This window comes from Vigna angularis, chromosome 11 (assembly GCF_016808095.1).
Source record: "Vigna angularis cultivar LongXiaoDou No.4 chromosome 11, ASM1680809v1, whole genome shotgun sequence".
NCBI classification, from domain to species: domain Eukaryota; kingdom Viridiplantae; phylum Streptophyta; class Magnoliopsida; order Fabales; family Fabaceae; genus Vigna; species Vigna angularis.
Genome location: NC_068980.1, coordinates 3430705 through 3490881, shown reverse-complemented (window position 1 = coordinate 3490881; position 60177 = coordinate 3430705). Strand labels below are relative to the sequence as shown.

The following is a 60177-nucleotide window of genomic DNA, read 5'->3' as shown; positions in this document are numbered from 1 at the left end:
ATAGATAACATGCTTTGACCATATTTTAACATTATGTATTATCATGTGATTATGTGATTAGTTGATTTTGATGTTTATGATTAATATTAATTATGAAGTAATTTTGTACCATTATAATACATATTAAAATGTCATAAAAAAATATTATTAAATTATCATGGTATAATAGTATTGTATGGTGAATATAAACACCACTGGGTTTCTTTTCCTATGCGAGTTTCTATCTTCTATTTTCTTTCTCCCAGTTTCCCAGAAGAGTTGAAACTTCCATAATTCATGCTCAGTCGTAATCTTTCTCTTTTAGGGGTTTGTGTTTTCCCTTATCTTATGTTATAGTATTTTCCATGCTCATAATTCCATTGACATGTGAGTTTTTTTCTTTTCACCATACATATTTGCTTCATTTCAAAATCCTGCATCTTCTTCTACGTTTCTGTTATCCTGTAAAAAACTGTTATGGATCCAAACACTGTCATGAGCAGTTACGAGTTTGATGAATGGGATCTCAATGGACACTACACCAACCTCTTCACGGATCCTTTTTTCTCTCAGTCCGATATGGGCCCACCTGAGTTTTCTCCAAATACAATTTTAAACTCTGACCCGCTTATTTCGTCCTCCGCCGACTCCGCCGCTATGGTGGCTACGGTTGAGGAAGACACTGATTTTTCAGAAACCTTCAAGTTCATAAGTCAAATTCTCATGGAAGAGAACTTTGAACAGAAACCTTGTATGTGCTATGACCCTTTGACTCTGCAACACACTGAGAAATCATTCTATGATGCTTTGGAATTGGAACCGCCACTGCCTCTTTCCCCTAATCAGCACCCGCTTGAGAGCCCCGATGGTAATTCTTCCAATTCCACTACTGATTCAGCCAATTCTCACGACTTGAAGCCTTCTTCACCCAATACACCTGTTTCTGGTGGTGGTGAGGCTTTGCATTCCTCTACCCACGCGCCCTCTTTCTTTGTTCCTCCGTCTGCTTTGACAAAAATTAACGATGGAACCCTGGATATGGATTCTTCTGTGAGCAAGCTCTTGGCTGAAAATATTTTCAATGATGCAGAATCTATGTTGCAGTTTAGGAGAGGGTTGGAGGAGGCTAGTAAGTTTCTTCCTCAGAGACCTCAGCTTTTCACTGGGTTGGAGAGCGCCACCGATTCTGCGGAACCAGAGGTAGGAGGGGAGGTAACCGTTAAGCGTGAGAATTCAATTGGGGTGAAGAGTAGAAAGAATCACGCGCGCCAACAAGATGAAGAAGAAGAAAGAAGCAACAAACACTCTGAGGTTTGTGTTGATGAGGAGAATGAAATATCTGAAATATTTGATAAGGTATTGCTTAGTGTTGAAAATGTGCCACTGTGTGCTAGTAAGAATGTATCTGTGGCAGTGGGAGATGGTAACGCAAAGCTGAGTGAGCAATCGCCTTCGGTTGATGTAGGGAAGGTTCGTTCCAAGAGGCAAGGGAAGAAGAAGGAAACAGTGGATTTGAGGACCCTTTTGGTTCTGTGTGCACAAGCTGTGTCTGCCAGTGACAACAGGACTGCTAATGAACTACTGAAGCAGATTAGGCAGCATTCTTCTGCTTTGGGTGATGCCTCACAAAGGTTGGCTCATTATGTGGGCAATGCTTTGGAGGCTCGCTTGGTTGGTGCCGGAACTGGAACACAGATATTTTATATGAGCTACAGGAACTTCACTACTACTGATTTCCTGAAAGCGTACCAAGTTTTCATATCTGCCTGCCCTTTCAAGAAATTTGCACATTTCTTTGCAAATAAAATGATTATGAAAACAGCAGAAAAGGCAGAAACTCTTCATATTATTGACTTTGGTATCTTGTATGGTTTCCAGTGGCCAATTCTTATCAAGTTTTTATCAAGTAGAACTGGAGGACCTCCCAAGCTGCGCATCACAGGAATAGAGTATCCCCAACCAGGCTTTCGCCCATCCGAAAGAATCGAGGAGACTGGTCGTCGTCTAGCTAAGTATTGCAACCGATTCAATGTTCCCTTTGAGTACAAGGCCATACCATCAAGAAACTGGGAAACCATTCAAATTGAAGACCTTAAGATTGAGAGCAATGAGGTGCTTGCTGTGAACTGTCTGGTAAGGTTTAAGAATTTGCTTGACGAATCAATTGAAGTGAGCAGTCCCAAAAATGCTGTTCTGAATTTAATCAGGAAGATGAATCCGCATATTTTTGTTCAATCCGTGGTAAATGGATCTTATAATGCCCCTTTCTTTGTCACGCGCTTCCGGGAGGCACTGTTCCATTATTCTTCAATTTATGATATGTTTGATACTCTGGTATCCCGTGAAAATGAATGGAGGTTGATGCTTGAGAGAGAATTTTTGGGTCGGGAGATCATGAATGTTGTAGCATGTGAAGCTCTTGAAAGGGTTGAGAGGCCTGAAACATACAAACAATGGCAGGTTAGGAATACTAGAGCTGGTTTTAGGCAGCTACCACTGGACAAGGAGTTAATGGCCAAATTTAGGAACAAGTTAAGGGAATGGTACCACAAGGATTTTGTCTTTGATGAAGATGGCGGCTGGATGCTTCAAGGTTGGAAGGGTCGCATTTTGTATGCTTCATCTTGTTGGGTGCCAGCATAATTTATGTCACCCAACTCTTGTTTCAGAACTCATTCTGGACACAAGGTACGATTCTAAGGATCACTCGGAAATATTTAATCTTTTCACTTTTATTATAATCCTAGCTGTGCGTAGCTGTTACCAGAGTTTAAACAGCATATATGATGTAACAATGAAAAGCTAATTGTGTTCTTTTGATTGTTTCAGGTGACCTTCAGCTATTGTGAAATTTGATGAATATTCTTCACAGGTTTGCACTCGGTGACCCTGACTGTATAATAGTGGCAGAATTTCCTCTCAGATTAGCATCAAATCCTACAGGGATTAGGACAAGAACATTAGTTGTAAAAATGTTCTTTACGTTGTTTTTTTTTTCTTTTCTTTCTCTGACCTTCTTGATATCTTGTATCACGGGACAAACTAGCGACTGATTCTATTGTTTATTGATGGATGACTGTTTCATTTAGTTCTACAGTTACCGTTTTTGCTTCTTTGTTTTTCCTTGAAGTATGATTTTAATTCTGCAAAAACAACTAAAACATAGTTTGGGAGAAAGTTCGATACCAACTTTTATTGAACGCTGCTGTAACTTCCGTTGAATGCCTTTGGGTTGACTAATCTCAAATATTTTTCAATTGAAGAAAGCATATTGTTGAGTATAGGTAGACCTTTGAAGCTTCTTCCGCTATAAATGCTTATTTCCTTTCCGAAAGAAACTTTCTATAGTTTCCATGTATGAAGCTTTTTACCCATTAAGTCCGTGCTATTCTAGAAACCACACGGTTTGTAGACATTGGACACCACAATGGGATCAAAACGAGAAAATCATCACTAATATAAAGTAGCTTCCACCTTCAGCTGGGAATTGGAGGTGCGGGAAAATAAGCTTTTACATTTAACGCAGAAAAGACATGATTTTACGATTTTGAAAGCAATTTCAATTTCAACTCGACAAGTTTGAGCAAGCACAGTTGTTGATTTCAATTTCAAGGAATTTACAATGACCAGAGCATTTATTGTTTGTATTCCTAATCTTGTTTTTTTTTTCGTGTGTTTGTATTTTGTTTTTAATCTATGATGTGTTTTCTTATTTTAAGATAATGTTTCGTAGACAATAAAAAAGTTATTTCCTTTAATTTAATTTAAAGTATATTTTTAACGTGTATTGTACCACTATTCAATAAATTTTGATTATTGGTAAGATATCTATTTCTTTTTAAATAAGACTCAAATGTTTGATTATTTAGATTAATATTTGGTCGTAAAATAAATTCATTCAAAATAAAAGTCAACTAGTCATAATAAACATGACAATCATAAGATATTAATTATTTATTATTACATGTCTATTATATCATTTTTTAGTTAACTTCGTTATCAAATATTTTTATCCAAATCTTCTTATTATTCTAAGACATCTTGACTCTAGAAGGAAGAAGAAAAGAAATATAATCAGGAAGGATATTTTAAAGTCTTGTGAATATCGTCTTTATTTTTGTAAAAATATTTAACAATAACAGTGAAGTCGATAAAGATTTTTCAAAAAAGACCACATAATATATATAAAAAAACACAACGAATAATGAGTGATAACAACTAGAAGAAACACTAAAATACCACAACCAAAAAGCAATATGGTAACATCATGGATGAGACCTTCTTAAGGACTTTGAAGAAAACTTGGAGACAAAATATATTTTTTGTATTTTTGTATAATTTTTTAGTTTGGACCCTTGACCTTTATAAGTGTTTTATTTTCTATTTGTTTATATTTCACCTTTATTAGATATTGTATATGTTTCTATTTTTTTTAACTAGATACTTTCTAGACTCTAACTCTAAGAAGTTTGTTGAACAAGCCTTGGTAGCATTTGGATTCATGATTACAAGGTTGATAGTATGTAAACTTTTTTTTATAAACTCTCCTACAATTAGAATTTGAGTATTTTGGAATTTGAATAAATTTTCAAAGTGAAAAAACTTTCTTAGTTCTTCTTTAGAATTTTTTATCCATATTTTTTTAATTTTCGATTTAAAGTGTTGGATCTTCATTTAATTATTAATTTCACTTGATTATGGTGTCCATCACGGTAGAATAAAGTTTCTTTATTGCATTTTCAATTTTGCACTCATTTAGTAAAAATTGTTAGAATGATCCTACACAAGGTTAATGTTTCATCACAACCTTGTTGCTTAGTTTCAAAAGTAACTTGAAAACCTTAAAAGGAATAATGTTACAGAGAATGCTCAAATTGGACAAAAATTGGATAGAGTTTGTATGCATTGTGTCATTTTGAGCTTAAATACAATGAAAAGAAAAGAGAGAGTCTAACCTATCACATCTTCTTTCCCTTGCATAAAATATACAAGGAGTTGATTATGGTTAGAATATCAACACCCAATAGCATGTATATTTCCAAATGTACTTAAGAGTTGTGAGTATCATCGTTACTCTTGTATAAACCACATTATGGGAATGTCATTTTTGAAAAAAGATAACACTAACATAAGAAACATCAATCACAAGGTAGTTTTGCATCACATAGTCACAACTCTGAAACTAATGCCATTTTATTGATAGTCTATGTAAAAAGTCAACATCAAACCTAAAAGAGCTAAGGCACAAATCCTCAAGTTCATGCAACTAGAGGAACTAAAAAACTTGTGAAACCAAGTTCAAACAAAGACATACCTTGTTAAAACACTTTGATAAAGCTCAAAATAGTAAGAATCAAACAATGTGAAAGTCCAAAGAGCCATGACAAACATGACTCCCTTGCTACCTAAACTTGAGCTATCATAGACAGACAATGAAATTACGATACTTGAGATGGAAAACATTCTTACTTAATCAATTAACAACAATAAACACTCGTAGTTTCGTAGATGAAAACTTGTGTTATTGCTTTGACAAAGAACTAGAAATGTGGCTCCTCACCACTCTACCTATCTCTTATTTATAAAAGGAAATCTAAATTTCTAATCGTTATAAACATCTACCTAATTGTTGGATCATCCTTCATCTAGCAATCATGATTGCCTTTTAAATTTCTGGATGTTAGAATCCCATTGATTGGACATGATTCATAACTATTTCTAAATGTTTCAAATTCTATGTCGATTCAAAGGTCCTTGAGTTTGGGATAGTCAGACATGTTCTCAACCAAAGAAATGGATCTTTTCCTTCAAAAGACTTTTCATTGGTTCTAAACTCCTTATACCAAAGGGGTCAATTGTTAGGATCGTCGCACAGTGGAATAATTGCATTTGGACAAAAATCAAGAAGGAAGAGGATTAATTGGTTTCTTAATAAAAATTGCGCTTTAAATTTTTTTCCCTTTATAATATCAGAGTTACAATAAAAAATTCTTTCCTTTATAATATCAATAAATAAATAAATAAAGAGATTAGGGGAAAAGAAAATTACACAAAGTATTTTATACTGAGTACAAAAAGATTCTATTTCTTAGTTGTTATTCACTCTTAAGTGAATGATTAACTAAACACTGAAATTACAAACATTAATGGAATGAACAGTTTAGGAAAGAACATACATCTCTTGAAGAACCACATGAGATTAAGAACATCTTCCTTGAAACCACAAGAAATGAAACACCTCATTTGAATCACATAAAGGATTACATACCTTTCGAGTTAAGAGATGAAAGACACATCTGTTGAAATCCACAAGGGATTAACACCTCCTTTAACTCACACAAAGGATAAACAACTTCACCTAGCAACGATAATAACACTCAATATCACACTTAATGAAAGTTATCGCTCTACCCACACTAGGTTTTCAAAGTTTTTCCACAGAGAGTTATAATCCAACTCCTATATCTAAAAACATAAAGCTTTGCTCATTTTATAGAAGAAAACTTGCTTTGGAAAGAGCCCATTTCGAAATTAGTTCAAAATATGGAAAACCAAGTTATAGCTACCACTAATGATCGACTATTTTTCAAAAATAATTTCATTCTGCATGATAATAGATTATCATTGTATGAAAAGGTTATTTTCCACTAAGTGTTTCAGTGCTGGTACTTTGTGACTCTATAGACATAGCCTAAAATACTTCAACAATTATTACAAGAGTATTATAAAGATATTATAAAGACAAAACATTGCAACAAACAAAATACAAGTCTTTCAAATATTTCTTGGTTTCTATTTCATCTTTGGACTTAGTATCATCATCAAAGTAAACTTTATGAAGAAGAATGTCTAACATCTTTTTCTTTTGTCAACACCAATGTATGATACGGTTTGACATGTTATCAAATTAAAAAATGAGTTTCTCTTTCAAAATTTTGTAATGCTTTAAAATTCCATGAACATAAAGATTAGTATATAAATATTCAACTGAGCATATCTTGAATTATCAAATAGATATGAAGTAAAATTCTAATAAAAATTTAAATATTTTTATTATTTGTCATGAATATTAAACTAAATTTGATAATCAAATTATTACCCTATAAATGTTGAGACTATATACATTAGTATAAATTCCAAGAAATATATATTATCATTGCATATTTATCATATCATTATTTTCCAAATCACATAAACAATGACAACCTTCATTGATAAAATAAATTAAACAAAAAATTTTCTCAACTTCACAAAAGAAGACATCTCAAGAAAAAAATATATCCTAAGATCTTGCAAAGGTTATCTCAACCTAATATGCATATATTTAAAAAATTATAATAGATTTATTTTAAAAATTATATCTAAGATGATTTTTTATTGATTATACAGAATATCTATACTATAAAAATGCACTGATACAAAAAACTAAAAACTAAAATAAAATAATTATGCATAATTTGATATGTTAACAAATGGGGTGATTACTTCATAAAGACACTCAAAAACATGGGTGGTGAATGTGATTGGACACGTCTTCATTTACTTCTTAATCTCTTTTGAATTCTTTACTTTATACATATTTTGACTTTAAAATAAAAGAAATGTTGATTTTTTACCAATACTTCAATTATTTATAACGTTCTATTAGCATAATGTGTATGTTGGACCCTACTTCTGTTCAATCTCAAGAATCAGCCGACAGCACAGTACCAGTTCCTTTAAAACGGTTTATTTTTCATCTTAAGACAAACAATTAATGTTTTTAAGCTTAGCTCTTTATTTAATTGATTCTTATATTTAATACAAATCCTATTTACAAATAAATAATAAGACAAATTTTCAATTAATTAGCAATAAAATTATTAATAGCAAACAACTGCAAGCAATTTTAATTTAGGTAGAATATAATTTATAATTATCATCCGTACATCCCAAATCTCATTAAAATAAATATTAATGTGATTCTTAAAAAACAAACATGTTTGGTTTGGTTGTTGTTGGTTGTGATGGATTGGTTACGACTGTTGATTGAACATCACTTTCAGCCGTCCCATGATTGGTATGATTCATACTTTGTTTCCACTAACTTATTCTTCTTAGTGCTGGACGACACATTCTGATTTCATCATAGAGACGATGCATGCATTTATATGAAACTTTGAAAATTCTATCAAATTTGAATCAAGATTTTATATAACGTGTTCAACTAAAAATTTATAAAATAAACTAATTGTACCGTATGAATATTTGTGAGGATAATCAACTGAAAAAATAAACAGTTAACAACTCTTAATTAATCGATTAAGATAGTTGTTGAAGTAGTTATAATTGATTGACAGTTAATAAAAATATTAATTATTTATTGATATTGAGTCAGGCTATGTTTGACAGAAAAGTCAAATAACTAATTCTGAATACTCATTTTTCTATTAAACATTATCATGTAAAGTCAATGATTTGAGTGTATCTTTAACAGGTACTCTCCCACATGACTTGAGCAAGGAAGAGAGAGTGAAACTTAGATAATAAAAAACTATAATGAAATTTATCCAATCTTCAAAACAACTTGAAGTGCTTTGAATAAGAGATATCAATCCTATAAAACATTAATCTAAATATTTTATAAAATATTTTTATGTTGGTCCAACTCACTTAGCTAATAAAAGTAATAGTTATTAGTGCTATCAAATATATGAACTAAATATAACTGAGATCAAATGCATTACTCTTTTTTTTTCAAAATAAATTGAATTTAAAATGATTTAAAACGGTGAATGATTGTCAAAAGTGATAGTGAAAGAAAGTAATTATTCATTCATAAATAGAAATGATGCAATAAAAATAAATAAAGAGACAACTTTTTAAGAAAATATAAAAAACTAGAAAAGACAATTTAGATTTTACTTGCAATATTGATAAATTTATTTTGTGGGTCTTATTATATTACATTACCTTTAAAATCTCATAATAATTTTATTTTGATAGAAAAATATAATAAATAGGTTGATGAAACGATTAGTCTGGTGAGCTTTGAATATGTTATTTTTTTTGTCTGCTAAAAAAGAAATGGATGGACTCATCCTTAGTAGAAAAATTAGATTCAAAATCTTAGCTAAATACGGGATAGTAAATGATACGCCGTCAATCAATTTATATAAATAATTTTTAAGCTTTTAATTAATTAATTAATATTTTTAATAAAATAAGTTAAAACAATTATTATTTGGATTAAATATATTTTTAACATAAAATTAAAAATTGTCTTTATTTTGATTTTGAAATTTTAAAAATAATAGATATGTTTTTTAATTTTTTATGAGTTAAACAACTTTTATATAAACAAAACTTGAAACATATCAAATTATATAAATAATTTAATTTGCTACCTTAAAATACTATTTAACTTGTTAATTTTTTTTTTGTATAATTTAAGTTAAAAGAATTATATCTATTTATTTTTAGAATTTGAAAAATAAATTATATTAAAGTTTAAGATAATAACAAATTTTAATTTCACATTAAAATTTAAAAACTATAAATAAATTTAAATTTTATTTATAAATTAAATTTATAAATAATAATTGAAATCTTTCTATTTGTAAGTGAAAATAATATAAAACAGTATCTTTTAAAATATATTTTATTAAAATGAATGATTAGTAAGATTTTAAGTAAACTTACTTAAAAAATTAATATCAATATAATATAAAACCTTAAGATATAAAATTATGGATTTTTTATTATTAAATATTTAACATTCTTATATTTAATGTATTACTTACACTTATTTTTCAATATATCTCTAATATAGCTATTTTATTATGAAAATTGTATAATATATTTTTTTGGTCAAAATTAGTTAGACAAGCAACTTCATCAAAACCAAACTATCTAAACACTGATGAGACCAATTGATTAAACTAAGATAGATTAAGTTCAAAATCATTTCACTTAAAAATTAAATTATAATTAATCATATTTAAGTCATAATTAAGCTAAATGTAATAAAAAATTTATTTTAAAATCTATAAATAATAATTTGAAATAAGAAGATATGTTACGCATTAATTAAGCAAATATTACTCTTTTCAATCAATCCAAATTGATTTTAACATTAAAAGACTTTGACATGTATCACCAACTATGTTTGATAAACAAAACTTAAATTTATGAATGACGAATTAAAAACCAACAAATTAAGCTAGAGATTCGATTCTATACTCGAAACAAGAGTAAAAGATTAAGTAGAAGTATATTTGATATAATTTGTTAATTGTTTAAATGAGTGGTGTTAGGTGCAGTCCATTTTAGAATCTTGTATTGCAGGACACATTATTTGAGATCTTGTTTTGTTTAATTTTGGTGTCCCATTCCACTCTTGACGAATCACCTTTAAGAATAAAAAACAATAGTCAAAATCGAGTTCTCGTCCAGATTCTTAGGTTATACCATTAAAATCAATCCTTCAATAAAGGACCTAAAGTCATTGCTTGGAATGGATAAATTATAGCTACGTATTACTAGGACTGGGCACAGTTCAGTAAAAAAACTGTAAACTATAGTTAATCTATACTATTTGGTACTTAAAAAACTTAAACTATTTGTACTAAAAACCAATTATACTGTTTAATAGTTCAGTTTAAAAATATTAAACTTAGAACTTAGTGTACAGTTAACTGTGAATTTTACAGTTAACTATGAACTGTGATTTATGTCATTTTCTATCATAGTGGTTTAGGTCATTTTTATGATGGGTTTAGGAAACACCCTGCAATGATGCTCTGTTCCATGGAGAAACTTGATGCAGTGATGGAGTTTTGGGTGGATCAACTTGGATGGGATAGTTCTGTGTTTATTGCGTACCCTTGGTTGTTTAGGTACAATTTGGAGAAAGGACTCGTTCCGAGGGCTTTGGTTCTGCAGCATCTTCTCTCCAGAGGATTGGTGAAGAAGGATGCTAGCATCTTCACACCATTACGCAGATGACATAATGTTTGTGTGGATGAATTATTTTATTATTTTTTGTTTCTACTAAATTAATATTATTATGGCGTATATTAATTAATTATGGGAATTTTACTTTATTGTGTTTTATTTTCTTCTGCAGTTTTTTGATTTATGTCTTTGGGAAGAGTTTAGTGTTGATGAGTTGTCATTGATTAATTGAACATGGACTATAGTTAATTGAATTGTAGTGTGATAAACTAAAAACTAATTAACTGAACTGTACTGCAGTATAATTGAACCAGAAAATAGTTCAGTTAAGTTATTTTAAACTATTTTTTAGTTCAGTGCAGTTTTTCTGAACTGGTTTATAGTTAACTATAAATTTTTACAATGCAGTGCAGTACAGTGCACTTTGCCCACCCCTACGTATTACATTTCTAAAGTAAATTTCGATTCATTTCACAAAAATGAACGTAGATTCCATTCATTGCAAAAAGGAAACTTTTTTTTTTAGCTTTCGACCCGTGTTAGAATTTAACTCAATTCCAACAAAAATTACTACAAATTGTAATTATAATCTACATGGATTATTTCATTAAAAAAAACACTAATTCAACCAGTACCTAAATTGTCCTTTTCCCAAAATTTGGGAAGAAAACAAAAATAAGAAAATTAGTATTATATTAATTGTAGTTACACTATATGTAAAACATATCTATTTTTATATAAGTTATGCATGTTTCTATATTCTTTTATTCTTTCGTTTTCTTTTATTTTTCAACAAACAATCTTTTCCACCTGTTTTTTCTTTGTCTTTCTTTTGTATATTATTAATTAATTAATGGCATACCAAGAATTGATCCATTTGCAAAAAAATAGTGTTTACTAAAGTTACAATATAAGAAAAATAATTATGTGATGAAAAAAAAATTATCATCATAAACAATATCAAAGTCTTTTACTTTTTTCAAAAATCATCTTAGATCAACACAATAATATAACTTGAAAATTTTAAAATCAAAGAAAAAAAATTATAAATGTTATCTAGTGACAACTAAAGAATAATATTATGTAAAAAATTTTGCAACACGATTTTTCTTTGACTTCAAGTATATTCACACTCTCTAAAATAGAAATTTAATTAAAACATAACAACACCCTGTAAGAATATAAAATTATAAGAAAATATAAAATTGTATTTTTAACGTCATTGTTTATCTTAAATAATAATGTAAAACTTTTAAAGATGTATTATTTTCATCAACTCAATAATTTAAAATTTTTCATATGAATGAATTAATGTTGAAAAATTACATGTGATATGCATCTTAGTCTTAATCATCCTTTAGAACTGAAGACTATAAAACAATTATATAAGACTACAGTACTGCTACAGGAAAAATGTAGTACAAGCCATAGAAACCGGGCCAGCTCCGGGCACTAGATCTATTGTGAAATTGATCTCTCGACTAGGTGGTAAACCTGGTACTTCTTCTGGAAAAACATCAACATATTCTTCTACCACAGGTATTCCGATGATTTGTTCTTCAGTATTCTCTCTTTTCTCCTGAGCTAACACCACATAGCAAGTAGCTCCATCTTTGATATCCTTCGCAACGACCCGAGTTGAGCTTAGTTCTAAATCATTCAAATTTAGAAACTCTATCTTTTGTTTCCCGCAGTTAATAAGAACGTGATTGGCAGTCAACCAATCAATTCCCAAAATAATGTCTAGATTTTGAAGGGGTAAGCAGATCAAGTTCACTTTGAACTTGCGTCCTGCAATTTGGATCGGACATCCGACATAGACTGAACTGGTCGTAACTGGTCCCGATGCTGGTGTAGAAACTACTAATTCACACCCTAGATCACGCATCGGTAATCCGAGTCTTTCTAAACATGCTAGGGATATAAAGGAGTGTGTGGCTCCAGAATCAAACAAAACATATACGCATTCTCCTAACAACATACAGGTGTGTAAGATTAATGTACCTGGCTTAGTAGCCTCTTCTGCAGACATTGCGAATACTCTTTCTGTTGCCCGGGGCTTTATTTCAGCAGAATATTGTTGTTGTGGTTCACCCACTTTCTTTTTCTTTGGACAAACATTAGCAAAGTGTCCCGGATCATTGCAGATGAAACATCTCTTCCCTTCAACTTTTTCCCCAATAAGTTTAGGGCAGTCACGTTTGAAATGTGCTCCTCTACACTCAAAACACTTCACTGTTCCTCGATAGGATAATTGTGGTTTTTCATAAGGCTTTTTGTTGAATTTCATTGAAGATTCTCCCTTTGCAAGTCTGGAAACTCTATTTGGATCAAACTCCAACAATTCTATCATTCTGGCTTTCTCTACCAATGCTGGAAACTCTTGTATTTCCAATGGCATAAGTACCTTCTTCAGTTCATGCCTTAGTCCTCCCTCGAATTTTCGACATCTCCATTCTTCTGTAATATTCTGAGTATAAAATCTTGAGAGATAGCTAAATTTTACCACGTACTCTTGTACTGATAGCCTTCTTTGTTGTAAGGTCAGAAACTCCGCCTCCCTTGCAAATTTTGCACTGTTTGAAAAATATTTTTCCAAGAACCTTATCTTAAAGTTCTCCCAATTCACAGCCTCACCACGAACCGTCATCAACTGTTGCATACTTTCCCACCAATATTCAGCCTCACCCACCAAAAGAAATGATGCATAAGTTAATTTTTGTTCTTCTGAGCAAGTTATTACTCGAAAAATCTTCTCATTCTACCTTAGCCAAGAGTCGGTAGCCTCCCCGTTAAATTTAGTAGGATCATGCCTTAAGAAGTCATTCAAGCTAGAATGATTTTGAGGTACTTGATCAACTTGTTGTTGTTGCATCTTTGTCGAGTTTTAAATGATTTCTTCAAAAAGATAATAATACAATTTAGCATATGATATGAATTTCTTCAAATAGTCATTTTCATCATAAACCATTAATAGTTTTACTAAGAATAATAATTTCACTCCCCACAGTCCCAAAATATTTTCGAAAACCATTGCTCTGATACCACATATGTAACACCCAAATAATTTAAAGGGTATTACTGGTAGTAAAGACTAAATTAATTTGATATCTGATATAAACAATCAAACTTTATTTCAATTCCTCCAAAGTACAATTCCAAACTTACAAACTTTAAACAATATAGTCTTCACCACTTAACATAAATTCGAAATTAAACTTATAAGTCTTACACAACATTTTTTTTTAATGCAAATTTATTCTTTTTACAAAAATCCCTGAAAGTTTTTCCCCGCATCTCTCTCATCATCTCTGAGCTTTTTCAACCGCATCTGCAACATTATCTGCTCACATATAACATGAGTTATATGATCATAGCACAAACAAATAAGGGTAAGCCAATCATATCATGCAATCATTAAACTTACTTATAATATAAATGTTTCAATCATGTATTTCTGCAATTTATAAATACCATTATCCCGATGTCATTTATTCATTTTTTTTTAACTTCTTCAAAATCATCTTTCTCATTTTCATAAACCTTACAAGTATACCATGCTTACTCACGAAGCCTTATGGTCAGACCGTTCTCTGCCTGCTTCCTTAAGCCTTACCTGTATACTATGTCTTACTTTCTGAAGCCTTATGGTCAGACCTCTCTCTGCCTGCTTCTATAAAACTTACGAATCATATGTTTATGTCAAAGCCTTATGGTCAGACCACTTTCTGCCTGCTTTCATAAACCTCGGGTGTTACTTTGCTCATATCAAGCTCTCATGGTATAAACCGAACATGCTACTCCCAGTAGTAAATATCATTTCATAAGTAATGATTTCTTATATCCACTCCAACATTTCATAAAATCAAAAAATCATACCCTTTTATCCACCTAACTCAATCATGTTCATTCTTTAATCATAAATTGACAATAACCCGTTTTGGTGTCAATACCCAAAAATAAGTAAACATATTGTCAGATATCATACTTCATATTATAAACTCATTTTTTTTTCATAACGAGTATAACTCAACATATTTTCACCAATCAAAGGTCATAGATTAGCCAAAATACATCAACATGTCTTAGGAACTACATATTAAAGTTTGGGCTCAATGTAACGGTAAATGAAATATATATGAAGTTTTTACCATGATAACTTAAGAACAAAAATATAGTGTTCATCATACTTTTCAAAATTTCAAAATTTATTTCTCAACACATAGACTTCTAATTACAAATCCGAATGGTCAAATTGTAGTAATATATCTTAGGAATCATATATCAAATTTTCAGGTTGATCTAACGGTCAAATAGAATAGAATCTATATTTTACCGAGAGGACTCAGTAACACAATAACAGGGGTAATTAATTTACTCAAACATGCAGAACTTATTTCTCCAAGTACAGACTCTTAATTAATGATCCGAACGGTCAAAGTGAAGAAATAGGTCTTAGGATTCATATATTAAAATTTTAGCTAAATCCAACGGTAAAAACAATTAAAAGGAATGTTTTACCACAGTAACTTGAAAATAAGAAAAATTATAATCATGAAAACTAAATTTACACAAGTGAATAGATAACTACCATTACCAAAATTTTAACATGTTGATAACTCATATTCATGATCATAATATGTATAAATATCATATGTAAGAAAGGATTAGCTCCCCTACCATCAAAATAATCTTAATATAAAAATTCAGGGGAAACAAGAAGTTGAATCTGGCAGAGCCGGTTAGACAACTTCTCATCCTTCCAGAAAGATGCAATAAAAAATTGATAAAACAATAAATTTTTTGGGGAAACAAGAAGTTGAATCTGGCAGAGCCGGTTAGACAACTTCTCATCCTTCCAAAAATACAATATAAATAAATAAGAAATAAAAGGTCTGGGGAAATAAGAAGTTGAATCTGGCAGAGCCGGTTAGACAACTTCTCGTCCTTCCAAAAATACAATATAAAGAGATAAGAAACAATAAAAGGTCTGGGGAAACAAGAAGTTGAATCTGGCAGAGCCGGTTAGACAACTTCTCATCCTTCCAAAATTGCAAAAGAAATAACTAAATGTTCTAAATAACAATAACGTACAATTAGCATAACAGAATCAATATCACGTTTTACAACCATCAAACTTGGGTCTCATCACAGAAGCATGTTCTCATTCAAAATTCAAGATCATCCAGAAACAAAATACTCCATATTCAAGATTTAGGATTAGACAAAAGCAAAGTATTGTATACTCAAGATTCAAGAGTGGCTTCCCTTACCTGATTCTCGATCCTTTCTGAATGAAGAGCACTTCTTCAGAAGCTCTCGCTACCTTCTCTACAACTTAGATTATATTCCTAATATCTCCTTATTTTTGACAAAAGTCTTACTCAATTTCACTCCCCTCCCTTAAAACTTCATTTCTCACCCCTTTTTATAGTTGAAGTTAGTGGTTACTATAGCAGTACTGTAGCTGTACTACAATTACTGTAGCAGTACTGTAGCTGTACTACAATTACTGTAGCAGTACTGTAGTTGTACTACTATTCACTGTAGCGGTATTGTAGCTTGTACTACATTTTTCCTGTAGCAATACTGTAGCAACACATGATTCACGAGGTATTTTTACTGTAACACTGTACATATTTTACTGTAGCACTATACGTATTTTACTGTAGCATTTATAAATTTTTTTTTTATTTCAAAAATATCTAGTATCTTAATTACAACAAATTTCAAGGGTCTTACATATATAACCTATGACTTGGAATACACTAACAAATTAACCTTTTTAAAAAAAAATACTTCTAAGTTAAGAGAAATATCCGAGTTAGAAACCTAATGATACAAACATAACCTCTTTCACACTTAAGTTCACTACCCATAAAACTCAGTAGACATTAACTATTTTTAAGTTTATAAAAGAACTTATACATTGAATGTTTAAGCTATAAATCGCTCAAGCTATAGATCTCTCAATACCTCGTTATGTGGAATTTTGTCTTTAAATTGATAAAGAAAAACACCATTATGTTCCATCTAGCTGCTACTTTACTACCTTGGCAAAATTCTAAACTGGTGATTAAGTGTTGGTTGAAAATTGTGGTTCAAAAGATTATTCCTTGCAGTATTAGGCAAGGTATATAAACATATGTGTGCATTTATGATGCTAAAATTATTGATTTTGGCATCAAATCAAAACGAGAAAAAAAAAAAAAGAAAGTCAATAGAGAAACTTAAAGCAGGGCGCATGAATCTGGATATGAGGACATAAAACGACGTGGTTGAAGTTTCAAAGGAAGTCATAAGACATAGAAGATGTCTAAATCATTATGTCATCATGCATACATAGAAAAACAAAAAGTTCCTTTGATTGTTCCCTCTTTTCAATTTCATATATCGTTCTTGTCAAACAATGCTTTCTCCTTTGCCTTATATGTTAAGGACAACTGGATTTACATCATGGAAAGCAAGAAAACATCTATTCCAGTGCATTCACTTTGAAAAAAGATACATAAAGTATTTTTTTATTTATATATTTTTATCCCATTGCAATTTTATTTCATTTTTTTTCTTTTGTTTACGAAGAAATATAAGAAAAAAGATATTTAGGATAGAGTGTGTTGAATGACTCGAGGTCAAGGATTCACTAGCATTTGACCGTGTATACATTTGACCAGTACTTTGTTTATTTGTTTTTTTTTTTTATATTTTATTTGAACCCTATATTCATAGAATGGAGACTTGATAACATAAGTGCACTTATCTCCCGTGTGGGTGACAGAGACTTGATAACCAACCACTAATAGTTTTTACAATAACCAATGTTGAACAATCAAGCATTGAAAACTGTTTCGGACATGTGTGAGGTTGAATGTTTATTTAAGCAGACTTTTCTACTCTTTTTTTTCCTTGCTGCTGTGTTAAAAATGTATAGAATATATATGTTAAAAATATTATAGTGTTTAAGTAAGTTTGTTATTTAATCATTCATTGTGTTTTATTAGGTATTTATATTTAAATTATTAAATATATTTTTTTCTAAAAAAAATACTTGTTTTGTACTTAAAATAAAATCTAAACGGATATTTGTTTATTCAATATAATCTTACAACTATTTAAGCTAAACTTTTTAGGAGTTTATTTCGGTTCTACTAACTTGTAAAATACAAACCAACTTAATTATATTTTTGTAGTTTAGGTTGAATCGTTGAATTGGATTAAGTCTATGTAGTTCATCCAATTAGAATTTAGTTAGTATTACGTTCATGATTTTTAATTTTATATTAAAATTGACCCAATCCCTCTAAATAATTAAAAAATAATTTTACTATGATGTATATATTATAAGCATTATTTATAATTTAATTTAATTTAACTGGGATTTTAAATAAAAAATAATATAATTAAATTTATTTGGATTTGGTCAAAATTTATATTAAATCATCCAATCCAGATCACTTATATCTTTATTTTTTTTCTCTTTTTATTTTATAGTATGTTATTACACTTTTTGTTGTTGTTTATCTCTTTTAAAAAAAATTCTTTGTTGGATGACTTGGGGATCAAGTTTCCCACACGTGCACTTCTGACTGCATCGCATATGATACGTGTGAGTTTTTTTTATTTGTTAAATACACTTCTACAAGAAAACACCTTAACGCTTGGGCCGTAACTGACTACAACAAAACAAAACATCTAATATTTTGTTTGCTCATGTTCTTTTTTCGTAATTTTTAGTTTTTATTTAATGATGCTCTTTTAATATTATTACTATAATATTTCAATTTTCAATTTTTTTTGTCATGTTTATTACCTTTTACCTCTTTCAAAGTACATTTTATAGTTTTGATTTTCTTTTTACCCTATTACTCGCTATATTTTGCATTTTTTAAGTTGAAACTTATGTCTGAGCATTTAATCATAAAACTTAATTTGGAAAATTATTAAAAAAATTAAATTTGATTATTAGATATGATTTAAGAAGTACAGATTATTATACATAAATATAAAGAGAGATACTTATTAATTTAATTTTACCATTTTTTTCTATTATTATTTGTTACGACTATGATTAAGATCTATTTCGCTTTTTGAAAAAAAGAACAAAGGTATTTCTTAATTATTATAGTTGTAATATAATAATATACTATATTAAATTACTCAATAACATATAATATTACTGAATCAGTAATAGTAGTTGTTGGGATAATTCTAATAATGTCTTTATACATGGTAGTTTTGCTATTCTGCCTTCATGAATTGTGTAGAATTTCATTTTTTTCAATTTCTAATTTATGTCTATATATATATATATATATATATATATATAAATAATCTTGAATTTTTTTATATGTATAGAAAGTTGCAACAGTGTAAAAATTTCATGTGAAGCTAATCATACTAAATCATTATAATTAATGTTTAATCTTAAGTTTATCTTATAACGCAAGGGAGAAATAGTAGTCTGCATTAAAAATAGTAACAAAAGGTGCTTGGCGGCTTTGACCGTCTTTCACTCCTTCCTTGAAGCTTCCTTTCTACAGACATAATGCATCATTCTATAAACAAATAAATTCTATATAAGAAAGTTCAAACATACATCATTCAACAGTGTCGGTTACACTTCTGCTACAGAAAATTTTGAGTTTACTAGGGTTGGTTTAGATTCATCACAGTCTATACCATAATTATCTTTTTACTCTGATTCACCCTTTCTTATCATCTATCACCAATATTCCTACGGTATTCTTCTCACTTTCTTCATGTGATCCTGTTTCTTCTTCTGTATTAAGTTCACTTCATAGTTTCACTTAGATTCCTAGTCAGATATTTTTAGCTAATTTTCAGATACTTCTAGAATTCATTTTTTGGTGGAGTTCAACATGCTTTCCACCAATTCTCTTGTGCAAAATATTGGGGGTACTATCTCTGTGTTTTCGGATCAGAACCAAGTGACGGAGGGGATTGAGTTAGATGATTCATCTTCTTCTTCGGGTACAAGCTCAAGTGGAGAATCGACAAAGTACTCCAACAACATCCTGAGATACATAAGCGACATCCTCATGGACGAGGAAGACGACCTGTTAAACAAACCTTGCATGTTGCAGGAATGTTTGCGACTCCAGGCTGCTGAAAAGTCATTCCTTGATGTCCTTGTCCATCACAGCCACCCTTCTTCCAGTGGTGAAAGCATTGGCATCGCAGATTCTGATGAAAATTTTGGTCGCACTGTTAGTTTTGAGAGCAATGGCAGCTGCGTCACTGATAATTCATGTGACTGTGACTTGGTCCATGGCGTAGGTGAATTTGACTCTTCTTTCTTACCACAGCAAACCCATCTAGTTTATTCCCCAGATGTAGTTGATGCATTTAGGGTTCGTGATGGAACCTGGAATCTCTTTCAGTCTCATACGAAGCCGTTTATGGTGGAAGAGGGTCGTTCAACTTCAGCATCCAGAGAAAAGAGAAGCCATGAGCTGGATGATGATGCTGGTCTTGAACAAGATGGAAGAAGAGGCGCCAAGGTTTCAGCGGTCTTTTCTGGCGAGTCAGAGTCACCAGAGATCTTAGATGAGGTGCTGCTTTATCAAATTGGAAGAAGTGGATGTTCTTCTGAACCATCACAGGGTGTTGATTTAGGAGGGTCCAATGGAAAGGGAGCACGCTCACGTTCAAAGAAGGGGTCCACCAAAGCAGGTACAGCGGTAGATTTATGGACCCTTCTAACTCAATGTGCACAAGCAGTGGCAAGCTTTGACCAAAGGAATGCAAATGACTTACTCGGCCAGATTAATCAACACTCTTCACCTTTTGGGGATGGACTCCAGCGATTGGCTTATTACTTTGCCAAGGGCCTTGAGATAAGGTTGGCTGCTGGGACCCCATCATACGTGCCACTAGAAGTAGCAACTGCTGCTGATATGTTGAAAGCTTACAAACTATTTGTCACATCCTCTCCTTTGCAAAGGATGTCAAATTATTTGACAACCAGGACAGTCATTAGTCTTGTGGAAAATGAGAGCAGTGTTCACGTTATTGACTTTGGCATTTGCTATGGTTTTCAGTGGCCCTGCCTTATCAAGAGGCTGTCAGAAAGAGATGGTGGTCCTCCAAGGCTGCGTATAACAGGAATTGATCTTCCTCGGCCAGGATTTCGGCCTGCGGAAAGGGTTGAGGAGACAGGGCGGCGTTTGGCAAACTACTGCAAGAAGTTCAATGTCCCTTTTGAGTACAACTGCCTTGCACAGAAATGGGAGACTATAAAACTTGCAGATCTCAAGATAGACAGAAATGAAGTCACCGTTGTTAGCTGTTTCTACCGGCTGAAGAACCTGCCTGATGAAACTGTGGCAGTGAACAGTCCAAGAGATGCTGTGTTAAAGTTGATTAGGAAGATCAATCCAAACATTTTCCTCCATGGGGTGGTCAATGGCACTTATAGTGCTCCTTTTTTCTTGACACGGTTCAGGGAAGCGCTGTACCACTTCTCATCACTGTTTGATATGTTTGAGGTTAATGTGCCACGTGAAGATTCGCAAAGGTTGATGTTTGAGAAAGGGCTGCTTGGAAGGGATGCCATCAATGTTATAGCGTGTGAGGGTGCAGAGAGAGTTGAGAGACCTGAGACTTACAAGCAGTGGCAGGTTAGGAACCTGAGAGCTGGGTTCAAACAAGTTACTTTTGATCCTCAGCTGGTGAATTATGCGAAACAAATGGTGAAGAAGGAATATCACAAAGATTTTGTGGTGGCTGAGGATGGGAAGTGGCTTTTGCAGGGATGGAAAGGGCGAATTCTGAATGCCATTTCTGCTTGGACTCCTGCTTGAGAAATGTTCAGAAAATGTTTTGTAACTAGTAAATCTATTCCTATGTCGGTTAAAGAAAATGGAATAAACTACTCTTTGCAACTTCTTTCTCCGTTTGTGTTTGCATTTTATATATTGCTATTCAATTCACTTCCTAGCTGTCATGGCATGTCATTTCTTTTCTTAATGAAGCACAGTTTACTATTGACAGTAAAAGACAGAAGGAGAAAAAAATAGAAAGGACACCATGACGGGGAAATCGTAGTAACAAACCATAGCAGACAATACTCTCAATTAAGGATTACATATAGATATCCTATTTAATTAGATAGGGATATCTCAAAAGGGTTTGGTTAATAAAACCATTGCTTTTTAAAGGTTTAAGGAGATGTTTGCTGTCGATTAATATTCTGCTACTGGTTCTACCTTCATATCTTGCTTAGACAATTTAGAACAATTTGCCAAATCTTCTGGCAAGCTTGTACAAATTTTGTTTGATCCCTGCATCATAATCCTCATTTAATCAAAATAGCATGTACAAGATTATTTTTTAAGAAAGTAACACACCAACAAACACAAAAATTGTATAACTAATTTCAGTTCAATTGCAAAGGCAGGTAAAGTCTGTACAGAAAACTTCGCAGCCCCCAATCTGAAGCACAATATTCTAAAGCACTATATTCATATGTAGATTTAATGATAAGATTACGTATATTTACATTCATTTAACAATGATGATTAAAAAATAAACTTTTATACTTTTTAAAAAAGTAAAAAATAATATCAAATAAATATAAAAAATTTATGTATCAATCTATCATTTATGTAAATTTAAATATGCTGAATGACCTAAACCAAGGGTAGGAAAATCAAAATATATAATGAAAAGAACTCCAGAATCTATTCATTAAGATTATGGTGTTTGTTTAACTTTGAGATCATGGGAACATAATATTTTTCCTTTGATTACTATGATCAAGGGCATCTAGAGAAATCGGGGGATCTTGAAAAAATTATCATCAATATCACTGTCCAATTATATTTTAAAGTCAGAGAAAGATGATCGACATTTCAAAAGGCCCTCAATAAAATGTGTGGAGCTGCCACAAATTAAGTACTAGTGCTAGAGTCCAATCTGGCGAATGCTTACATCCACCGATGCCAATTATAATTGCCACATCACTCTCAACTTCTCACGGGTCACCGTATTTTCTTCACAAGGTTCACAAATGTATCATGTCTGAATTATCATTTTCGAAGGAAACTCAAATCTCCTCATAGATGTTCACAGCATTCAATTTCATATTAAAGAAAAAAGGAAAGACAGGAAAGCTCAAAATTGTAAGGTTTCAGAAAAAATGAAATAATAAATTCACTTGTAACCACTTACATTTTAATGTCACAACATATTTAATAGCTAAAAGCTCATTTCCAACGGACTATTTGTTTCATAAATTACAATAATACAAAAAAAAACACCCACGATTTGTCCCTTCATCTAAAAGTATTCCATCTATATGGGCAGGTTAAATCCTTAATCTTAAAAAGAAATTGTTAAATGCCCAAGCCAGAAACATAACCAAACCTAGCATAATTTGTATGCTATCAAATAATCGACAACACTCATCTACTTTGATTGACACTTGATGGTCTAAGAACATTCCAGTCCAGCTTATCTCCACCAGGTTTTTTAAAAGTGCCCAAACTAGAGCTTGGCAATGATTTCTTATCATCATGATCACTCTTTGGTGATTTGTTAGGATATTGTGCTTCACTAACTACTTCAGATTGTTTCCTTTTAACATTGCCGTTAACCTCCACGTTCTTTTTGTTAACGTTGACACTTTCTGGACTTTCAACTGAAAAATTATTTTCTCTGAAACAAGATAACCAGAACCAAATTAAAATTGAGTGATAATCTGAGGAAATAATTTCAATAGTTATCCATTAAAAACGATTGAGCCGTTAGGGACAATAGACACTAAAACATAAACAGATAACCTTTGGATCCATGTTGGGTAAAAATTCATAAAATCCACATGGAGTTTAGGCAAAGAAACCCACCTGACAGAGACGCTTGCATTTTGATTTCTAGAAACAGTAGTTTCAGCTGCTGGCTGACGTAATCTTGCTTCTTCCTCATTTAATTTCTAAAATCGTACAGCCTTGGAATTAGAAAATCAAAAAGACATAGCACATCTAGATCAACAAGGTAAATAAAGAAACAACTTTGAAATTTGATATTCAAACTCACATCAACAGAAGGATTAAAACTTTGAAATGACATTCGACCTTTAAGTGCTCCAGGATGAGGATCACCTTCCATTATAACAACACTACACAAGCGTAGAAAGCCAGTCAAGTTAAATGTAAAATTTAAGGTAAAAGAAATAATTGAGCTGGTGAAGACAGCAACTACAGATAAGAAGCAATTATAAACCAAAGTAAAAGGAAAATTTTGGCAGACAATTTTATACCTAGCTATTTTATGGAGTAAAGTACAGAAAGATCAACCTAAATTGTACAGTTTATATGTGAAACAACACTAGATACACCTCTATGATACCAAGATACTTAATACAATATGCGTATGATAGAGTAAAGCTTTAATAAACACAATCAATCACACAAACATAATAGAGAAAGGTATTTTAAACCGACAAATAATATTGAACATTATATGTCATCATAAAAATGGTCAAAGATTAACATACATAAATTAGATGAGATTTTAAAATAATATTCTTATTATGCAACCATCAGTGGATGGTAAAAAATAAACTTATAGTCATAATAAAAGACCATAGTTACATTTACATACCTCTCCTATCCCATATTAGAATATACTCTTTTCTAGATGAATATGTCAGAAATTTCCCCAGTCCATGTCTATTCTAAATAAGTATTGGCTCTATATACTTACTATAGCTTAAAGGATATAGAGAAAGTGAATATAGTTGTATCAGAACCATATCAAGGTCATCAATGGCAGATGATGGTGATAGGCCAAAAATTCACTATTGTATAAACAAGCAATTGCAGTCTATGGCACCACCATATCCCTTCACAAATTGCTTATGTCAGAGGGAACTAAACACCATATTATTTAATATCAGATAGTTATGATTAGCGCATGGATTTTGAGCTACTTTTCCGTTTTTAACATTATTTTGAGCTACTTTTCTAATATTCATAAAGAAAATATTAGAAAAGTGATTGTCTACCCGGGAATGACAACACAACACACCAGCTCCTGTTTTACAAGGCCTTATTCGTTAGTCAATGATGATCTGGGCACTCTTTCTATAAGCATTAACAAAACAAACTCATTCCATAATCCATAACAAAATAAAAAATAAAAGTAAAGTCTCAACTTTGAGTTGCAAGCCTTTAAGTAATACTGGCTGTTACATCACAAGTAATTGCTATGGGGAAAGTCAACTTTCAAAACCATTTAATTGTCCAACCAAAAGGGTTAAGCCCTTCATAGAGAAGGACTAGGTAATTATAAATGGTTTTTGAGAGAAAAACAAATGCCTAACTTCCAACATCATAATTTCAACAAAAACAAAAATCAGCCTCGATGATAGGCAATCCCAAAACTCAATCCCTACAAATTATTTGAATTTAGGTAAGAAAAATACCACTTTCTAGTCACTGTTGTAGGAGTAGTAATAATACTGACATCCGGTTTGATATCTTCTTCTCTCTTGGTTTTCTCCTCCCTCACAGCCGCCCTTTGCATGAACTACCCAACATCGAAACAGATACAAGGGAAGCATCATTAGACCCTAAACTTTCATATCTAATACTGAATCGAACAATCGAAGGTAAAATCTCATAAACAAGTAATGAAAATCAACGAAAACGACAAAGAGAAACGATAGCGTTCCCTTTAAATTCTTTACCTTCAAGTTCTTCAACGTGCTCGAAAGCTCTCGCCTCGCCATTGCGCTTTCAACTTCCCCTTTCAGATTTATCTATTCCTCCTCCTCTAAAGTCCACCACCGCGACCACACCGCAAAGTTAACCTAGCTTCTCCAATTTGAAAGAGTTGTGTTTTTTTCTTGTTTCAGATTAAAGCCTTCAAGAATATCTGATAAGAAGACTAATAGGGCTTTTGAAAACAAAATATATAAACTTTTACTTTTTGCACCCCCGCATCTCACTATTCATCTTCCACTTGTTCCATTCTTTCTTGTTAAATTTACTTTTAATTTCTTGAACAATATTGACAATGGTGGCGTTCTTGCAGAGGTAGGCACCAACGCCCGTTGTTCCACCCGCAACCGTTGAGACTGCCGTATACGGCGGTGCTGGCGCCCCAAAGAAAATGTCTTTTTCTTTTTGGAGGAAAAAAGAAAGATCCAACAATAGTTACTTTCCCGCCTGATCTCTACCAGATTTCAACTAATACTCATTTTTATTTCTCTTGAAAACCCATATATATATATATATGTATATATATATATATATGTATATATATATATATATATATATATATATATATATATATATATATATATATATATATGTTTGTGTTATAATTTTGTAACTGTTTTTAAGCACACACTTTTATTATTTTCCGTTTTTAAACTTAATTAATCTTTGTCTATACTATCAATATTCAAAGATTTTATTCCTTTTGTAATTACTTTTTTGTTTATATTTTTTATTATTTTTCTCATTCAAACTCAACTAACTTTGTTTTATTAATTGTATTATCTATATAATTTTATATATGTGTTTTTAGACGGATCTTTTATAATTTTGATATAAGTTTTAGTATTGCTTTTTTACTTATATCCATTCAAAATAATGTATACCAATAATAAAGACCGATAATAAAGGAAATTAATTTTCTTGTTACTTTATTTATGCACAAAATTTACTATTATTTTATTATTATTTATATTCCCTGATTAATATTTGTATGTATCTTTTATTACTTATTTCCTTTTTAAACGTCATTACCTTTATTTTCTCTTATCCAAAATAAAAATCTTAGAAATGAATAAAATGATTTATTTTTGTAACTGTTTTCCTTATATAATTTTTATAATTTTAATAATTACTATTTTTTTCACTCTTTATTGTCATCAGAAAAAGGAAAAAAAATACCTGCACCTATACAAATCTGTTGTTTTTCTTTTTGGACTTTTAACGTTAGAAAAAATACTAATAATGATAGACTGATGTAAATATATAACATTATTTTCCTTTTTAGACTTTATTTGATAATTATAAATTCTTGTGTATTAAATTCCGAAATTATTAAATCTTTAATAGTGATAATAAGTAGTATGTTATTTTACTTTCATTTTTTTATTAACTTTTATTTGTTTCTTTAGGTGTAGTAGCTTTGTTAGGTTGGGAAGTTTATTAACTTTTTAACCAATTGTGTTTATCTTTATAACAACATAATTGGATTTCCATGGCTTTTATTCCCTTACTGAAATACTAAATCAAGTGACTAAGATAAGAAAAAAAATATTGTAGAGTGATTAAAATAAATATTACACAAAAAATATATTTTAGTTATTTTAATTTATTATGAAACTCTATTTATCATACGAAAAATATTATACATGTTATTTATTAGAAATGATAAAATATAAAGACTGAATATTTTATAATTTAATTTAAAAATGAAATATAATTTTTCATAATAGTTTGAAACTGAAAAAAATATTTAATTTTTAAAATAATATTATGGTCTTTCACTGTTCAATCACTCTTCCTCTTCCTCCACCCAATCCCATTTACATGCTTGGAACCAATGACAGCAAAACGCGGGGTGCAGAGAGAATTAGTTCGGTATATGAAGAAAAGCCCGCCTCAAACGGGCCGGCCCAAATTTACTATTTGGCTTCGATCCGGCCCAAAAGATAGATATTGCTCACAGCAAACCCGAAGCATTCCTAGTCCTAACCTATAAAATGCCGTGTCCGTGTTCTTCTGAAGCATGTATGAGGTGTAATAACACTCGGAGTTCCCCACGCAACTTTCCTTGTATTTTTTCTCGTCATTCATCGCAGGTTGTTGTAACTTTCTGCAAGTTGCAAAATTTTTCATCCGATCACATTTTTCGTTGAACTGGATCGTGATTATTGGTATTTGTTTGTGTTTGCTTATTTCTTTGTTAACTTCAGGCACACGCAGACTTCAAGTTGTCTTCAAGTCCTCGAAATCTATGGTACGTTGACCCACTACTTTTGTTTATTCTTTGTGTTCTTGACTCTGCAATCAACAATGTTAATGACAGAAATTGTAAATTTGAATCAATTAGGAAATGGTTTCTTTTTAATCTTGAACTTTATCAGTGATCACTCTTTATCCTTGATCGAGTCTTCCAAATTGCGTGCCTTGGAACTTAATGGTCTAAGTGCCGACCTTTTTCTTTCTTTGATCAAATAATTGTCGATAATTTTCATTGTCGTACTTCGTATGTTAACTTTTTCTTTTCTTCTTTTTGCTTTGAAAAAATTGCAGGCGTATTACGGAAATGATCGATGTGGAACCTTTGAACAGTATTATCGCTGTTATCCTGTCTCCTTCATCGACAAGGTACGATCACTGATTCGGCCTCTGGCGGTCTACGATGCCTGTAATTTTCTTGTGATAGTTGCCAGAGAGAAAATTTTCAAATTTGAAGCTTCCGTTTTCTTTCCTCAATTGTTAGAACTTTTCTATTCACAATGATCAACGTATCCTTTATGGTTTGTACTTGTGCTTGTGTTAATCATCCAGTGCCCAATTGGTCTGTGGCCGCTGGCTGTAGATTGCTTACTTTACCGGGTTGTGAGTGACATTGGTGATTTTTTCACGTGCATTGATATAGCTCTATTTAAAAAAAATATATATTTAAATGTGCACGTGATTCAAAATATTAATCTGATTCCATAATTTCTTGATTCTTTGCAGTCACATCTGGAAAAGGGTGATAAAAGTATGTACCAACAACTTATATTTTACTTCTTTGATTCTAAACATGTATAGAACTTTCGTAACTTAAGTATCCCTATAAGTTTTCTTATGACAATTATCGCTTCCTTCAGTTATCATGCCTCCCTCAGCCCTTGATCGCCTCGGTGAGTGAATGTTTGTCTGATTTCAACTATTTGATTCATTTTTTCCTGCCTGCTAAATTACTTGCTTATTCATCTAAATATATATCACGACTTCCACTGGTTTTGTTTCTCAGCATCTTTGCACATAGAGTACCCTATGTTATTTCAACTTATTAATCCTTCTGCTGAAAGAGTTACACATTGTGGGGTGCTAGAATTCGTAGCTGATGAAGGGATCATATATATACCATACTGGGTAGGTGATACCTCTTCTTTTGTTGATTGTATTTTCTGTGTCATTTCTGCTCATTGAATTTTTTCTCATTTGTTTACAGTTTATGATATTCTTTTGTTTTTGTTGTCAGATGATGGAAAATATGCTCCTCCAAGAGGGAGACCTTTTATATGTGAAAAACACCAACCTTACAAAAGCAACTTATGTGAAGCTGCAGCCTCACACAAAGGATTTTTTAGATATCTACAATCCAAAAGCCATGTTAGTATTCTTTTGCAACATCTAGATATGCCTTTGGTAATGTGTCAATTGATATGCTCTTTCTTTCTCTTGATTATTCACAGCTTAGAGACTTCACTGAGGAGTTACTCATGCTTAACAACTGGGGACACTATAATGGTTCAATACAACAAGAAGAAGTATTACATTGACGTTGTTGGAACTCGACCCTCTCCTGCAGTCAGTATAATTGAAACTGACTGTGAAGTTGATTTTGCTCCGCCACTTGATTATAAAGAACCTAAGAAACAAGCCAAAGTTGACAGGAGAAGACCAAAGGGTTGGCATTCTATGCTCTTTTGAATTTGCTCATTTTTATTTAGTAAAAAGCTTCATTCGCAGTTTATGATTATATTCTTGGCATTTCAGTTGAAGATGAGCCGCCAAAAAAGATTGCCCGGTTCAATTCATTTTCTGGTTTTTCAAGACGCTTGGATGGTAAAGCCTCGTTAGAACCAGTTGAACAAACATCCCTTCCGGAGTTAAAGCAGAAACAATATCACAAAGAAATCAATAATTCAGACGCTAAGCCAACAAATACTGCGTCTCATGGAGCTTTGGGAAAGCTGGTGTTAAAGTCAAATGCAACTACATCTAGCAATAAAGCAACACCTAAGGTAGTTTCTAGCGGTAGGAATTTTCTGGATAGACGCGTTTCATTAACATGATAGGAGTTCAGACTCTTATTCCTTTCAGAAGTTCATCTAATCAATTTTATTTTATTTTAGGTTTCTCAAGAAAGTCAATGTCAAGACAAATCCCAGGAGGAGGGAGATCCAAAATTCAAACCTTTCATTCCCTTTTCTGGTTCTGGAAGACGTTTGGGTGGTAAAACCTCAGCACACCCAGTTGAAGTAGCATCCTTTCCTGAATTACATCAGAAAGAAACTGACAAAGAAATGAAGGATTCTGATTCTAAGCCAGTAAATATTGCGTCTCGTATGGCTTCTGGAAAGCTTGTGTGTGGGATAAATGCAGCTTCATCTAGCTGTCAAGCAACATCTAAGGTAATTCTTAGCAGTAGTAATTTACGGAGGGACAAAGAAATGCCGTAAAAATTCTATGATTCCATTGAACCAATTTTTCTTTGTTTTTAGACTTCTCATGAAAACAAATGGCAAGAGAAATTTCTAGAGGAAGAAGATCCAAAATACAAGCCTTTCATTCCGTTCTCTGGAATGGGAAGACGTTTGGGTGGTAAAGCCTCAACACGAACAGTTGAAGAAACATCCCGTCCAAAGCTAAAGCACAAAGAAACTGACAAAGAAATGAAGAATTCTGATTCTAAGCCAACAAATACTGCGTCATGTAGATCTTCTGAAAATCTTGTGTTTGGATCCAATGTAACTACGTCTAGCTTTCAAGCAACACCTAAGGTAGTTCTCAGCAGTAGCAATTTTATTGATAGACAGAAATGGCATAAAAAATTTATAATTTGTTTACATGATTTTTGTATGCATTTTCCCTTCAGAAGTTCATCTAACCAATTTTTCTTTGCTTTTAGTTTAATCCAGGAAACAAAAGTCAAGAGAAATCCCAAAAGGAAGAACAGCTAAAGTTCAAGCCTTTCACTGGAAAGAAGCATACGTTAATGGATTGATCTTTATTGTCTAATTTTCTCTTGTTTTCTTTTGATATACGGAATATTGGTTGAACCAACATTGGCTAAGCTTCCATATTCCACTCTGATATATGCTTTTCATGCTATATATGTAAATATCAGATGTAATCATGGAACAAGAAATTACTCCAAAAAATTTTGAATTCTTATTTGATTTATTTTGCCGATATTCGTCATTTCCTATCTGCTACTGGTAGTATTTAATGCTATAGGCCTCTTATTTTCTTATCAGCACGCCTTTTATGTTTTTTTATGCAAACCGTTCCTTAAATTATACGATGCCCTCATATGATTTGAGAAGCCACCCATACAGCTTTGGAGGGAAGAATTTAGTTGAAGGGAATTTGTATAAAACAGTAATGGAGATAATGTATCCTGCAAAACATAAGATGCTAACAATGCGCTAAGAAAATTGTGAGAGAAGCACAGACAGCAGTCATGTTTTAACTTCATAGTCCCAGCCATCTGATTAAAACCGATAGACAAAGAAAGTGAAGAACTATAAAATTTAACCCAATAAGCCAAGATAAAAAATAAATAAATTGAAAGTTAAAACCGATCATTTTTTTCGTAAGAGTTTTGTTTAATCAACCGGTTAAGTTCGACATCAATAGAAGTAGTATTAACATACATTATGCATTCTTAACACACGTTTAAAATTTGTAAAATGTAAAAAAAAAATTATTAAATACAAATTCAAACAATTGCAAAGTGTATTCACAAGAATTTGTCTATTCTTAGCATTTCTGTGTGGATATTAATGACACATATATGTAATTTATGGATTTTTGGCGTTAAGGGTTGCACGCAGATTATAATTGAAGCATGGTTCTGGGAGTTTTCGTCTGTCTTCAAAACATACTACCTTTGCCTATTGTTTGAAATAAACATATAAAATTCTGCAACAACATTAATCAACATCAAACCACATTACACTACCAGACACCATAAGTTATCATAACTTGGAAGTATAAGTTAAGCTACTACTGATGTCTCAATCGAAATCTTTCTAGAACACTCCACACTTTCAGGCTTCTCATCGCTTTCCCACAGTTCTGGAAATGCCTCTTTCATATTATGGATGCTCTCTAAGGCATGATCCACTCCCGTAGTTCTAACAGAATTTCCCACCTGCATGCATGCATGTCACGTTAGATAATTCACAACTGTATAGGCTTCCTATAAAATGTTCATGAGTATTCATGATGGTTTTGTGAGGCTACTATATGCCGTTTGAAATCACTAACACCAGAAAGAAAGAAAAAAAAAAACTAATGTTCTATTCTATGACTAGTGTTATGCTACTGACCAAGACTGTGTGAAGGCCTACGGATTTGCCCGTTTGTAAATTGCGGAGACTGTCATCAAAGAATAACTGGAAAAGCAAAACAAAGTTACATAATTTAGTTTGTAAGAAAATACATATCATTAAAAAACTGATAAGTGGTATTCTTGGATACAACAGACACAAAGCAAAGGTCAAATTAGGATTACAGAGAGAAGGGAAAAGAAATGAGCAAAGAAGGATTGGTGATCTTACTGTCCTTCGAGGGTCTATATCTGCTATACTGAAAACCTTTTCAAATGCATCTTGAGAGGGTTTACATACAACCGGGGTCCGTGGAAGCACTACATCAGAATCAGGACTATGAATGTATTCATAAAAATCAAAAACCCCTGTGGAACTTGGTTTACGTTCACTGCCATCTTCATTGGAGGAATTCAGGGTCTCAAAGCATATAACTCTTTCAAAACAATCCTCCAATCCAAGCCTGCGAAGCACTCTACTAGCATGGGCCTCGTCTGAGTTCGTAAAAATCTTGAAAAAAAAATATGATAGCAACATTATGCTGAAGATATATTTATGAATCAGATCCTATTTTGTTCATTATTAAATAAGAACAAAGAAACTCACAATTTTTCTAATAGGCAAGCTCAGCAAAACTCCCCTCAGAACAGGGTCAGGTTTCAGTATATCATATGGCAATCTCCCATGAACAAAGCTGCTCAACACAAAATAGTTCTCGGTGCTTATTATATTTCACATGATTTCTAACTACTACAAAAAAATTTCAAAAATGGAACAAATGTCAGATATGTAGAGACAGTTACCTATGAAAGTCATCATAGTCAAAGTCATAGCCAATAGCCTGGTGAAAGAGAAAGACACAATGATTGGGATTGATTCGTTAGCATCACATCTAAATAAACAAGTAAAAATGCCTTTTAACAAACAATAAAAGTGCAATTACTTATACCTTGAGACCAGCCATGGTTGTACCATAAGTCTTGTATAAGGAAAAGCACAATTCAGGAACTTTAGCCTCTGGTATCCCAAGCTTTTGAAGCATGTACTCTGTACAACCCATTGAAATAAAGAAATTCAGCGAAATCCACACACATTAGAGTGATGACACATTCAATTCGGTGAAGTCACTACCCTGGATATTTTTCTTCACGTGCTCAGCCATTCCAGAACTCAAAGGATAAAGGGTATCATCAAGATCTGAAATTAAGTCATCAATATCACCATGGCAAATAACGAAGCCTGCATTTACGAGTGGGAAAGTCACCAAAAATAGTCAAGGCTTACCAAATAAAAGACAATCGTATTTCGCATTGGAAATCCCCTGGAACTGATCCCCGTTCTCCATTTCAGACTCTGGCAGGCTCAACTGCACGCAAAAGAAGGAACCATTTTGCAGTATGTTAAACTAACGCTAAACTAAAATGTGAAGAAAATCTTGGTATTGTACGGTTCAGCACACTCGCTTACTGCGTTAGAAATTGTATGGCAAGAAGAAGCGGATAGTAGAGAAGAAAGGGTGGAAAGGGAAAGAAATAAAATGCGTCAAGTGAAAGCGATTTGTGACGTGAATAATGGTGATTGTGTTGAAAGGTTAATGTATAAAGGAAGGAAAACTATAAAAGTAACAGAAAACTCAAAGATGTTGGGAACATTTATGACATGTACCACGTTGTCCATTACCATGATGACACGTTTCTGTCTTCAAGTTTAACATGCATTCCACCCTTTCATCTTTACTTTACGCAGGTTTCGACTTTCGGCTCTCTTCTTAACTCTATAATTATAATAATAATAATAATAATAATAATAATAATAATAATAATAATAATTAGTTTTGTTTTTACTTAACTCATTGCGCAAACGCTTCATAAAAACACTGCCCAAGTTGTTGGGAGCATTTTAGATTTGTCGGTGATTCTTCTGTTTTTTTAAGTACTTATAATTTTATCAAAAATAATGATATTTAACAATATTTTAATTCTATTTATGATTATGTGATTGGTCAAAAATTATTTTACAATAATAATAAATATCAACATGAACTAAAATAGTGTGAAAATATCATTATTCTTTTATTAAACTGTAATAAATAAAGAGATTTAAAAGCCCAAAGCAACGCTTGAATATATAGATATAAATTTAAATATCAAACTGAAATATTCACGTTATCAACATAATTTATTTCACATCAAAATATGTTAGTAGTAGATATTTTCTTTTTTAACTTTTTGGTTTTTTTAAATCATGAAAATAAAAATTCAGTTTTCGAAATACTAAGTCATAACTTATTATTTTCAACAAATTTCTTTTAAATTACAGTTTAGAATTCCGTTACCCGAAAATTGAATTGTTACTTATTTTTCAACCAATTTTCTCCTAATTACATATTCGAATTTGATTTTCCAAAGACCAAATTTTAACACGAAAAAAAAACACACTATCTATATAAATAGTTAGAGCACAATATACTATTTAAATACTTTTCTTAATCTGTATATGTTATATGCATAAAAAAAAGTATATTTCATCCAATTTCATACTTGTCTCTCACAGTTAACACGATGAAACTTTATATGCAAAAGAAGTTTGAAAAAGGCCATATATGTACGGATAATTTTATTATTTTTTATGTTTTTTTCATAATGTAATATTCTTATGCGTTACAATATTTTTGGCTAGATATATATAGTTTGAAATTCCTTTTATTCTTTTGTGAGACTCTTTTACAGGTGCTCTTTGTAATCTTCCATGTGATTATTTGAATCAGCCACACATTATGTGTATATATATAATTGAAAAAATATTAAAATTATGTGCTGAAAGTATGTAATTAATTTAATAATTAGAATATGATAAGGGAATTTAAATTATAAGAACGAAATTGATACAATGATCTCTCTTTTAAGAAAAAAGTCTTCTTTAATTATTAAGCAGATGTGTTTCAAGTTTTACTTAAGTTGTAGGATTTAGCCTTAATCCATCTCTAGTAAAGCATCGCATTCTGCAATATGTATATTTCAAGATCCATTAAGTGTTTAATCTTATTTTTCTTGAAATTATTATTTTACTATAAATATTTGTAGTTTTTAAGAAGAACCAATTTGAAAAGTTTTACTTGTTCCTAATAAACTTTTGGTTCTCCCTGTATATCTCCCTTTCTCCTCGTTCTTTTTCTACTTTTTTTTTATTCAAACCTACAAAACCAAATATGAAAAGTACCTTTTTTTCACTCTCTTCCCAACTTCCAAAGTAAATAAGTGGATCTAAAATAGAGGTTTAAAGAACTGTGATGAACTAAATTAATAGCATAACAAATAATTTTTTAATACTCTACCTTAATTAAAAATCAGTACAAACAGACTTATCATTTTGTATTTGATCTAAATTTTGGAGGATTTATAATTTTCCCTACTTAAGAATTTTCTTCCTTTTATTTTTACTCCTTTAATTAATCCACTAAACAAAAATATATTGTCCAACATTCTTGTGTGGTTGTCATAACATAGAAAGTGCAGCAGAGAGGAGGCGGTGAAGTGAAAAGAGCAGGCGCGCTCCTGCAAAATGCAAATCCTTCTTTCATCTATTTATTAACGCCACGTGTTAGAGAGTGTTGCCACGTGTCTCTTCCACAACCACACACACAAAACTACTCCTAGCGTCTTCTGGAACACCCTACCATAAATTCATCACTTTTTCAATTTTCAAAATTACCCTCTCTTCCTTCCTATACACATTAATAAATTATATAACTATAAATAAACCAAAAACCACTCACTACTCATCTTCCACTTGTTCCATTCCCTCTTATCAAACACACTTGTAATATCATCACCAATATGAACAGTGCCGCCGTCCTTGCAGAGGAAGAAACTCACGCCGCCGCCCGTTGTTCCACTCCCAACCGCTTGGACTGCCGTATACCGGCGGCGTCGGCGCCCCCACCGCCCCCAAAGAAAAAGCCTTTTTCTTTTGGGAAGAAAAGAGCGCCACCTAAAAATGGTTACTTCCACCCGCCTGATCTCGATCAGCTCTTCTCTATTATGCTTCCAACTACAACTGCTTTTAACTGACACTCTTCTCTAGTTATCTTCCAAATCCAACTGTTTTTTTGGGGTTGTGTTTTGTATTGTGGAAAAGCTAATGTTGTTATATGTGACTGGTGTAAATATATAATACTTTTCCTTCTAGACTCTGTTGTCTGTTACTATGGTTGGGTTTGTACAGAACATGCACCACGAAGCCCCCTGGGTAGCTTGTTTAACTTCCCTGGTGATGGGATTTCTATTTATACATAGCTGAAAGTTTCCTCATTTTGTACAACCTTAAACGGCTAGTTTCTCCGTGTCATTCTCTTGTACTGTTGCTAACACATCAATTTTATCTTCATAATTCATGCAAGTTAGAAAATAAATAATTTTTGTATTTTAATCAAATGGGTAACTACGGTTTACTTAGTAACTTGATATTTATATTAATTATTAATTTAGTTTCTATACATTTATATATATTTTTATATTGAAAATTATAGTCTCTTTTTTGTTAGCATTTTCTTTAAACGATTCAAGAATAATTGATTTTCAATTATGTAAGACGACGACACAGTAAATTATCTCCTAAATTTGTTTTTTCTAGTGATGTTAATGTATTTATGGTTAACTTGGTAAAAAATGTGAAGAGAGATGGTTTGTGTGGTTTGAAACAGTTGTCAACCTGCTATTGGTGAGGTAAGTGATGGATTACTAGGACACGAGAAAGCTTTAGAACGAAAGAAGTGACGAAGATGAAGTGTGGAATCGATTCTCTCACGTATTTTCCTTTCTCATCACAACCAGAAATACATACATGAAATCAATCATCCTTTCTCATCACAGTCAGATAATCGATTCTCTTTTTCAAACTCCGTGATCCGTTTTTTTTTCTTTATTCTCGGTGGTGGTACATTGTAATTCATCTGGGAGTGTCTTTTATAATACAAGAAAACAAAAGCAAATAACAAAATCCCTAACTCTATCAAAATCCCTTCTGTTTCAATTGAAATCTTTCTTCCCTCTTCTAAACTTTGTAAATGATCAAAATTAAATTCCACCTAATAAAAAAAGTCCATGTCACTATGTTTATTATACAGGGTCGTTAATCATTTAACAATGTTAACAATTTCGATTTATCTGTTACACATTTTTTTAATCAATGATCCAATTAAAACTATTTAAAATCTGATTACCGAGATTTCAAAACAATCCAAGGTTTAAACCTATATATAACATAATTTTGTAATAACTCTAACAATAAAACTTAATTATTTTTACAATTATAATGTTAACATTGTAATTTTATTCTTACAAATTTATTTTAATTTTATTTTCATTTTCTTAATTTAAATTTTTATAACTATAAATAACAATTTCAATTTTATTTTAATAGATTTTTCACTATTCACATTTAAATTTATATCACATATATCTTTAAGGATATAATTTTATTCTTACAAATTTATTTTAATTTTAATTTCATTCTTTTTAATTTTAATTTTTTATAATTATAAATAATAAGTTCAATTTTATTTTAATATAATTTTCACTATTCATATTTAAATTTATATTTCATATATCTTCAACAAGAATAAAATGATGATTATCTAATTCTATCTATTAAAATATTTTTTTAATATATTACACACATCACATTATATATAAATTTTCATCTTAAATTCACTAAAATTGCATTTTTTTCGCAATCCAAATAATTTCATTTTTACTTTTTTTTAAAATATACTCAAATTCACGTCTATAAATCCATTTTCAAATATAAACACAGATATTTGTTAGTCTTGATTTGATTTGTTGAAAGAGACTACACTATCTTCATTTTTTACTTAAAAAAAAACAAATGAGTAAAAAAATATATAAAAATTTTATAACTTTAAATATAATTTTAACTATTCATATTTAAATTTATATTTCATATATCTTCAAAAAGAATAAACTGATAATTATCTAATTCTATCCATTAAAATATTTTTTTAATATATTATACCCATCACATTATATATAAATTTTCATCTTAAATTCACTAAAATTACATTTTTTTTCCATCCAAATAATTTCATTTTTACTTTTTTTTAAAATATATTCAAATTCCCGCCTATAAATCCATTTTCAAATATAAACACAGATATTTGTTAGTCTTGATTTGATTTGTTGAAAGAGACTATACTATCTTCATTTTTTACTTAAAAAAAAATCAAATGAGTAAAAGAATATATAAAAATTTTATAACTTTAAATATAAGAATCAAATTTTTAATTAAGTATTTTTTAGTTTATATTTTATTTGATTGGTACATTTTCACAGTCATTTAAATAAAATAATTAATAATTTTAATAGAGTAAATAAATATAGAAATCATATAACTTTAAATATAACACCAAATTATTAAATTAAGTATTCTTCTGATTGACACATTGTCTCATTTTTTTTAAATATAAGAATCAGATTATTAATTAAGTATTTTGTTTAATTGAAACATTTTACAATCAATTTTTTTAATTATGTTAGCATTATTATTTTTTAATTATGTTAACATTCACTTCTTATAATTATTTTAATGTTATTTTATGGAAGTGATAAAAATATAGAGTTTCAATTAGAAAGAAAAAATTAAAAATTATATAATTTTAAATAAGTGATAAAAAAAATAATGTAACATCCCAAAAATACAGTGTAGAACCATATAATTGGAACATCACATTCATAATACTTCAGATCAGTTCTTACAAAAGATAGGACGTACGGTTATGGCCGAACGACCTTACATAATAGCAGGGAGATAAAACTGTACAATGGCTACCACTAGAACGAACGGTTTACAAAATACTTATACCGAACGATCCTAAGGTTCAGTCTTCACTTCCACCTCTTCCAGTGCTTCTTCCAGCAACTCTTCTCCTTCTGCTCCCACCCACAGGGTGATCATCGCAATGACAAGGACGAACGAACAAGAATACATGACAAAACAGGACATAAGGGTAAGCTAGTGTAATTTAATTAATTATGTTAACATACAATTCAGATACCCACATAATACAATTATACATATACAGAAATCATAAAACATGTTATAACCGCCCACTTTACACTGACTGTCCGGACTAGTATGAATATGAGCTATGGTCGTTCGTGCACTTGTGGGTGGTAATCTGGAAAACCATCAGTATTACCGCAGCATGGAAAAACCCTTGAGCTTGCCACACGAGGTTAACCCGTTATACCTCACCTTAGGTCAAGGTAATACATACTGCCCAGGCTAGGGTCTCCTGCTATTTTCACCGCATGCATCATCATTCTCTACTTGAGACTCAGTGACCATTAGAATTTCAGGATGAACGCCAATACTAAGCTTTCCCTATTCATACTTTTACCACATTACAACCAATCACTGAGACATTCCTCCTTGGAATTCTCTTTTAGATCCATATATAATTTTCACATCATACTTTCTCATCCATCACATCTTTAAATAAATATCACACCTAACAGTACAACAATAACCCCACCTTTAAACACAACCGAACGTGAAAGATCAACATAACCTATGAACAAGACCGAACGGGAGAGCACTCCCAATATGAGAACATGACCGAACGATCATTTAGAGAATAAGACTCAAGCAGGAGTCGAACACTTGGATTTATATCAAGCACTTATGATTTAAAACGAACAATATTGTCTTAGACCAAACACTATTAACTTAGTACAAGTACGATATTGAGCACTAGTATGAGAACGAGCGCTCATAAGAGATCACACAACTCAATAATACCGATTATTAACACTATCATAAACACTTAGTACAAAACCGAGCACTATATCGAACGAGCGCTGGTCCAAGACCAAGCACTTACCAAGAACGAGCGCTAGTACAAGACTGAGCACTACCAAGACCGAGCACTAGTACAGAACAAGCACTACCAAGACAGTACATGACCGAGCGCTATCACTAGCATAATGGCTAGTATAAGACCGAGCGCTAGTACTATCATAAAGAATAGTATAAAACCGAAAACTATATCAAGAGCGAGCGCTACTGAGACCGAACGCTTGGTCCAAGACCAAGCATTACTAAACTTAAGTAAACATGAAGGAATATACATATACAATACGCCACACTTATTTTTAATGAAAAATAACGATAACATCTATGACTTTACGTATTATAGAATACATTAACTAAACTGTTTAGGAAACATAAAGAAGAATTATACTCAGACCGAACGCTTACTATTAAACCGAACAACACATAACCAAATTATCACTACGAAGCATAATACCGCTAAGCCTAAATATAAGACCAGACCGAGCGTTCTATACCGATCGTTTTTCTACAAAACTTGCAGAACTTCTCAACCACTTCACAAGTTTCATCCAAACCTAGAATATTGCATATAACAGTCCACACCCAAAATCACCGAACATCAAATAATTCAATTTCACATACATGCATGATCATCAAACAACAGTTTCATACATAAAAACTAAGTAATTAAATTAGCTAGCTTCCCTTACCTCTTAAGCATAATCGAACGTTCACAATGCAGAATATGGTTCTCCTCTACCAGAGGCCTTAACGTTCTACAGTCACGCTTTAAGAAAATAAATCAAACACAAGACCAGAAATACTCAGAATGAGAGGATCAACTCATGCAACCGAAAATCTGGGTTTGCATGCGACAAAAAACACACGGCTGAGGGAGAGATGAACTTACCAGCTCGGAATCAAAAACTGATCGGTTCAAACGAACGCCCTCGATGCCGGGAATGTTCAGGTATGGTCTGTTTGATGATCGGAAGAAGAAAAGAGTAATATTTCTTAGAGAGAAGATGAAGAAATCTAGAGAGAAGGAGGAGAAAATGAAAGTTCAGGACCTTGGGAAAGAATGGTGCATGCAGAAGTGGCGTGAATTTTTGAAAACTTAGAGTTTTACTTCTACCGTCAAAATCGAACGGCCAACCTCCTACTACCACCTGTTTTCCACTTTCTGAAATTCTAACTCTCTTCTTGACACTTGGCTTCCACTCAAATGGGATTTCTTAGTGGGTTTTTAAGGGTATGACAAATAGAGTTTCAATTAGAAAGAAAAAATTAAAAATTATATAATTTTAAATATTAGGATAAATAAGTATTTCGTTTGATTAATATATATTCACCTTTTAAAGATCATTAAGTTGATTTAATAAAAGAGACTATATTGATTATATTTAACAATTAAATAAAAATTAAAAATTAAAATTAAATTATTAATTAAATCTATATATCCACTATCTATTTTATATGTATCTATAAAAGTTATTATATACATCTGAATCTGATTTATTTTATTTCGTGCATATCCTATTTTTATTCATGCATTAACTAGCTCCTGTTTTTTTTTCTTCCACTTTACATTACCAGCTAAAATAAAATAGAATAAAATAAATTTCCAGTTAAAGAATTTAAACAATAAAACAGAATGGTACACGGAGAGTGTTGGGCTTTTTCGGCCTAGCCTAGGTGGCTTATTCCTTCACCTCGTAATTTTAGTTGGTACCAGAATGTATAATTTAAAATGTAAATTTTTTATTTTAAATTAACTTTTACATTATTTTATAATTTTTATCATTTTAAATTATATATTTAAAATAATATTTTTTATGTTCGATTTTTTTATATTTATATTTTAAATTATGTATTTTAAAATATATTTATATTTTGGAAAGTGTATTAAAAAATAGAATATAAAATAAAAAACATAAAATATTTTCAGAATATAAAATGAAAAACACAAAATAAAAATAATATTTTGAATTACATAGTATAAAAATAAAAATAAAAAAATTTATAATTAGAATCTAAAATTTATGTGTCAGATTATATAGAAAATGAAAAGTTTTTGCTGCATCATGAAATTATAAGTTGCCCGTAGTTTGGAATGAGAACATCACAAATTGGAGTTAAAGTTTTATGGAGGTGATAGTAACAACATGTCTTTGGGTTTGCTATTTCTTAATTATATATTTTCATGACTTTTTAATGATAATAAATAGTACGTTTTATTTCTTTTAAATTTTTATTTTATTATTGATCCTTATCTAGATTATTTGACCTTACGAAAATTTAAAATTTTATAAATATAATAAGTGTGAGATTATGAAGTTTGTATTTTCTTAAACAATTGTATTTATAAAATCAATATCAATAATAAATCTATGTTTTTATTAAAGTAATAGTTATCTCAAATATATAATAACAATATAGTTAATGATAAAATATTTATGATACAATATAATTATTAATAACATAAATAATAACTAAATAAAATTATAACTATAATAATAAATTGTTAATATTAATCATGATATATGTAAACATTTTTTTCAATAGACATATGTTTAGTCTAATCCAGAATGGAAAGATTTAAAGAATCTGGTTAACCGTGTCTTTAGAATGGATTGGATAGAAACAAGAATAATAATAATTATTATTTGTTTTTAGGTGCTTAAACCTGGTTAGGATGGAAAGATAGTTGTTTTCAAATTGTTCTTATCTCTAATAACAAGATAATTAGATTCTGAGGGGCCAAAAGAAGAAACGCAATATTGCAGGATGCTACTTTATGATGTGTCTTGGGCTTTACATGTCATCATGCATGTTGTGTCCTTAATTTAAATTACATGTCTGTTGATGGGGGCCATTGATAGAGATTTATATAATGTAATAAAAAATTCATATTTTAGTAGATATATCTTAAAATATAATAAAAGAATATATTTATATACATGTTAGCCAATTACAGTAATGAAACAACTACATTATTATAGTTATTGATTTTGTATTTAAGAAAAAAAAAACCTGTCCCTTTCTATCTATTATTATTATATTATTATTATACACCGGTCTAAATAAGCCTCCAATAATGTCAGTAAAAAGTATATAGGAATTGGAATATGTTCACGATTTTATAAAATATAAATTACAAAAGAAAAAAATTAGACAACATCAACTATACTTATTAAACAATATACAAACTTTTGTCCTCTTTAGAATCTAAGTCTAACTTATCATATTAAAGGCACTGAATTTATTATATTTCAATATGCTTTATTTTTAAGTTTTTTTTTACGTAAAAGTCTAAATAAAAGTTTAATTACTTTGGAGTAAGATCGATCAAATAACACAACAAAATACTTAGAAAATGGGAAAACATTTATACGCCAGTAAACAAATTTGACTTTAAACTGTGAACACAAACATTTAAAAAAACATAAGTTTTTAATTATATAAATTTTTAAATAAGCTCTCCCCTCACTTATTTATCAAATAGGAGTAATTTGAGTTTGACCTACGATAAGGTCATAAGTTTTCATTCTTATTTGTCAATGCAATGGGAATGTATTTTGTTAAGATGAGTTTGATTCATTTTCCATATATTTGGTTTTCTTTTAAGCTTTAAACAGATTATATTACGTAGTTTTACTATTATTATACTTATATAACTTCAGTCGAAATATATCAATCTTAATTTTTAAACATAGAAATATTGTAACATCATATATAACTTTTACATTTTTTTTTGTTAACACCCATATTAAAAATACACTAAAAAAATTGTCAACACAACTATTTTTAGAAGAATATTATTCAAGATTTCATTAACTTGTTTTTGATGTTTTCTTTTTGTATTTACGCACAAAAATAATTTATCAGTTAAGTTGTATTAAATAAAAGGATTAAAAACATGAATGCAAAGGTCAAGTTATACTGCATCAAGACCTTCCATGACCTGATTCACACTACAAAGCACAATCTATGTGCGAATTTTTCCTCTACACTCTCTCTTTCGTATTGACTTCTGTCACCCCAATTCCCAGACATAAATACTCAGCTAGCTACTACTTCAAAACATAACCAAAGATCTGAACTTTGAGCCTCTCAGGTGAAGTTTTCAACCATGGCTGCTTCTTTGGAAAACTAAGGTACTAGATTTCTGGTTTATATAAGTCTTCTCTTCTGTTATGTTTCTTTCATGTTCTTCTTCTCTGATCCCAATTCAATCAATACACATGTATGTATGTATGTCTCTACTATGTGTGTATGTATGTTCTTAGACTAATCTTGATTAGCCTTTTTCAATCAACTTTCGGTGCCGCTTAAAAAGCCTTGTCACCCGGGGTAAACAAATCTTAGATTTCAGCATATACATGGAGCTTGTTTTTGTCATTCAATAGTTTATTATTCCTCCTATATATCTTCTTCTTGGATTCACTACTTATTGTAACATATATATACTTACTTCTTGAATCTCAGGGTGAATTGTAATTACTGATATCTTCAAACTTTTGGAGAAAAAGGTGAAGAACACAGTCAGTATCTGTGGGTGCAGCAACATCAAGATTCACACCTCCAAAGGACTTCACAAGTGCACATGTTTATACATATATACATACCTATGTGTTGGCTATGGAAGTTCCAATAAAGAAGTGAGAATCTTGATGATGCTGCACCGGCAAATAAATGGCTAGAATTTCCGATTCAGATCAAAGGAGGCATACAGTGAGGAAATTAATTATCAATCCAGGTGAATGTAACTTTTGGATCTTATATAAGGAAGTTCTATTGTATATGTTATTCATCATTCTGCATGCTTTTGTTAGTGTTTGTTGTAAAACAAGATAGGATTCTTCCAACTTGTCCACTTACTGGATAAAGAAACGAAAAAAAATTATGAATTTCATCATGAGTGTAGTCATGTCGTCTCTGTTTATAAATATATTGTGTATATAGTACTGTTTTCCTTTAGTCTGAAAGTTAGTGTGTTTTTTCTCTAGAAAATATGGGTGGTATTTGACATTAGTATATAGTACGTTCAGTTGCAATATATATCTGTGTTCCTTGGCTTCTGTGTAACTTACTTTTGACATGTTCTTCTAAATACATGAATTAAGTTTCTCTATCTATCTTTATATATATATAAAAAAAAGCCTAAGCTAGCTATATATTAACAGGGTCCTTACAATGGCGAAGGTATCCCTTGGGAAACTCAATCTCGCTAGTTTAACGAAGCTAAAAAGACTTTATAATTATTTGATTCATTGTTTAAAGATTCTTACACCATCTAGATTTCGCATCTCATGATGAATTGTTAAATATTGTTGGATCAAATTCTTTGTGTTTTCGAGTAGAAAGATGGTGTCTTCCCTCGATGATATATAAATTCACCACAAGAGAACATACGCATAGAGGGAAATTAGAGAGTGGAGCTGATAATCCAAGTTGGCTTCTTAACGTGGAAGTCAAATAATTACTATATTTAGTTTTGAAAGTATGTGTAGAATTAGAACTATGTCTAGTAGAATTGATAACATGATATAAAATTTTAAAAAGGAAAAAAGTTAGCATATACTAAGCAACAACGATAATGTGAATGTTAAGAGGGTGGATAACACTATAAACACGAGAGAAGAAGATGAAAACGAGAGAGAAAAATAAAGTATGTAATTATAGAGAGAGAAAATATAATATAAAAAATTGATGCAAACTTTTTAACAAAAGTGGGAGGAGGGATTCGTCTTCGTTTCTTTATTATGCCACTTTTAAGTATGATTTTGTAAAACAATTGTTATTAATTCTTTACTATATCACTTTTAACCATGGTTGTTTAGAAATTATTGTTATAAAACTTCATTATAATTACAAAAACGTTACCCAATTTAATTTGACGACATTTGTTAGTTAGCCATTGTTATTTGGCGTCATGAAAGTCCCCTAGTGAGTTGAAATAGTAAAGCTGATAAATGAAAGGTATCCACATATTGAATTAAAATAAATACTTGTTTAAATTAGTTGACAACTATGGTTCAGAGTGGGGTTTCCCTCAATTAATTGGTATCAGAAATAATCTCCTTTCTTTTCCTGTGTTGTTATTGACTAGAGTTTATAAATTTAATTTGATCAACTCACCTTAAAAAGATTATTATATAAAGAATGAACTTATTATGGGAAATAAAAAACCGTGTTTAAGGAGTAGTTAAACTTTGATTTGAGTAGCATTAAACCTTATATTGGTTTCTGAGCCCAAAAGGGATCTGATATGAGTAACAAACAACACATGTGCGAGTGAAGGCACTTTCATTGTGATCTTAACTGAGAGTGTATGTAAATCTGTTTCCAATTTAGGAAATACATCATGCACGTGTAAATATGCATGCTTGCATTGCATGGAGAGGATTTTGTATTCATTTTCTGTCCTTATTTTCTCCTTTTGGCTGGGGCAAGATCAAAACTGAATTGTTTAGCAACCTATATTGTAATAAGAATAGGGGAGAAAACATGCAGCACAATGCATACAAGGTCATTAAAGGAAAAGAAAAGACCTCAAACAAAATCTGGTCTTGTTTCTTTGCGGTTAATGATATCATAAGGACTGTCTGTCATAAAGTGTGAAACATTGGTATTTTGTCTTGAAAATCAGGCTCAGATGCATGTCAGAAGAGACCGGTCGATTTAGCATTCTATGGAGGAATGGGTTCAAACAATTTGGTGGGATTGTGCTAAATCTGCTAGAAAATGGTCACAAAGGTCAATTATATGTAAGGATCCTACAGGTAAGAATTTTAACCCTAATTCTATTTTACACATTTACATCTGGAATGAAGAACTTTGCAACATTAAAAGAAGAAGAAAGAAAGTGGAGGAGGAGCCCCACTACTTAAGGTACTTCAATCCTTACATATATAATATATAGATATATAAAATAAAGCATTTAATTATCAATTCTAATCAAAATTAACTTCATAAACACAAGCCTTGATGCATTAATGTATATCTCACTATGAAATTCTTACTATCAATGCAGTTGTAACCTTTTCAATGGCTCTCACAGTGAACATTAGTTTTCTCACAATCTGGCAACTTGTGCTAAGATATTGTTCATAAACATCTTTCAAAAAAGTTAAAAATAGAGGTAAGCCTAAAGAAAATATTATATATAAGTATTTCTACCAAAACTCATGTATTAGTATCCTCTGTCATTTGCATTATTGTCTAAATGATAAATTACGATGAACCTTAAATCTGCATGTTATCTTAGTTAGTCTTGGGACACATGGCCACAAATAAAAACAAGAAAGAAAAGATAAAAAAACAGTATAGTATAATAGTACACGTCACTTTTGGCCTTGATGATTTGGATGCCAAATTGAAATTCACAATATTAGTCCCTTGACCCACAATGGTTGAGTAGGCACTGTTGTTACAGACAGAGTGATAAGGTGTATATATATATATATATATATATATATATATATATATATATATATATATATATATATATATATATATATATATATATATATATATATATATATATATATATATATATATATATATATATATATATATATATATATATATATATATATGCATATGTATGTGTGTGGTAACCTCCCCCACCTGACCATCTTATGCAGCTCACATGTCTGCATGTGGAATCTCCATTCCTCATATTCTCCCCGGCCGACATGGCCAGCAAAACCATTGTGAAAACCAAAACACCTCAATCAGAAATTTCAACATTTTGGCATTAAATATTGAGGAATTCATGTTTCGAGAGCCATGCCATTATCTCCAGTTATAATTGTGTGGTTGTTGTTTTCCACTTTTGCTGCATTTTCAATCTTAAGGTTGTTATATATATATATATATATATACTCTTCACACCTATACCTAGCTAACATTCCTACACAACATACATAAACAAAATTTTACTCCTATATGTCCACTGAGAATTTAATTTCCTTAAAAAGATTTTGAGAAATTAATTTCTTGTCTGATGATTTGAGAATATCATTGTTTCAATTTTTTTTCCAATTAATTAATTCTTCTGCTCATCATAAACCCATTTGTAAATTGCAGGAAAAAGGAAATAAATGGTCAAAACATAACACGATTAACAAACTAGATAACTATTCATGTTGAAGTTTGTTTAGAAGTTTTAAAAAAAATAGTTAATTTTTTCTTATGATTCACTTGATGTCAAGTGTATCTATCCATTAAATATCATTAGATTTAATGATCATGACTTTTAAATTCCAAATACCAAACACATAAAAACTTGTTTTCATCAAATATTTTTTGTCAATCGATTCTATATGAATTATTATGTTCGGTCTAAGGCTAATTACTATCTACTTATGAATAAATTGTATCATTCCTTTGAAAACTAAACCTGTAGAGATAAATTATGGTTGGATAGTTTTTAGTTATTAAAAAGTTGTGTACTGAATAGCAATAATGATTGAGTGATAAATATATTAGATAGAAGAAAAACATGATTACTTTTATTAACAAAAATTAGGGGATATATATAATATATGCATTTACACCAACCAGAGCACCCCACGTGACATAATGTTTGACCATCCACATCATCTTTTGACCAACACTAATTAGTAATTACGACAAGTTGATTGCGGTGCTGTATGTTATGTTTTAATAATTAATTTAACTGCATTAAAAATTAATAATTAATAATTTGACTACATACGAAAATTTTACTACAAAAACAACAAGAACGCTGAATTTGTGGTGTACCCAGAGAGACAGGGTCCTCAGAAAACAACGTCACAGGCTCCAAATTTATGCGTACGTGCCATGAAAAAGAAGCAAAATACTTGGTTCACATTCACTCTGAATAGACCAACCTAAAAATTATGCTCCATGTACTTTTTACTCTAATTTTGCTTACCAATGATAATCATATACTTACATGCATGTGATTGCAAAGTTTTTTGACCAGTCAAATAATCTTCAAAAAAGCTTCTTTCCAAATCATTAGATTCCTTCTTCATGCCCATTTCATATCCTTCCTTTTTCAAATTTCATCTTCCTTTTCTTTTCTTTTTTTCTCAAAATGATTAACAAAATCACATATTTTAACTGCACTGTGTAAACTGCAGTACTAAGAGCGGCCACATCTAATAAAGTATTAATACAAAATGAATAACAGATCAATTCCCTCACATGACAATAGCTTTCAACATTTTCAATTTGGCATTTTTCAAATTCAAAAATATTTTTTCACTATTCTAACTACTGCCCTACCTACGTACGTAGTTGCAATACCATGTGCCTGTGAATTCAGCCCTGTAATCAATAAATAAATAACTTTACGACAACAATAATATATATGGTGTTCTTTAAACTAGTGGTTGTGACGGTCACAATTCTGGTTTTTTTTTTTTCAACAGACAAAAATAAGAAAATATATCTCATAAAGGGAGAAAAAAAAGATGCTTTAGCACCGAATCCGTGGACATGAAACAGAGTAAAGTGGTGTGTTATTTCGATGATCATAAGATTGACCACCGTATCAGACACTTATCTTTTCTCATTTCCCACATATGAGGTCTTAGAAAAGTGTTGGAAATTCTGATAAGACAAATTAGACTAAAACTTAACTTTTTGAAAATTGAAAACTAGTTTCTGTAGTGACAATTGAGAAACAAGAATCACGTTCATACGTATAAGATTTGGATGATGGACACTGGTCTCGTAATGTACTCATCAAGCCTTATAATTAAAACAGAGTTTTGGACTACCAAGGAGATGCAGAGTACTGTCATCCATGTGCACATTTTTCCGCTGAAGGAAAAGCATCTTCAACTGCAAATTAGGCACACTCTAAAAATCAGCAAACTTAGAAGGCTCTACAGAAATTAAAACTTAGGATGCTCGCAACTGTTTCTTTGAACAAATAAAAAACAGTGGAAAATATCAGAAAAATCATAGAGAAAAAAAAAATACACTAGAAGAGTATAACAGGCACAAGAAGCACAATCCTCCACATGAGAACCAGCTAACGTTTTGTCTACAGGAAACAATTTTAATAAGTGACTGCCCATTTTGGAACCGTACAAGATGTGTGTCTCCAAAGAGAATCATAGCATATCCGAGGCGATTTCATGGACAGGGTTTCATGAATTAGCCCCACCACAGTGAAAAATGGTAAATTTTTTTAAGAAAAGTTGGTGTAACATAAAATGTTGTTGTTATATTTATTTGTATGTATGAACAATGGTAAGTGGATATGTATGGTATGAGGCTATATATATATATATATATATATATATATATATATATATATATATATATATATATATATATATATATATATATATATATATAAAGAAAGTGCTGTGCTGAGCATGACCTACTAGCAAACACTGATGATCTCTTAGAACCCTTACATATATACAGCTACACATACACAGTCCCACAGTGACTTTCTTCTCTCTTATCACAATCTCATTTTCCTCTTCTTCTTACAGACAAAGGATAAGGTTCATAGTGTGGTAGCTACTGAACATCACAGTCACAGTCACATTCACTGTTCCTCTGCCTGTGATGGACGAAAAGAGAAAGGCATCAAAGAAGGACACAGCTTCCAGCAGCCAAGCCTCTTCTTCATCAAGGTCATTATTCTCAAGGAGTGCCTCTACTTCAAACGCACCTCTCCTTAGAAGCTTCTCCCAGAAGAATTCTTCGTCTTCTTCCAAATGCAACAACAATCTTCCTCGGAGCTTCTCACAGAAGAACCCTTCCATCGGTCGGAAATGCACCAATATAGCTAAAGAACAGAAAGCACGGTTTTACATAATGAGAAGGTGTGTGGCCATGTTAGTTTGCTGGCACAAGCATGGGGATTCATGAGGAACCACACTGCAAAAGTGCACAGATCTTGTACTAGGTTTTTATGGTTCCAACTTGCGCAATTGTTTTGTTTTTGATCCATGTGATCCTTTTTTGGCCATCTTTGAAATACTATAGATTCCATTGTAATTACAAGTTAACTGAGGTGATTTACACATTGCTGCAAATATGTACATCAACTGGACTCCAGATACATGTTTCTCTTCCAAGTTTGATTTTGTCAGTCTCTTACGTTGTCTAAATCGAACTGCTAATCAAAACTTTCATCTTTTGAATCATATCTTTGTCTCACATTCTATCTTGTGTTGTGAGGGAAAGGATTTTAATTTTAGACTGTGCATATTATTCGGTTTTGAGTGCTTCAAATGGCTACAATTTGGATCTGCATTGAAAATGGAAGTTCCATTACATTCATTCCTTCTTCTTTTCCTTTATGCAACTTACCAGAACTTAGTTTGTTCTTTCTTTATTCCTTTGTTTTTGAATTTGATGGCAGTATGATTTTGAAGCTGGAATCTCTCTTCTTCCAATCTGTCCCCACTCATCTTAGTTAATTTTTCATCAGTTAGGCCCTGTTATGTCAGTTCCAAGATTTAACCTTTCACCACGTTGTCAAATAGCTTTTTCCTTACGATATTATTATTTCTTATTAGCTAATATTTTTAAGTAACTATAAAAGGTGTGAGTATAATTTATTAAATAAAAGATACGAGTACATAATTTTGTAATTTAGACCACTATTTTAAAGTGTTCAAATAAAAAAAGAAAGTGTGAATGAAGCTACTCATAAATTAGAGTTACACGTATTTTTTAATCCTATCTGAGGAATTAGAGAATCTTATTTCTGAGTGAATTCAAATTTGTGCACATTATGCTTATTTAATTCACAAAAGATGAAACATATTATTAACAAATTGAATGAATAAAAATAACGCAAAACAATATGCGGATTAAAATAAACTTTTTAATTACACTTTATTATTTTTTTTTTCTCAAAATGATAAATAAAATAGATATATACATATCCAAACAGTTCATAACCGAAACTAACTTTATTAAAATATTAAAAATGAAAACGAATTATGGATCTAATACTTATTTTATTTTTTATTTTGGTCACATTTCTTTTTTTTTTTCTGTGGTTTACCATTTTTTTTAAAGATATTGTTCTAGACTTCATGGCTATCCTATCTTCATTAGCTGATGTTTCAACTAAAACTAAATTATATCCATTCTATTTATTTACTTGATTTTATTTTATTTTAATTTTTCACTATTAAATTTGAATTTCAACTCTTGAATCCCACTAAAATGTATAACATATCATTACTCTGAAATTAACTTGATTTTATTTTAATTAATTTTTTTTTCACTATTAAATTTGAATTTCAACTCTTGATTCCCACTAACATGTATAACATATCATTACTCTGAAATTAAAACTAATACAGGTAGTTTTGAAAATTTTCAAGGGTTTTTAAATGTTTTTAACTGCCATAAAAATTCGTTGCTAATTAAGAGACATTAAAACCATATCCTATTAAATTAAAAGTTCTTAAATTTTAAAATTTGAAGATAATAATAACCTTAACACAATGACAATTTTATCAGCCTTATTATAATCAAAATAGCAATTTATAAACTATTAATTTTATAAAAATTATAATAAAAATTATTATTATTTTTTACTTTGATAAAATGTTTAGTATCATTTGTATTGTATAATTTAAAATTTGTAAAAACTATTATTTTGGAACAATTGTAGTACTTTTTACACATAAGGAATATAAATAAAATAATAAATATAAAAATTTAAAATGTAAAATATTATTGTGTATAATAAAACAAATTAATCTATAATATTTTACTATTCTTTATAGTATATATTCTTTAGTAACATAAAACTGAATATTTACAACATTACATTATATAATTTGATTTCTATTATATATATTTTAAAATTGTTGAAAATAAAATAATTATAATAACTATTGAACTTAAAGTAGATGAATTGTAATTAAATGATTTTTTTTTTGTTAAATTTTTTCATAAGTAGTAAAACAAAACAATTTTAATTTTCAAAATGTAACTAAAAATTATTAAGATATAAGTTTTTATGATAAATATTCTTATATAATATGCATAGAAAAAAATAGTAAGTAAAATTAATCAGATTAAATTAATTTTTAAATGTATGAATATTTTAAATGTATGAATATTTTAAATGATTCTAAAATTATATTAATATATTAATAAAAAACATAACATTTTTTATTAATATGAAAGCCACTGTTAAAGATACCAAGAGATACATATTTATATTCATTAACACATATAAAGAAAAAAAAATTAAACACAAATTTTGACAGTGATAACAATTATAATAACAATATAAAATTTATCAATAATTTTACATCACACAACTTTTAGTTAAGTCAACTTTTATAGTAATTAATAGTCAACAATGATGTTTTGATTGTTCGGATTTTATTCTACATTTCTAGAAATGGTGCATGACAAGGTTAAATGGTAAAATTTTTGTTAGAGGTTGAAGGTTGTGTAGTAGAATTTGCCTTCAACATTGTTCTAAATCAGACACTGTACCTGAATTTTGATGTTGACATGAGTCTCTATCTCTTTGTCACTTTGTTTGATGTTATAACATGTGACTTGTTGGATTGCATGTAATTCGATTTTAACCTAAGATGAAAGCTGCGGATTTCTAGAAAAAAAATATGCATTGCATTTATTTTGTCTTATATCTGAAGTTAGATGGAATCTGTAAGTTTCTAAGTTTGTCTCTGAACACCAAACTTTTAATTTATCTTTTCTCTTTATTGCCCCAATTCAAAATCTTTCAGCTTTATCAATTTTTGGATTGGTTCATTAAGTATGTATATAATTAACATCAAGTATATGAATATGGTTAGTGTTATTGTAGATTGAGATATATCTCACTACGGACCTACAAGAAATCTCTTAGTATTTTTTGTTTAATTTAAGATGTATATCTTTTAATATTCAAGTAGTCTGAGATATGTTAAGTAAGATGTCTCATATTTTAGTGAAAATGATGTTTTCTAATTATTTCAAAAAATGATAGAATGAACATGTAATTCTAAACAATATTATTTATAGTATATTATGAATTTTCATTAGAAATAGTGTTGAGAATTCAAGTGTGAGTCTAAGTCCTACATTGGATAGAAATGAGAAATTAGAGCAGTATATAAAGATGAAAGACTCATTAACTCATTGTCTTAAGGTTTTGGGTAAAGAGTGGTGTCGATTTCTTATATAGTTAGCTCAAATGTTATTGGTGTTTGTATAACTCACAGAGAACCTCTTCCTCAATAGCCCCAACAGTAGTATTATTTAAGATTTTTTTAAAATTGTTTAGAGTTTGTTTAATCCATTTTATACTTTGATTTTCTGATAAGTTATATTTGACATCGAGATATCTTTACCAAATAAGACTACCATGAAAATGTTTTTGCCTATATTTTGGTCGATTATGATATAATTAAAAAAAAATTATAAAAATTTTCAGAAAATCTAGTGTTTAAATAACACTATATACACTCAAAAAGGGAATATAATAGTGATAAGTAGTAGCCAAAAAAAAAGGTAGAATAGTAGAATCAAATAAGAATTGCTACATTTGAACCTGGGATTTTGCATGTTAAATGGGCTTCGTCATCACCAAGCCCACATTTGTTACGGTAACATATTGTTTATACTGGGCCCAGATTACTAGCGGTGGTTTGTAATATATTAGACATGATAGTTGCAAAGCATAATCTATCTCATTATGCACAAGAACAAATTTGGCTGTATGCTAACTTAAAAACTTTTTTTTTCTTATTATATTATTTTATTATCTTACTTGTTTGTATGGAATATGATTTTTTGTTATTAACATAAAATGATATCATTTTATGATTAATGTAAGATAACAATTATAGTTAATGAAAACATGTTGGATAAGAGGACTGGTTATGATGATGAAAATAATAACTGTAAATAATGACATAAAAGACAAAAATAACATATTAATCTTGTTATCCAATACATTTTTAAATAAAACATTCAAGATTATTATTATAATATAACTTTAATATTAATTATAAAATCTCGCTTTATTTATTAATAAAGACAACTAAAGTAAATATCAATCATATTATTTTATTAACAAAAAAATAAACTATATAAACTTAATTAAAAATTTTGAAATTTTTAAGTACTCTACAAAAGAAAAAAGAGAGTAAATACTCAATTAAAAATATGCAAGTTTAAGTTAATTAAACCTTTGTTTAAAAGAAAATATAGAGTCCATTCAATTTCTAACATTAATGGGTTTTTTTAACTAACAGTAAATACTTGATTTAACTCTAAATATATTTATTAAGTTATTAATATTATTTATGATACAATTTTAAGAATTAAGTACTATTTTTTATAATTTGGATGGGGAAAAGTATGTTTTTAGTCTTTGTATTTTTTTTTTAATTTGTCTTTAATATATGTAATGTACTATATCTTTTAATACTTGTTATGTACTATATATTTTTTATTTTAATGTATTTACTACAATAATTATGATTTCTCGAGTGTGTAGTTAAATTTAAAATAAAATTGGGAAAGAAATGCGTGGGATGGTGTAGTTGGCAGTGTTATTATGTGTAAAATGAAATTGAATGATTAGGGTGGGGGCATGTACGGTATGGCACATTCCATATACCTACGAATAAAACAACAAATTACTGACATACAGACGTTATATGTGATTAGCACATGTTTCTCTGCAGGTTTTTTTTATCACTGTCTTATTATTATTTTAAAAAAAATATATATATATATATATATATATATATTTATTATTATTACTTTTCATCTTATATAATTTTGTTTATTAATAAAAAAATAAGACAATTGGATATATTATTTATTCTATTACTGTATTAAAGTTGTTACTGTATTAAAGTTGTGTAGTTTAATTATATATAATACAAATAGATATTTTTCTAATTTACATTATAGTTTCTTAATTTATTTTCTAACTATATGATTTTAACTTCTGTACATTAAAAAATAGTTGAGACGATATGTTACTTTTATCAATTTTATAAATTTTTATTCTATTTGTTAATTCTTCATTTTTCTATCATGTGTATTATTAAACATCAACCTAAAAACAACCAAGGAAAAGGTCTATTTCAGTAGATGTAAAAGAGAGGGAAAAATCCTAACAAAAACATAATCAAACATAAAAATTAAATTTATCACAAATAAAAAATATTATCGTGGACCTTATTCAAACCAATAATGACATTCTTTTTATCTCACCATCTTTTCTCTTTCACGATGGGCTTTTCAAAGTATAAGCAATAAATTTTAAAAAATACATTCCAAAATAAATTAGAAGGAAGAAAATATATGAAATGCAAGAAACGATATTAATTATTTATTTTAAAACAAATAAAAATAAAAATATATGATATTGTCAATTATTTTATGTCAAAAGCATTATAAGAATTTATGCCATATAACTTGAAATTGAAATATTTTCACACAAATGTAATTAAGGTTGCAATCAAGATGTGTAATAAAAATTGTAATAAGATTGTAAAAAAGATGTTTAATCAATGTTGTAAATTTTGAACATTATTTTAAAGAGAATGAAAAATTGTATAGTAAAAAAGTAAATAATTTAATCTTACATGAAAATACACTAATTTAATCTTAAAGCAAAACACGTCCATAAATTTGTGGGAACGATAGAAAATTCTTTTGGTGAATATTTCTTAATATGTTTTTATGGTTACACTATTTTGTATTGTTACACTAATTTAATCTTAATGGAAAACACGTCCATATATTTGTGGGAACGATAGATTATTCTTTTGGTGAATTTGTTTTGCATAATTTTACATGATTTTCAAGTTAAGAAATCGAGATATGATTTTGGAAAACGTTAGAAGAAAAGATGAAAGAAAAAAAAATGCACGTTAAATGAATAAGTAGAGTTTAATAATTAATTCCTTCCTATAAATTGAAAAGTAAACTATTTTTTAATCTTAAAAGAGAAACACGTCCATATAGTTGTGGAACCATAGAATATTCTTTTTGTGAATTTGTTTTGCCTACTTTTACATGATTTAGGAAATTGAGACATGATTTTGGAAAACGTTAAAAGAATATATTAAAGAGAAAAATGGACGTTAAATGAATAAGTAGCGTTCGATAATTAAATCCTTCCAGTAAATTGAAAAATACACTATTTTTAAAATAAAAAAAATACAACAATATGGCTTAAATTAGGGCTTAAATTTTGATAATAAAGTAAGTGCATAGAAGGCAATTATTAGTGCTTGTTAACTCTACACACAGAACATAGAAGACAAAAACCCTAGGAAAAAAAGAATACAAAGATAATCTACAAAACACAGATATTTGTTTGATAGCAATTAAAATTGAGATAATTATAAAGGGATTCTTCTGAGTTCACGCATGATTAGATAGCTACCAGAAATCTGAAACCTAAAATTCAAAAATGAAAGCAACAATTTGTTCATTCCCAACATAGAAATTAAAACACTAGAACTTCCAAAATGATCAACATTTTGGGAGATCAGAAGGTGGAGGAAGCAACTTCTGATGAGAGAGTTTGCCGTTGTTCACAATCCAAGCCATCCTCAATCCCCAACTCATGTGCAAATCAATGTGGCAGTGCATCAGCCAAACACCTAAAATTCACAGTTAGATATCATACTAAATTTCAACTATATAATATGATTAAATAGCAATGTTTCATCTGGAATTTGAAGTGAATTCACCTGGGTTGTCAGCGACAAAGCGAATTGCAACCCAACCGCCAGAAGGCACACCAATGGTGTTCCTCTCAACAGGGTCCACCAGATTAAACTTTCCAGGATCTGCCACAGGATCAAAGTTCCCAAAACCTTGACCCACCACCAGCATGTTGAACCCATGAAGATGTAACGGATGACTCTCTGCTCCCAAAATGCTAGTGTCCTGCAGCACAACCTGCACTCTGGTGTTGTAAGGTATCACCACCACCTTCGTTCCACTCTTCACCATGCTGTTATTCGGTGGCGTCGCCGTGTAGTTAAAGGGTCTCGGAGGAACAACTGGGAAGTCCGTGGTGTAAACACCCCCATTATCCTTCCCTGAGAAATGCTGTTCCAGAATTGCCACCGTAGGGAGATTGAAAGATATGTTGTTCACGGAAGCAGCGAATTTTGTCCTCTTATTAGGCCCTTCACATGTTTGGTTTCTGGGACACGGAATGCTCCCGAGACCTATCGTGAAGAAGAAACTCCTGTCAACTTTCCGAGGCACATTTGCAGGGTACTTTGCACTGTTCAAACTGCGAAATTTACTACTGAAACTCGCAACGAAGGAAGTGTCGTTAACAGAAGGAAGGGTTGGTTTCAGTAGGGTACGGTTTTTCAAATCTGATTCCGAAGGAGGGGTGTCGATTTCGTATTGTAGAATGCCAGCTAACGTGGAACTGTTAAAGGTACCCTTACCAGTGAAAAAAGGTCTCGCTAGCATGAAGAAAGTAGCATTTATGTAGTTAGGTTTTGTCTTCAACACGGCGTTAGTGGTTTGTCCTGGACCAATGACGATGATGTTGGAGTTGAAGGGTTTAACATATGCAGCATCAGCTTCAACGACTGTCATGGTGTGGTTTGCTATGCTGAAAAAGAGCTCATTATTCACTGCAGCATTGATCAAACGTAGAAGATATGTCTTCCCTGGCTTCACTTTTAGGTTGAACGTATCTATCCACCATGATAAACATAATTATTTCACACGAAACCCTATTGATTAATTACTGAGAAAATTGAGTTTGAATTATTAAAGCACTGTAGTTTACCGTTACTGGAGCAATTGTAGAGTGGTCCAGGAAGTCCGTTAATGGTGTAGGCATCAGAGACATTTGGACCACCCCCTGTGTGAAGAGCTTGTGCAATCACTGCTTCCGGATCCACATTCCACCACTCTCCTGCACTCAATCATTTCGAGAACATTATTTACATACAGCTAATATAGATATATAAAATAAAAGAATAGTTTGTGAAGAATTGGAATGTTTGATTATTATATATAGATTCATGCATGTGTGGATGTACCAAAGAGGATGGGAATTTCCTTGTAGGGTTTGGCAAATGGGTAAGATTCGTTTGTCCTTGGGAGGATGATGAGGGGTCCATAGAGAGTAGCCCTTAACCACGAGTGGTGTGCATGCCAGAAGAGAGTTCCTCTTTGCCCAACCAAGCTGAAGTTGTACACATAACTCTGACCACTTTGTACCGGACATTGAGTTATGTAAGATGGTCCATCCGACCATGCACTACGTAGCTGTCTCACTCCGTGCCTATGAATTTTTTGTCATTCCACAGACACAAAAACTCAAAATATTATTCAACGCATGCATGCACAACATGAGGATTGATTCACAGAATCAAACGACATACATACCAATGAATGGTGATGTTGTTTGGAACATGGTTCACCACCTTAACCACCAATCTGTCTCCTTCTCTGGCAATAACACGAGGTCCCGGGAACTTCCCATTTACGGTGAGCATGTTCTTAGTGTGGCACAACCTGGTAATGCTTTGCAGCCTTATCTGCATCCACAAGTAATAAAAAACATTCAGCAGATATGAGAAACACGACATGGGACAGTATTATTAATGGTAAGTGACGTAAGATGAAGTTGCAGTGATGATATTATTTTAAAGGAGAAAATTAGTGTGTGTAATGTTTACATCGAACTGATAGTGCCTAGTAACGCCTCCATAGTTTGAAGTAGCCGACAGCACAGCATTTGGAACGATCCACAAGATGCTTGAGACAAAGAGAGTTGCGACAGAAAATGCCGCCGATGAAGGAATAACGTTTGTCATTTTGTTCTGCAGTGTGTTTCTGGTCTGAATCCAACTCTGAATGTTCACAACTAATAGCATCTGAGACATGGCTAATTATACAAATTTGATCGGTCATTCCATTTCTATATTTAAAGAGAAACTCACAAAAAAACATATATGTGAAATATATTCCAAGTGTTTAGTTCTATTCATCAATTCATATGCATAAAAAGAAAGTTTGGTCCCTTAGGTATCTTAACAAAGAGGACCTACTCCTTCAACTTTTTCATCAGTTTGGAGTGTCAA

At 30.7% G+C, this 60177-nt stretch overlaps 7 protein-coding genes and 1 long non-coding RNA gene across 9 annotated transcripts; 5 read left to right on the top strand and 3 right to left on the bottom strand.

Annotated features, from left to right (window-relative positions):
• The first annotated feature begins 204 nt into the window (after positions 1-204).
• Positions 205-3067, top strand: LOC108333952 (scarecrow-like protein 14). The gene is made up of 2 exons (XM_017569481.2): positions 205-2667; positions 2809-3067. Exon 1 carries the CDS (start codon positions 457-459, stop codon positions 2620-2622), a length of 2166 nt encoding a protein of 721 aa, XP_017424970.1. The 5' UTR covers positions 205-456; the 3' UTR covers positions 2623-2667; positions 2809-3067.
• A 16442-nt stretch (positions 3068-19509) lies between these two features.
• On the top strand, positions 19510-21823 carry LOC108333953 (scarecrow-like protein 11). The gene is made up of 2 exons (XM_052871106.1): positions 19510-19653; positions 19759-21823. The coding sequence occupies exon 2, from the start codon at positions 19794-19796 to the stop codon at positions 21735-21737; it is 1944 nt and encodes a 647-aa protein (XP_052727066.1). The 5' UTR covers positions 19510-19653; positions 19759-19793; the 3' UTR covers positions 21738-21823.
• A 1240-nt stretch (positions 21824-23063) lies between these two features.
• LOC108333249 (uncharacterized) lies at positions 23064-25808 on the bottom strand. The gene is made up of 5 exons (XM_017568639.2): positions 25625-25808; positions 25361-25464; positions 23971-24052; positions 23781-23866; positions 23064-23592 (listed from the first exon to the last, which is right to left on the bottom strand). Exons 1-5 carry the CDS (start codon positions 25664-25666, stop codon positions 23340-23342), a joined length of 567 nt encoding a protein of 188 aa, XP_017424128.1. The 5' UTR covers positions 25667-25808; the 3' UTR covers positions 23064-23339.
• Positions 25809-27663: 1855 nt separating this feature from the next.
• On the top strand, positions 27664-31079 carry LOC108333051 (uncharacterized). Of its 2 annotated transcripts, none has more exons than XM_017568377.2 (12): positions 27664-27754; positions 27869-27912; positions 28209-28283; positions 28641-28665; positions 28775-28807; positions 28921-29042; positions 29152-29282; positions 29366-29580; positions 29670-29917; positions 30029-30307; positions 30398-30676; positions 30805-31079. In XM_017568377.2, the coding sequence occupies exons 2-12, from the start codon at positions 27910-27912 to the stop codon at positions 30898-30900; spliced, it is 1506 nt and encodes a 501-aa protein (XP_017423866.1). In that variant the 5' UTR covers positions 27664-27754; positions 27869-27909; the 3' UTR covers positions 30901-31079. The 2 variants fall into 2 exon arrangements, with proteins under 2 accessions (XP_017423866.1, XP_052727042.1); XM_052871082.1 differs by having other exon boundaries at positions 27688-27757.
• A 627-nt stretch (positions 31080-31706) lies between these two features.
• LOC108333328 (uncharacterized protein C24B11.05) lies at positions 31707-33814 on the bottom strand. Its single transcript, XM_017568740.2, has 9 exons — positions 33698-33814; positions 33515-33596; positions 33362-33427; positions 33180-33277; positions 33034-33071; positions 32837-32924; positions 32462-32740; positions 32231-32296; positions 31707-32052 (listed from the first exon to the last, which is right to left on the bottom strand). Exons 2-9 carry the CDS (start codon positions 33573-33575, stop codon positions 31897-31899), a joined length of 852 nt encoding a protein of 283 aa, XP_017424229.1. The 5' UTR covers positions 33576-33596; positions 33698-33814; the 3' UTR covers positions 31707-31896.
• A 10237-nt stretch (positions 33815-44051) lies between these two features.
• Positions 44052-47222, top strand: LOC128194813 (uncharacterized). Its single transcript, XR_008246207.1, has 3 exons — positions 44052-44238; positions 44570-44840; positions 46734-47222. It is a non-coding gene; the product is annotated as an uncharacterized LOC128194813 (long non-coding RNA).
• A 575-nt stretch (positions 47223-47797) lies between these two features.
• On the top strand, positions 47798-51225 carry LOC108333711 (small polypeptide DEVIL 13). Its single transcript, XM_017569187.2, has 2 exons — positions 47798-50266; positions 50590-51225. Exon 2 carries the CDS (start codon positions 50666-50668, stop codon positions 50969-50971), a length of 306 nt encoding a protein of 101 aa, XP_017424676.1. The 5' UTR covers positions 47798-50266; positions 50590-50665; the 3' UTR covers positions 50972-51225.
• Positions 51226-57423: 6198 nt separating this feature from the next.
• Positions 57424-59970, bottom strand: LOC108333287 (laccase-2). The gene is made up of 6 exons (XM_017568689.1): positions 59773-59970; positions 59480-59631; positions 59131-59375; positions 58875-59003; positions 57808-58779; positions 57424-57717 (listed from the first exon to the last, which is right to left on the bottom strand). Exons 1-6 carry the CDS (start codon positions 59968-59970, stop codon positions 57587-57589), a joined length of 1827 nt encoding a protein of 608 aa, XP_017424178.1. The 3' UTR covers positions 57424-57586.
• Between the last annotated feature and the right edge of the window lie 207 nt (positions 59971-60177).

Excerpts from the sequence above, each read along its gene's own strand:
- LOC108333952 (XM_017569481.2), top strand. The coding sequence starts at position 457 with ATGGATCCAAACACTGTCATGAGCAGTTACGAGTTTGATGAATGGGAT.
- LOC108333953 (XM_052871106.1), top strand. The coding sequence starts at position 19,794 with ATGCTTTCCACCAATTCTCTTGTGCAAAATATTGGGGGTACTATCTCT.
- LOC108333249 (XM_017568639.2), bottom strand. The coding sequence starts at position 25,666 with ATGGCGAGGCGAGAGCTTTCGAGCACGTTGAAGAACTTGAAG. Across the intron at positions 23,867-23,970 it reads GTTTTAATCCTTCTGTTGAT|AAATTAAATGAGGAAGAAGC; the intron begins GTGAGTTTGAAT and ends GTACGATTTTAG. Across the intron at positions 23,593-23,780 it reads AATGCAAGCGTCTCTGTCAG|AGAAAATAATTTTTCAGTTG; the intron begins GTGGGTTTCTTT and ends ATCTTGTTTCAG.
- LOC108333051 (XM_017568377.2), top strand. Across the intron at positions 30,308-30,397 it reads GCTGTCAAGCAACATCTAAG|ACTTCTCATGAAAACAAATG; the intron begins GTAATTCTTAGC and ends CTTTGTTTTTAG. Across the intron at positions 30,677-30,804 it reads GCTTTCAAGCAACACCTAAG|TTTAATCCAGGAAACAAAAG; the intron begins GTAGTTCTCAGC and ends CTTTGCTTTTAG.
- LOC108333328 (XM_017568740.2), bottom strand. The coding sequence starts at position 33,575 with ATGGAGAACGGGGATCAGTTCCAGGGGATTTCCAATGCGAAATACGAT. Across the intron at positions 33,428-33,514 it reads ATACGATTGTCTTTTATTTG|ATCTTGATGATACCCTTTAT; the intron begins GTAAGCCTTGAC and ends ACTTAATTTCAG. Across the intron at positions 32,741-32,836 it reads GCTTGCCTATTAGAAAAATT|ATTTTTACGAACTCAGACGA; the intron begins GTGAGTTTCTTT and ends TTTTTTTTCAAG.
- LOC108333711 (XM_017569187.2), top strand. The coding sequence starts at position 50,666 with ATGGACGAAAAGAGAAAGGCATCAAAGAAGGACACAGCTTCCAGCAGC.
- LOC108333287 (XM_017568689.1), bottom strand. The coding sequence starts at position 59,970 with ATGCTATTAGTTGTGAACATTCAGAGTTGGATTCAGACCAGAAACACA. Across the intron at positions 59,632-59,772 it reads CTAGGCACTATCAGTTCGAT|ATAAGGCTGCAAAGCATTAC; the intron begins GTAAACATTACA and ends TTGTGGATGCAG. Across the intron at positions 59,004-59,130 it reads GGAAATTCCCATCCTCTTTG|GAGAGTGGTGGAATGTGGAT; the intron begins GTACATCCACAC and ends GATTGAGTGCAG.